The 72,089-nt window shown below is 39.2% G+C and overlaps 3 long non-coding RNA genes across 3 annotated transcripts; all 3 read right to left on the bottom strand.

Moving 5' to 3' along the window:
• Nucleotides 1–6,080: 6,080 nt before the first annotated feature.
• On the bottom strand, nt 6,081–20,701 carry LOC130012548 (uncharacterized). The gene is made up of 5 exons (XR_008788020.1): nt 20,649–20,701; nt 19,904–19,942; nt 17,684–17,872; nt 7,215–7,284; nt 6,081–6,556 (listed from the first exon to the last, which is right to left on the bottom strand). It is a non-coding gene; the product is annotated as an uncharacterized LOC130012548 (long non-coding RNA).
• Nucleotides 20,702–50,073: 29,372 nt separating this feature from the next.
• On the bottom strand, nt 50,074–50,573 carry LOC126819585 (uncharacterized). The gene is made up of 2 exons (XR_007679688.2): nt 50,403–50,573; nt 50,074–50,197 (listed from the first exon to the last, which is right to left on the bottom strand). It is a non-coding gene; the product is annotated as an uncharacterized LOC126819585 (long non-coding RNA).
• Nucleotides 50,574–60,697: 10,124 nt separating this feature from the next.
• Nucleotides 60,698–71,381, bottom strand: LOC126819560 (uncharacterized). Its single transcript, XR_007679654.1, has 5 exons — nt 71,310–71,381; nt 70,427–70,493; nt 62,133–62,394; nt 61,845–62,002; nt 60,698–60,961 (listed from the first exon to the last, which is right to left on the bottom strand). It is a non-coding gene; the product is annotated as an uncharacterized LOC126819560 (long non-coding RNA).
• Nucleotides 71,382–72,089: the final 708 nt, after the last annotated feature.

The raw sequence follows: 72,089 nt of genomic DNA, 5'->3' as shown, positions 1-72,089 counted from the left end.
TATCCGATTTAAAAAAAAAACACAAAACGTTCGAATATATCACCGTTACACCGTAATGGTTATTGAGTTCGAATTTTGTGAAAATCGGGCCAAAACTGCCGGACAAAATGGCCGCCCCTCGCACGCAATTAGTGAATAGCATCTGGGATATCAAGCTTGTGGACACTCTAGAGTTCACAGTTATAATTCAATTTTGATGAGAATTGAAATACATGTCAATAACCCAATGATCTTGGTTCCTTTCGATATTCGTATCGGATCGTAGCTTATCTGAATAATGGCCCTTGAATGTACAAACATCACGTTTTTAGCTGGCTTGCCGTCCATGTAGAGGTCACAATTTTTATACGATTAAAAACAACATGTGAATATCACCATTACACACTACGATCTTGGCCGTCTTCATAAGCCCAGTATAGGAGCAGAACAGTAGGACGTTAAACCCCATTTCATTTCTTTTCCTTTTGATAATCGCGTATATCTAAACATAACTGCCAGGGTTATGGCTCCTGATTGTTCGAAAAATCCCATTTTTAGCCCAATTTGTGTGTGTGCCTGTTTTTCGTCAATAGGCCACCATTCTTAACAGATACTTTTGAAACTTTGCATACCTATTCCTTATACCCTAAGGATGACCCCTATTGTTTTTGGCGATTGCCCAACCCCCAGGGACTGAGCCACACCCATTTTTTCTTTGTGTCACCGTATGTCTCCTACAGGCCGGATTCGTAATGGATCGTCTTTGAACTTGGGATATGTATTCCTTATAGCCTAAAGACGACAACTGCATGTCCCGACCCCAGGGGCAGAGCCATGCCCATTTGCTGTGTTTATCGTTTACAGGCCGCAATTCTTAATGTATCAACTTAGTACCTAGAATATGTATTCCTTAGAGCCTAAGGGCGTCAACTATTGATTTTGGTGAATGCCCCTACCCTCAGGGGCAGAACCACGCGCCTGAGGGAAAACAGTTATGAATGGATTATCTTGGAACTTGGTATACTTATTCCTTATACCCTAAGGACGGCAAATATTGATGTTGGTGCACAACCCCCTCCTCCTCCACCCCTTTCGGTGGTGCCACGCCCACCTTTTGTTGCTTTTTGTCTGTAAATGATCTACAGGTTGCAATTATTAACAGATTTGGAATCAATTCGGAATGATCCAGCATAGGGTTGTACCTATATATATTGGTCAATGTCCAACCCCCAGGGGCAAAGTCTACAGACTGGAATTCTAAATAGATCATCTTGGGTCTTGGCATATGTATTCCTTATACTGTAAGGATAGCAACTATTTATTTTGGTGCATGTCCCGACCCCCAGGGGAGTGGTACCACGCCACTTTTTTGTTACTTTTTATCCATAAATTCTCTACAGGTTGCAATAATTAACAGATTTTGTTGAAATTCAGCATATAAAAATATTTCAATAAAAGGGTGGTACCTATTTAAATTGTTCCATATCCAACCCCCAGGGGAAGAGCCACGCCCAATTTTTGTATTTATCGTCTATAGGCTGCAATTCTGAATGGATCATCTTGGAACTTTGCATATTTGTTCCTTATACCGTAAAGACAGCAATTATTTATTTTGGTGTGCCCCGACACCCCGGGGCAGTGTCACACCCACTTTTTTTGGTTAATATCTTGTCTGTAAATTTGGCAAAACAAACCCAACGCCTAGCCTTCTTTGCCTCTTATCATATTATTACAACCATTTCATATTCCAATTTTCCGGCGTGGTTTCCCCTTGTCAGTGATGCAGAAAGGAGGGCCTGACAAGGACAGCTGCCTAGTCGTTCGGATGGGACGAAAAACCGAGGCCCCGTGTACACATTGGCGTGCACGTAAAAGATCCCTTGGCAGTTGGAATTCGATATAAGAGTAGGCCGTAGCGCCGCTGCCCGGGCAAAATTTCCCTCATAGCACACTGTATGGCGTATGCCCGTCTTCAATTAGCCCAGGTTAGGTGCAGAAGAGTAGGACGTTAAACCCCATTTCATTTCATTTCATATTCCATTATCTTCATTTTACTAACTACATTGAGTGAAAACATTGGTAAATTATAAAAGTATATAATAAGTCGAATGTAACTTCGCACCGAACCAACTATTAGTAATTCAATACGAATGCCAACAGTGGTCATACTTTTTAACTCACATGTTCATCTTGAAGCGAGAGCCTCAACAAGAATGTGAACACTGTCATGTTCCTTTAACACTGTCATGTTCCTTTAACAGTTAAGCACACTCGAACTGTCAAAGGAACATTACAGTGTTCACATTCTGGTTGGGGCTCTCGCTTCAAGATGAAAAGCTACAGTCAAGTCTGCTAGAGGGACAGCAGTCTGCTTATTCAACGAAAAGAACAAAGTAAGGTTTTCGTCCATGTTACTAGGATGAAAACAGATACTAGTGTATTTATGGCGATGTTTACTTATGGAAAACAGCCACTACTGTATTTACGGCGATGTTTACTTATGGAAAACAGCTACTAGTGTATTTACGGCGATGTTTACTTATGGGAAACAGCTACTAGTGTAATAAAGGCGATGGTTTGAAGAGTATTCTCTCATTAGCTCGATAACGTTAAAAGAAAACTGTTCGAAACGTCGCCTTAAATTAAATACAATAGTAGCTGTTTTCCATTAGTATGTGTTTTTGTGTTTACCCTATCCAGTTTATAAATGCTATTTAAAGATTATTGTTGCCATACACGTTCCAAACGTCGTCACCATTTAGATATAGGGCCAGTGTATTAACAAACTCTATGGCATCCCGAAAAATAGATTTTACGATTGGCGCGTGCGGCGGTACCAGTAATTGTCCTAAAACGGCCAATCGCGAACGCAAAAACAAATAGGGATAATGTGGCTTGATGATCGGGATAACTTTATTTCCCGGAAAATTCACAACGAAACGAAGAAATGCCATGTGCTGATAATACGAGAAGGTGTATATTTCAAATGCCATTTAAAGACATGTCTTCTATTCACTTAAATCATTAAAATGTTCGCTTATATGTGTTGATGATTCTACGCTAATTAAATATTCATTATTACTAACAGTTATTCGACCACAATTAGATTTCAAGATAATTTAAATGGCCAGATTCTAAAATAAGACAATTTGTTGTCTGGGATATAACCCTCGATGGAAGCGTAAAATTTCCGTTCGTTGTCAGTCAGTTCGTGCTAGTGGTCTTGGATTAAGCCGTTTATTACCCCCACTGTTCTTATAACATGGTTATATATACTCGATTATCATAGTATTCCATGTCCATGATAACGATGACGCCCCCCTTATCACTTTCTTTAATACAAATAGTAACGTTAGATTTCAAAGAAGTGATCGAGCAGTGTTCATTCATGGATACATTTAAGGGAGTAGTAACTTGGTTAAATAATTACTATGTAATAATTAGTTATCTTAACCCATCCGAGATTTTTTCCCTAATTATACCCATATACCGCAGCTGTATGCCGGGGTATCCGGTTCAAAATGCGATCTAGAGTAACAAGTAAACAGGGGGGGGGGGATGGCCTAGTGGTCTAGAGTGTCGCGCTTCGAGGTGTAGCTAGTCGGTCATCTCTGGTTTGCGGTCGTGGTTTCGGTACCTGGTGTGAGCGTATGCAACTTGGAGATGCCTTCTCAACCTCGTGGGTTTACTCCGGTTTCCTCGTACAGGAGAGACATCTTGTCTGCGATATCACCCTCGGTGGAAGCGGACGTTAAAACAATAATAGAAAAAGAACAAGTAGACAAACGTAAAAGGTAGAATATCAAAAGTAAAGGGAATATTCTGATCAAAAAGCCCATTTTTGTGGAGGAAAACTTCAATTTTATGCAATCAATCTGCAAAAAACATCAACATTTACAGCATCAATTTTTGGGGAGGTTCGGGTATGTCCGGAGTGCAAAATGGTCGGTTTATATTATTATTATTTAATACATTTATATAGCGCATCTTTCACCAAAGTGTTCAGATGCGCTTAACAATAACAAAGTAAAATACAATTTATAATAAAAAAGAAGTTCCTAAAAAAAACAACCCAGTTCCTAAAAATAAAAAAGTAAGAAGAGAGAGACAATGTAAAAATGACATAATTTTTTTAAAACTACCCATAAAACAGTCAAATGTGTACAATCAGTAAAAAGCCTGTTTGAATAAATGAGTTTTCAAGTGTGATTTGAATGTAATGATGGAAGGTGATTTCCGAATAAGATAAGGTAATTTATTCCAAATTAACGGTGCATAAAATGAAAAGGCCCTCTCGCCATAGGATGCTAGTCTGGCTCGAGGTTGTACTAACTGTAAATCGTCACTAGAGGATCTTGTGTTTCTCACCGAAGTGCGGATTTGTATCAATTCAGTATGGGTGTGCGAAACCATTGAGACATTTGTATGTAATTAACAATATTTTAAAATCAATTCTGAATGATACAGGAAGCCAATGAAGGGTGTAAAGAATTGGAGTTATGTGCTCATGATAACCCACACCAGTAACCAGACGTGCTGCGGAATTTTGCAGTTTTTGTAGTTTTGAAAGTAGCTTATCCGGTAGACCAGTTAACAAGGAGTTCAAACAATCAAGACGTGAAATCACAAGAGATTGAATTAAAGTTCTAGTAGCATCAACAGATAAATATTTACGTATTCTGCTGATATTGCGCAGATTATAATAGCCATTCTTACAAATATTATTAACATGATTTTCCATTGTAAAATGTGAGTCAAAGATGGCTCCTATGTTTCTTGCAGTTAGTGATGGGGATATAACAGTTTTACACACACGAATTGAAGGATCAGGGTCAACTTTACTAAGCACATTTTTAGAACCAATTTGAAGATATTCAGTTTTGTCATCGTTTAATTTAAGAAAGTTTGAAGTCATCCAATTTTTAATGTCATCTATGCACTGTTCGAGTTTTGACTTTGAAAAAATGAGATGATTGTCAACAGAGGGTTTGAATGATAGATAAATCTGAGTATAATTGAAAACACAGCCCATGTTTACGTACTATGTCTCCAAGAGGTGAAGTATAAAGACTAAACAGTATCGGTCCCAGAACTGATCCTTGCGGAACGCCACAAGAAAGAATGTTTTTGGGTGAAGCGTGATCACCAACTATAACTGTTTGATCTCGGTTTGTTAGATACGAAGTAATAAGTTCAAGAGCATTTTCTTTGATTCCAAACACATTATGTAGTCGATTTAGGAGTATAAGATGGTCAACAGTGTCGAAAGCTGCTGATAAGTCCAGTAGTACAAGTAGAACACATTCACTCTTATCTACAGATAAGTTGATGTCATTGTGTACACGTATGAGAGCTGTTTCAGTGCTATGGTATTTTCTGTAGGCGCTTTGGAACTTTTCCAATAAATCATGATCACTTATATGGGACACTAACTGTTTTGAAATACAACGTTCTAAAAGCTTCGATATAAAACTTAAATTAGATACTGGTCTGTAGTTTCTTTCAAGATTTATGTCAAGACTGGGCTTTTTGATTAAAGGAAAAACAATGGCATGCTTAAATACATCAGGGACATAATTTTCACTTATAGCAGAATTGATGATATCGGTAATAACCGGAGAAAAAACAAAAAGATTATCCACTATGAATTTGGATGGAATTGGGTCCAAGGAACAAGTGGTTTTAGAAGATTCTTTCACTAATTTTATATAAATGAGTATTTTGGGGAACCCGAACCCTTTTAAGATTGGTAAAAGGTAAGTTCTGTCTTCTACAAAGGGTTAGGGTTAGGCCTGATATTCTCTAAAATTCTCATTTATATAAAGCGGCCATGTTGGTCTACGGAAGCACCCGATCCTCCCCTACCGGCCTACAATTAGCATTTCCCATAATTTTAATGCAATTATTCTGTAAAAACATCAATATTTACAACCTTAAATCGTCAGAAGCCTACTTTCATGGACATAATTTCTACTTTCTACTACGATCAACGTTTGATATATTAGCATAAGACACTATACTCTTATACCCCCGTCAGACCGGGGCGCGTCCTGACTGCGCGCAGGGTCGCCATAAGCGTGGTGGAAACACCAAATATCGTGCTGTGGTCTTCGAGAGCGCCAATGATCGCTGATTCACGGCGTGTGTTTTAAGCATGATCAAAAAAAAAGCCAGGGTTCTACGATCTGACCTGGAATGCCGTTTAGTTTTTATTTATTTTTTTGGAGGGGGGGGGGGTTGTGGACATTTTCTATCGTTGGGTTCATGTTTGTCGGCAACCTTGTGCATTTTCTGGTCGCCGTATGGTCGCAACTGCGTAGTAAGGACGCCACCCCGGTCTAATGGTGACATTACAATATTGACGATTGTATCGTAATGTGGCTCTTGTTCGGCTATTGTATCGTAGTGTGGCACTTGTTCGTCTATTGTATTGTAATGTGGCTCATCTTCAGCTATTGTGTCGTACATAGAATCATCACCAGTCTCCTCGTGTGGTGTACGATGAACAGGCGGCTCCTTTTTCGTGGAATTCTTGTCTGACTTAGATGTGTTGATGTTTGTCTTTCTTCTTATACACCTAATAATAAAATGTTTACATAGTGTACAACTGTGTGGGAGCCACGATGGCTAAGTGGGTAAGACGCTGGCTCGCTATACTGGAGGTTGCGTGTTCGATCCTTGCATTGGCCGAGAAGTTCATCTGGATTTTCCTACGTGGCTTCCCATTTTCAGTGGTGCTGGACGGAGGGCATGACCAGAACAACTGTCTAGTCGTTCGGAAGTGACGAAAATATCCCTTGGCAGTTAGAATTCGATACCAGAGTAGGCCATAGTGCCGCTGCCCGGGCAAAATTTCCCTCATAGTACGGTGTATGCCCGTCTTCATTAGTCCAGTCGGAGCAGAACAATAGGACGTTAAACCCCATTTCATTTTTTTGTACAGTTGTGATGGTATACTCGACGTATTCATTCTATTATTGTTGATACATGAGGTGGGGTGGGTGTGATTGGCCGAAAGGCTTAACAGGGATGGCGATGTTTCGATTACCGGCTGGTACGTGACATTGAGTGGGATCGCCTGTGGATGATGAGTGATAATTGTGCCCGGACCCCCCTCCCCCCACAAGTTTGTGTCGAATGAACGTTAAACAGCATTCTCTCTGTTGAAACACGAAACATGAGCCCAATTGCAAGCTGGCAATGACGTACAAATATAGTATATATGCATATCTTACCATGTGATAAATACAAGAAAGATCACCGCAGCAACACCGATTGAAATCCATATATACATGTCATATTCCACTGTAAAATAGTAATTCAAACCACGTTAGTGATATGAAATGAAATTAAATGGGGTTTAACGTCCTACTGTTCTGCTCTGAACTGGGCTAATGAAGGCGGGCATACGCCATACAGTGTGATATGGCCACCGTCTGTAACCCGAAGTTGTTTCGGGCATTGCAGGTTCAGCCCTTCTCCACCGTTAACACTCATCGAGCCCGTAGGTATGGTGGTATCACAGACAAGACCCAGGAGAGAGCCGAATTATATTATGATTTTGCAATCTTTCCACTTACCGCCTCTAACTATGGATTGGTTATTTGAAAGTCTTTATTAAGAAAGCGCATCAAATTTCCCAAATTGTCTTGGGGGGGGGGGCGTGGCCACTGTCTGTAACCCGAAGTTGTTTCGGGCATTGCAGGTTCAGCCCACCTCCCCCGCTATCACTCACCGAGCCCGTACGTATGGTAGTTTCACAGACAAGACCCAGAAAAGCCGAATTAGATTATGATTTTGCAATCTTTCCACTTACCGCCTCTAACCATGGATTGGTTATTTGAAAGTCGTTATTAATAAATAAAAAAAAAAATACATAGCGTTTGGTATTGGATCATAAGAGACTTTGCTGGATTGTCGTCTTTGTGGAATAGTTTAGTGTGTAGTTGTCTAAAATCTGCTATTTTAAAGGCAAGGTCACATTAGCTGACACGTCGTAATATATATATATATATATATATATATATACTATTCAAAAAAAGTAGGGGATATTTGATTTTTAAGTGTTATTAAAGTCACCTAATGAAACTGACGAAGAAACAAATGACAAAATGAAATGAAGTTCACATTCATCGATTTATTCCAAATGATCGTTAGACTAAGTAAGGCACAGACTGACCATTATAAGGGTAAAATGATACCCGGGGTCAAACAGCAAAGTTACCACAGCATCACAACCAAGTCAGTAACGGGTAAATCCTCCTCTGTTTGCCAAACAAGCATTGATCCGACGTGGCATACTCATAATGAGACGTCTAAGGTCATTTTGGTCCAGATTGTCCCATTCCTGTTGCAACGCAGCAGCAAGTTCTTGGACATTGGCAGGACGTTGTTGACGTTGACGTAACCTCTGTCCAAGCATGTCCCAGACATGCTCGATGGGGGAGAGGTCGGGACTCAGTGCTGGCCAAGGTAATGTGGTGATGTTCTGTTGTTGGAGGTAACCTGTAACGATCCTGGCCCTGTGACATCTTGCTTTGTCATCCTGGAAGATGAAACGGCGGCCATGACGTCGTGCGAACGGCACAACATGGACTGCCAAGATGTTGTCCCGGTAGTACTGGCCTGTAACACGCCCTGCAACAACATGTAAAGCCGTTCTTCCAGCAACAGTGATGCCTCCCCACACCATAACAGAACCACCCCCAAATCGATCATGTCTGATGACGTTAACGTCTTGGAAGCGCTCGTTTCGACGACGCCACACCCTCCTACGTCTGTCCAAAAAATCAACAGTGAACCTTGACTCATCTGAAAACATCACATTGCTCCAGCGTCGATTATCCCAGTGTTGACGATCCCTACACCAACGACGTCTTGCCTGAATGTGATGATCTCTCAAACAAGGGATCACGCGAGGACGTCGGGCGCGAAGGTGACCCCTATGCAGTCGATTCCGAATCGTCTGGCCACTCACTCTCACACCAGTGTCTGTTTGAAGACGAGCGCTGATCTGATTTGCTGTCCCCCCTGGGGTGTAGGGGGTGATAAGAATATACCCTTCGTATTTCCTGCGTGTCGTAAGAGGCGACTAAAAGGATCCCTGTAATGGGGCAACGTGTTTGCCGTGCGTTGCGACCCGTGTCGGTGGAGAGTGGAATCCTGGTAATTGAGTGGGGATTTGGCTTGCGAGCCCTTTCTCTGCAACACATTGCTTCGGCCCACAATTCACCTAGACGGGAGGTCAGAGTGGCCCACTCTGATCAATCGGCTTTGGTCGTGTTTAGCTGACGAGTAGGCGCATCTTTTCCACTATTCTGTAATGTATTTGTTGCAGATCTACCTTTGTGTCCTACGTGCCTACTCTAAAGCAGCGGCTTGGGTCAACTAGGTAGAGTAAAAATATTTAATCTTTACTTTGTCTAGGTATATCCCTGTCTGTCCTCGTGGGGCGCATGCGCTGGATATCCGCGCAGTAGCCTGCATTGATATTGTGACCCTTTGGTGGTTGGAGAGCAGGCAGGGATGAATCTTTTAATTTACTCAAATGGCTTCTCAAACCAAGAAGACTCGTACTACCAAACGTATGTCGACCGAGGATTTAGAACCATTACCAATAAAAACTTCCCGAACCTGGCCTAGATTTCTGGTCATACAAAGTACTAACGATATCAATCTTAGTAAAACATCTCCTTTTTTGATTGCTAAAGGTCTTGCTGGCTTGGCTGGTGAGCCCAAAAGCGTCAAGAAAATGAGAAATGGTACTTTGTTAGTGGAATGTGCTAAAGAATCACATGCTACTTCATTATTAAAATCAAAGACTTTAGCCAACATTCCTATCAAAGTTGCACCGCATAACTCTCTAAATTCATCAAGAGGTGTTATTCGGTCTCAGGATTTAGAAGGCAGCTGTGAGGAAGAGATGCTTGAAAATCTCGCCTCACAAGGTGTTACATACGTCAAACGTATTTCCATCAGACGTAATGGTAATATTATCCAAACCAACACCTATATCCTGACCTTTGATAAACCAGATCTTCCTAGGATGATCAAAGCTGGTTTTCTTGCCATACCAGTTACCCCGTACATTCCCAATCCATTGCGTTGTTTTCATTGTCAACGCTTTGGACACAGTAAAAACGTGTGTAAGGGGAAAGCGATGTGTGCTAGATGTGGACAAGATGGTCACGAAAGTACATCTTGTCAACTCGACCACCATTGCATTAACTGCAAAGGGCCTCATTTTGCTTATTCTAGAGAGTGCCCAATATGGAAGAAAGAAAAACAAGTGCAGCAGGTGAAAACAGAAAAAAACATACCATATCCTGAAGCAAGGAAGCTGGTAGAGGCTGCAACCCCAACATTTGCAATGTCTTTTGCAAATGCAGTCAAGCCCAAGACCACTTCCATTGCTTGTCAAACACCTGCTGTATTTCCAGCTGCGACGGAATCCTCGTCACCACCGAAACCTACCATTCCTCCAAAGCCCGTAAATATTTCTCTCAACACCCAGACTGCTAATAAGTCTGGGGAGTCTGAGATTGAGGAGATTGTGCCTCCCACTCCTCAACCAATTGGTGGAAATCCACCCAAAATAGATATTACCAAGGAACGTTCTGGTAAAGGCGTTCCTAAAAATTCTAAATTGGCTACCTTCCGTAGTAGGAAGGGTGACGAAGATCCTGTCGGAACCTATAACAGGTTCGGGATACAGGACAATCTAATGGATGTTGTTGTAGAAATACATGACCCCAAACAACATCACAGAAGTCCTGTTAAACCTCCCTGAAAATGGCTAATTCCATTATTCAATGGAATTGTCGTGGTCTGAAACCAAATTTTAATGAAGTTCAAATCTTAATTCAAAAATTTAATCCCTTAGCTATTTGTTTACAAGAAACTTTTTTAAAGAATTCAGATGTCTTAACACTCAGACATTTTGTTGCCTATCATTATTTTGCTAATAATGATGGTAGAGCACACGGTGGTGTTTCCATTTTCCTTAATGGAAATATTCCGCAGAGCAAAGTCACCCTCAATTCGCCTTTACAGGCAGTTGCAGTGAGGGTGACTTTACATATTCCTATCACACTCTGCTCTGTATATTTACCACCTAGTTTACATCTGAACCCCAGAGATCTCGATGACCTTGTTGCACAACTTCCTCTCCCGTTTATAATTACGGGAGATTTCAATGGTCATCATTCACTCTGGGGTAGTCCAGATGATAATAACAGAGGTAAACAAATAGCGGACTTCATTAACATTAATAATTTGTGTTTATTAAATGATGACTCGCCTACTTATCTACATCCTGCCACAGCTTCTTTTTCTTCTCTTGATCTAACCATTTGCTCTCCGGTCCTGTTTCAGGATTTTACATGGAGAGTGAATGAAGATCTGTGTGGTAGTGACCATTTTCCCATCTTGATAGATAATAATGGTCCCTCTCCGGTTGAAAGACCGCAAAGGTGGAAGTTACATAAGGCTGATTGGGCTCTTTTTGAATCTTTGTGTCTCTTCTCTTTTGATGCAAAAGAGTTAGAAGATGCAGATGAGCCCATGGCCTTATTCACTTCAATTCTTCAGGATGTAGCTGAGCAGGCGATTCCGAAGACCACGACTGAGCCCAAACGTTTCAATAAACCATGGTATAATAACGATTGCAAATCCGCTCTTAGAGAGCGTGATCGCATCTTAAGACGCCTTCAGAATCACCCTTCCATGGAGAATATTGCAGCATACCAAATGGTCCGGGCGAAGGCTCGTAGAACCATACGCCAAGCAAAGAAATCTTCATGGCAAGGATATGTCTCAAGGATCAATTCCCGCACCACTTCTAAATCGGTATGGGATAGGATTCGTAGAATTAAAGGTAAAAGTAGTGCATTATCAGTTAACCATCTAAATGTTGACAATACCACCTTAACAACATTTCCTGATATTGCTAATTCTCTGGCCAGTACAATTTCATTCAATTCATCATCCAATTTCTCCTCGGATGCCTTTCGGGGCATTAAACATCAACAGGAGAAAAGGCGACTTAATTTCAAGTCCCGTAATGATGAATGTTATAATGAAAAGTTTTCTATTGCTGAACTCCGTGATTCTCTTAAAAGGGCTAAGGATACTGCAACTGGTCCAGATGAAATTCATTACCAGATATTAAAACATTTACCTTTTTCTACACTTTTAATATTATTAGATCTTTATAACCGGATTTGGGTTGATGGGAATTTTCCCCCTTCATGGCGTGAAGCCATAATAATTCCCATCCCTAAACCGGGGAAAGATTCTACGAATCCTACCAATTATCGTCCGATCGCTTTGACTAGCTGCATTTGCAAAACCATGGAGAGATTGATCAATCGAAGGCTTGTTTGGTACCTTGAGTCCAACAACCTCATTACAGACCTCCAATGTGGATTTCGGTCCCAAAGGAGCACTCTTGATCATCTCGTTCGATTTGAAACGTTTGTCAGGGATGCTTTCATCCAGAAACAACATTTAGTTGCTATATTTTTTGATCTGGAGAAAGCTTATGATACCACATGGAAATATGGTATCATGCGCGACCTGCATAACCTCGGTCTGCGGGGTCGCTTACCTATCTTCATTAAAAATTTCTTAGAAGATAGGTCGTTTAAGGTACGCTTGGGATCAATATTCTCTGACCCATTTCCCCAGGAAATGGGAGTCCCTCAGGGAAGTATATTATCTCCCACTCTTTTTTCCATTAAGATAAATACCATACCATCGTGCCTTAAACGCGGGGTCGACGGCTCTCTTTATGTTGACGACTTTCAGATGTGTTACGGATCGACAAGTATGCAGACAATCGAACGTCAGTTGCAGCTTTGTTTGAATTCTATTCAACGATGGGCAACTGACAATGGATTTCGATTTTCGAAATCCAAGACTGTTTGTATGCACTTTTGTCAGCGAAGAGGTTTACATCATGATCCGGAACTTACACTGGATGGAAGCCCCATTCCAGTTGTAGATGAAACAAAATTCTTGGGTTTGATATTTGATAAGAAATTATCATTTATCCCCCACATCAAAACCCTCAAAAAGAAATGTCTGAAAGCCCTCAACATATTGAGAGTCTTATCAAACACTGACTGGGGAGCAGACCGTAAGGTCCTGCTCAGATTATATCGAGCATTAATAAGATCTAAACTCGATTATGGGTGTATTGTGTATGGGTCAGCCCGCGAGTCTTATCTCAAAGAGCTTGACACCATTCACAACCAAGGACTTAGAATCAGTCTAGGAGCATTCCGAACATCTCCAGTGCAGAGTTTATACGTCGAGGCGCACGAGCCCTCATTGCACGACAGACGTGATAAACTTGCACTGCAGTATGCTACAAAAATTGCATCTCTGCCTCATCATATTTCATTTAACACCATATTTAGACCCTATTATGAACATCTATATTTACTGAAAACCAATGTTATTCCATCCTTCGGTATTCGCATTCAACCCCTTTTGTCTCAGGCTGGTATCAGTCAAGACAGTATTGCGAATACCCCTTTCTTCGAGACACCACCATGGTCTATATCTCCCCCCAAGATCGATCTCGATCTTACAAAAAACAAAAAGAAAGATACTAGTTCCACAGTGTTTCAATCTCTCTTCAGAGAGAAAAGGTCTAAATATGGTGATTATGCTCCAATTTATACAGATGGTTCCAAAGATGGCGATCGGGTAGCATCGGCTACTGTCACGCCATCTGAGACCATTTCTGTTCGTCTTCCTCCTGCTGCTTCCATATTTACTGCTGAACTCCAGGCCATCTTTCAGGCTTTGGAGTATATCAAATCCTCTTCATCCTTAAAACACATTATATTTACTGATTCTTTGTCCTCTTTACAGGCAATAAACAATAAGCAGCTTGTACACCCTTTAGTAGCAGACATTTATCGTCTGCTACTATCACACGAGTTTAACAGCAAGGACACTGTCCTTTGCTGGCTCCCCAGTCATGTTGATATTAAAGGGAATGATCAAGCAGACTTAGCTGCCAAGTCTGCTTTAGATCTTCCCATATCACAATTTCTTTTACCTTTCACCGATTTTAAATCGTCCATTAAATTATTTGTATATGACCGCTGGCAACGGTCTTGGGATCTTGCAGACACAAACAAACTTCATCACATTAAGCCTCTCTTAGGAGACTGGCCAAGCTCCTATAGAACCAGCAGGAGAGATGAAGTGGTTTTGTGTCGCTCTCGCATTGGTCATACTTTTTTAACACACATTTTCATCTTAAAGCGAGAGCCTCAACCACAATGTGTTCACTGTCATGTTCCTTTGACAGTGAAACACATCTTGATTGAGTGCAATCATCTCAAACATATTAGATCTAAATATTACCGTTGCCAGTCAGTACGTCAGCTATTTGCTCAACCGGAGCTTTATGATGAATTGCTAGCATTTTTAAAAGAGACAAACTTTTATTCAAAATTTTAATTGTATATATTTATCATATATTGTTTTTTAAATATTTATATATGTAAAGGAATTGATATATTTATTTTTAAGTATATTTTCTGTGATATTTGTTTTTATTTACATATATGAATACATTCCTGTGATATTGTTTTAATTTGTCTCGTTAAATTCACCATATGTTTGGCGCAATATAGCCCGGTTGGAGCTGACGTGCCATTAAACAACATTTCATTTCATTTCATTTCTGATTTGCTGTGATGACACGATTTCTCAAGGCCAAGGTACGGATAAATCGATCCTGGGCTTGAGTTGTCGACCTGAGCGTGGTCTGTCCTGTACAGATTGTGTATCACGGTATCTGGACCATAGCCTGCTTATGACAGACTGAGAAACATTCATCGTCCGCGCCACAACCGCCTGTGTTGTGCCGATCTGTAGCATGCCAAGGGCACGTAACCTTTCATTTTGGGTAAGCCGACGCATATCAAAATTTGTTTTCTGGTCACTAAAACAATTAAACTGATGTTTCCACCCTGGAATTCAATGCAACAATGACTGTAACATTCAAAGTCAGAGTCGTGCAAATCTTGGGTTGGACCCCCATGATGATCCCAAGCATCACCTGCATTCCATGCGGTAGCTATTGGTGCGTTTGGGCGTCACATGTAACTGGAAATGTTTCTTCTGTTAGGTTCTATAGTGACTTTTTTCGTAGTCATTTGCATATTTTAGTATTATGCCCCCAAAATCAAATATCCCCTACTTTTTTTGAATAGTATATATATATATATATCAATAGACGTATGAAGTTAAAACCGTAGTAGTGTTAATATAGAAATAAATAAAGGTTAAAAATGCCTAAAGAAAGTATATACTATTGTTTAATTGTCTACATGTTTCGCCTGAGCTTGTCAAGACATACAATAACAATTACGTGACGTCATGGAAGAATAAACATACAATAATATAATAATATTGAAGTATATAATATATAGCATAATATTGTAATTATTTTGAAATGTTTAATTTGGGTTTAAATTTGTCAATAAAATATTGTTCCTTCAATCTCATTTTCATGGAATCTGAATACGGCATCTTAAAGAAAGGGTATATTTTGAACTCGCCCTTACCGCATATATCAAGGTGTTCACTCAAAGGGATCTTCCTTAAATTTGGTTCCCTGATTTGTTGTCACAGCCACTACATTTTATGACATATAATACATGAGTAACTTTACAGTTCATACTTTCATTGACAAAAAATTCTTTTCCACTGTCAAATATAAATGATTTACCTTCAATTAAATATCTACACGTGCCACAATTATCCCTTCCACATTTTACAACTTCCTTAATTGGACTGAATGATTCAAATTTAGCCCTAGTTAACAATGATTTAAGGTTTTTAGGTTGTCTTTCTGACGGGATAAATGTTTGTGTATCAATAAGTTTTTTTAAATTTTTTATTACGCTGGAAAAATTAGGATTGTGAGGATTAAAGGTGGTGACAAATGCAATTATATTGTGATATGTATCTTTTATCTTTACCTGCCTTAATTCCGTTATCGGTATTTTACTAGCCCTTTAAATTCCGTCATTAATTAATGTTGAGGGATATTTGCGGGCTAGCAGAAATTCTCTCAATTCCTGTAGTCTTTGAAATTTAGTTACTGTGCTAGACACGATGGTACAGAAACGCCTGGCCAAATTATATGGTACAGCCGTTTTTATGTGTTTAGGGTGACACGAATTGAATTCGAGATACTGTTTAGTATCAGTATCTTTATGATATATATCAGATTCAATAATGTCCCCGTTTTTGATTACCATTATGTCTAAAAATGGTATTCTTTCTGTACTAGTTTCCATTGTAAATTGGATATTCGGATGAATATTATTGATTATGTTATAAAATAAAAGGAGATTATTAAATGATTGGAGCCAGATGAAGAAACAATCATCTAAGTATCGCTGCCACTGTTTTTCGAAATATATTCTGGTCTCCTAGTCAAATGTTTCTTCTACTTTCGTAGCAATGGTTAATTCTAAATATCCAAGGACTAGAATTGCCAGCGAGGGTGAGAATTTACTACCCATTGCACAGCCAATAAGTTGTAATATAAATGCTTTACAGCTGTTAATCCTAAAACATGTGGTATATTAGAATAAAGGTTTGTAACATCGAAAGTAACAAGGATGGCGTTTTGTGGGACATTTTGGGGTAAGTTATTCAAAAAATCTACGCTATCTCGAGTATAACTTTTGACATTTTTAATATAAGGTTGAAGTAGGATGTCTATCAAATTGCTTAAACGGTGAGTTTCACATGCTGGACCTGCTATAATTGGTCGGAGTTTCAAATCTTGAGGATGATTCACTTCAATATATGTCGAATTTTGGTTTACATTTGTGAATCTTGGGTAAACCATAAATATTACTGGTTTTCACATTAAACTCTTGTAAGTATTTGATTTCTTTCTCCGTTAAACAGGAACTATGTGTCCATATCAGTCGACGTAGTGCGGTCATATTTCTGGATAGTGGCTGAGAGTTACAGTCTTGGGACTATTCATAAATAATGTCAATCTCGTCTTAGGGACTATTCATAAATAATATATATATATATATATATACTCTTCAAAGAAAGTAGGGGATATTCATAAACAATACAAAAAACTGCGGAAATTCACTGCTGTTTTTATTAGAGGTAATTAGTGTATGTTAATAACGGGCCAATTGCCTACACATGAACATAAACAGTTCACATGGGCGGCTTATCTGACGGTTGCATTTCACCCGCAAAGAGATACACCGTCAAAAGTGAAAATTGACATTTTTCATTTTTGTCTTAATAATGAGTAATTGCTCCACCAATCCTCAGACATTCAGCAATTCGTCGTGGCATGCTCCTAATCAACCGTCCAATCACGATTTGGGGCAAAAAGCAAACATGGATAGATAAACCAGCACGCGGCAGTTTTCATCAACCCTTCCTTGAAGTGTCAAATTTGACAATGAACCCCTCCCACGTGTATGGCGCTATTGCGTGTCGCATGTGCAGCTCAGTTGTTCTGTTGGGGCGATAATTTCTTCATCTGTGAACATTCTCTCAAAGCATGTCAAATGTCCATGACTATTTATCATATCGCAACCTGCATAGATATTTTCATTTCAGTATCCCCTCTTTTTTTTTTGAAGAGGATATATCAACAAGATTATGATTGAATAATGATGAAATTACAAACCAGGACATTGTTGTTGTTGATTACATGCCGTTTTCCTTATTGATTGTCCAGAACAGTTAGTTCCACCATTAGCTGGAGCGGGATTATCACATGTCCTTGTCCAGGTTTTGGTACCTCCACCACATGAAGCAGAACAGGTACCGTATTCAGACCAATTACTCCAACCGCCAGCGATCACTTTAACAGAGTCTGTAACGACAAATGTAATTTTTACTTAGTTGATAATATCTGGTAGCAGGCCCGGAGAGAGAGGGTGGGGGTGGGCATGTCACTTGACACAATGACATACCGTAGTATGGTGATAATATCGAGGTGCAAGCTTGGGAGCAATATTAAAAGGTATGTATTGATGAATTCTTTGTTTGCCAGGCAAAGACACTTACATCCATGGTAACTTATTGTTACGGCTAACCTATTAAGGTTTTTGTTTAATGTTTGCGCACAAACGTGGTATTTATAGGCGTACGAACCGCAAAGAGGTTTGCCAATGATTTAAGCAGTGCAAATGAACAATCAAGAGTCCTCTAAATTCTGAACAGGAATCGGTATTTTAACCAAATATTGTTAATGTTTTTTAGACGAATTACTCCAACCACCAGCGATTGCTCCAACAGCGTCTGTAACGAGAGAGGGGGGGGGGTGGTTTAATGGTATTTCAAATAATTCGCTAGCGCGAGGATTCTTATGCAGTGGGACGACGCCGGAGGAAACCACGCCACTTGACATACCGTAGTATGGCGATAATATAGAGTTGCAAGCTTGATGATATCCATAAATTATGGATTTTACGTGGTAGTTCCTGATCCAGTGTAAGGAGACAATATTCCCTCTGAGACTTACGTATGACTTTGTTTAAATGATCTCTGTCAGCAAGATACAGCTGCCTGTGAATTTCAGGGTGTGACGTTCGCCAGAGTCTTTCTGGCTGACGTCTCCATTGTTTTGCATAATGCACATTTGTATTTAAACTTAACTGTCATATTGCTCTCCTACTACTTAACGGCCTCTCCCAACAAATTTCGACATAGTATTTGCTCTCCGCATAGATCTAGCGTTTTATATGCCTTGACTTACTAGCCAAATATGGAATGGACATGCCTCATACCTTGTATACCATCAGGGATTATTACTTAATTTGGTCAACAGACACATCCCATACCTGTCCATGAAGATGGCATATGACAAATGTGTTTATTAACCTAAAGTTCAATTCATGTATCATATTATCACAGATTTCATTTCATTTCATTTGTTTCACGCGCTGTTTTGCTTGTCTATGCATCTGTAACAATAATTAGTCAAGGCCATAATATTACTATAATGTGTTCTTTTGCACAAATCTCGCCCTAATAGTTTTACAAATGATGAAACTTTTGAAAGGCCCGTAGAAGTACTCTCAAATATGAGGAACCTTATTAAATAAATTAGAAACGTCCTCTGTATTAGGACGTTTCTGTTTATTAATTCTTTCTATGATTGGGTTAAGGGGGGGGGGGGGTGCGGAATCATTGAATTTTCTTTTTTAATTCACCCCTCGTCGTCCCCCGGGTTATTTCCCTGCCTACTAGGGGGAGGACTAGCACGGGGCTCGATGAGGGGTATACTCAAGCCAGAAAGTAAAAAAAACTTATCTAACCTGATTGACTCCAGACATCGCTCTGTAGAATGTACTAAGGACACAAAGGTAAACATGCTGAGTATAAAAACAACAAAGCTTTGGAAATGAAGAATGTACATTCTACAGAGCTAAAACGACCAAATCCGATTGATCAGAGTAGGCCACTCTAAACTCCCGTGTAGGTGAACCATGTGCCAATGTAATGTGTTTCAGAGAAAGGACCAAATCCCCACTCAATTACCAGAATTCCACTCCCAACCGAGACGGGACACAACGCACGGCAGACATGTTACCCCATTGCAGGAATCCTTTTAGTCGCCTTTTACGACATACAGGACATACTAAGGGTATATTCTTATCACCCCCTACACCTTATGGGGTGGACGGGACGAAAACCGAAGTCCCGTCTACACAGGGGCGTACACGTAGAATAACCCTTAAAGGTTGGAATTCGATATAGAAGGCAGTAGTGCAGCTGTCTGGAAAAATTTCCCCATAGCACACTGTATGGCGTATATCCTTCTGGACGGACTTTAAACCCAATTTTATCTCTGTTTAATATAAATAAACTATTGATATTGATGAATGCAAAATGTATTTACCTTCAAAATCACATGCCACTTGACCAGCGTTATTAGATGCTATTAATACATTAAAATGAGGTCAATTTAACAGTAAATAATAAAACACTATGAACACATTAATAAACATACAGTAATAAAGTATGACTATTCGCATTTTATTGGGGAGTCACGATGGCTAAGTGAGTAAGACGCTGGCTCGCTATCATGGAGATTGCGGGTTCGCTCCCGGTGTTAGCCGGGATATTTCATCGGGATTTTACGACGTGGTTACCCCTTGTCGGTTAGGACGAAAAACCGTGTATATATTGGCGTGCAAATAAAAGATCCCTTGACAATTCGATCTCGATATAAGAGTAGGCCATAGTGCCGCTGCCCGGGCACACTGTATTAGCCCAGTATGAAGTTAAACCACATTTCATTTAATTTCTCACCATATTTGTGTGTGACGTAGGAATTAATTGTGTCCGGACCATGTCTATGGCGAATCTTCGGGATGTTTTAATAATATTACGTGAAAACGTTGAACAGTAAAGTTTCTTAAGCTTTTAATTGATACTGAATATGATATATACAAATTTATATATTACATCTATTAAAGACAGATGGAAATGAAATCCTACTCATAGCTTTTATATTTGACACGTAAACCATTCCATATCACAACCCGGTGTTGTTTGGACAGTATATATATATTAGTTGTCCACTGGATAAGTCGGTTTATTTATATAAAATCATTTTATAAAGTATATATTAAAAGTCTTACCCATGAATCCTATCCAGATTACATCATCATAACTGGAGGTCATGTTGTTAAAGACTATCCTAGCTTCTTTTATACTAGTTGAATTGTAGCCTATAAATACACCATCATCGTTACAGGTGTATAGTGGTTGGTTGTCACATGATACAGTTACACTGTTACACGATTCACCATTCAAGTAGATAAAATTAAGATACATGTACATGCCGTCATTGCCGCTACTACTTATATCACAGGAATATGTTATACCTTTAACTAGTGAATCTTTACCACTGTAATACACACTGAATATGTCCTCGTCAGATAGTGTTCTAGTGGTCATGATATCATGGATCCGTTTCTCTGTAAAATATGTTAAAAATGAATGGTTTCATGCTGTACTGAAGAGCAGAAAGTGTCCATATGTGATGTCCAATTTCAGGTGGGAGCCACGATGGCTTAGTGGGTAAGGCGCTAGCGTGTTCGCATTGGCGGATGAAATTCATCGGGATTTTCCGACGTGGCTTCCCCGTGTTAGTAATGCTGGACGGAGGGCCTGCCGAAATACCGAGGTCCCCTGATATCCATTGGCGTGCACGTAAAAGATCCCATGGCACACTGTATGGCGTATGCCCGTCTTCATAACCTATTCGGAGCAGAACAGTAGGTGTGTATTTTTTCCTATAGCCGTCCGTAAGGTGTTGATGATGACCAAGTCGACAACATCGTAAGAGAGGAGCTTACATATGCTGGTTAAGTCTTTGATGTTATTATAATTATACTCTTTGGGATCAAGCATGAAAGTCAGCAGATTAAGATAGAGATGATAATACTTTCGAAAGGCACTGAGGTGTTTTGTATTAGACATGTGTTAAGGGTTTGAATGAATGAATGAAATATGGTTTTAAGGCACGTCAGCTCCAACCGGGCTATATTGCGCCAAACATATGGTGAATCTAACGAGACAAATTAAAACGATATCACATAAATGAATTTATATATGTAAATAAAAACAAATATCACAAAAAATATATTAATTAAGAATAAATATAACAAATCTTTTACATATATAAATATTTAAAAAGATATACATGATTAAATATATACAATTTAAATTGAGAATAAAAATTTGTCTCTTTTAAACATGTAAGCACTTTTATCATATAGCTCCGGTTGGGCAAATAGCTGACGTACTGTCTGGCAACGGTAGTATTTAGATCTAATGTACTTGAGGTGTTTGCACTCAATCAAGATGTGTCTCACTGTCAAAGGAACATGACAGTGAACACATTCCGGTTGAGGCTCTCGATTCAAAGTGAAACTATGAGTTAAAAAAGTATGACCAATGCGAGAGAAACAAAACAACTTCATCCCTCCTGTTGGTTCTATAGGAGTTGGGCCAATCTCCTAGGAGAGGCTTAATGTGATGAAGTTTATTTGTGCCTGCAAGATCCCAAGACCGTTGCCAGCGGTCATAAATAAAATAATTTATATATGATTTAAAATCTTTATATGGTATTAAAAAGGGTGATTGGGGAAGATCTTAAGCAGCTTTGGTAGCAAAATCTGCTTGATCATTCCCCCTTATATCAACGTGACTGGGGAGTCAGCAAAAGACAACGTCTTTGCTACTCACCTCGTAAGATAGTAGCAGACGATAAACATCTGCTACTAATGGGTGTTCAAGCTGTTTATTGTTAATTGCTTAAAGATGAAGAGGATTGTATGAACTCCAAGGCCTGAAGAATAGCCTGGAGCTCAGCTGTAAATATTGAAGCAGCAGGTGGAAGACACACAGAAATGGTCTCAGATGGTATCACGGTAGCCGAAGCTACCCGGTCGCCATCCTTAGAACCATCTGTGTAAATAGGAGCATAATCACCATACTTAGACCTTAACTCTCTAAAGAGAGATTGGAACACCGTAGAGCTAGGAGCATAATCACCATACTTAGACCTTAACTCTCTAAAGAGAGATTGGAACACCGTAGAGCTAGTATCTCTCTTTTTATGTTGAGTAAGATCGAAATCGATCTTTGGGGGAGATATAGCCCACGGTGGAGTCCTAAAGACAGGGGTATTCGCAATACAGTCAAGGCTGATACCAGCCTCAGACAAAAGGGATTGTATGCGAATACCGAATGATGGAATAACATTAGTCTTCGCCAGATATAAATGCTCGTGAAGCGGTCTAAATATGGTGTTAAATGACATGTGATTCGGAAGTGATGCTATTTTCGTAGCATACTGCAGGGCCAGTTTATCACGTCTGTCATGCAGTGAGGGCTCATGCGCCTCGACGTATAAACTGTCCACTAGAGATGTACGAAATGCTCCTAAACTGATTGAAATGCTCCTTAACTGATTGAAATGCTCCTAAACTGATTCCCTGCTTGTGTATGGTGTCGAGCTCTTTGAGATAAGACTGGCGGGCAGACCCATACACAATACACCCATAATCGAGTTTTGATCTTATTAATGCTCGATATAATCTGAGCAAGACCTTACGGCCTGCTCCCCAGTCAGTATTTGATAAGACTCTCAATATGTTGAGGGCTTTCAGACATTTCTTTTTTAGGTTTTTAATGTGGGGGATAAATGATAATTTCTTATCAAATATCAGCCCCAGAAATTTGGTTTCATCCACAACTGGAAGGCGGTTGCCATCCAAGAAAAGTTATGGATCAGGATGCAAACCTCGTTTCTGACAGAAATGCATGCAGACAGTCTTGGATTTCGAAAAACGAAATCCATTTTCGGTTGCCCATTGTTGAAGTGAATTCAAACAAAGCTGCAACTTACGTTCCATTATCCGCATGTCTGTAGAACCATAGCACATCTGAAAGTCATCAACATAAAGAGCGCCGTTTGTACCTGGTTTAAGGCACGCTGGGATAGTATTAATTTTCATCGCAAAAAGAGTTGGAGATAAAATACTTCCCTGTGGAACCCCCATTTCCTGAGGAAATGGGTCAGAGAATATTGATCCCAGTCGTACCTTAAATGACCTATCTTCCAGGAAATTTGTAATGAAGATAGGTAAGCGACCTCTAGGCCGAGGTTATGGAGGTCGCGCATGATACCATATTTCCATGTGGTATCATAAGCTTTCTCCAGATCAAAAAATATTGCAACTAAATGCTGCTTCTGGGTGAAAGCGTCCCTGACGAACGTTTCAAATCGAACGAGATGATCAAGAGTGCTCCTTTGGGACCGAAATCCACAGTAATGAGGTTGTTGGACTCGAGGTACCAAACAAGCCTTCGATTGATCAATCTCTCCATGGTTTTGAAAATACAGCTAGTTAAAGCGATCGGACGATAGTTGGTAGGATTCGTATGATCTTTACCCGGTTTAGGGATGGGAATTATTGTGGCTTCATGCCACGAAGGGGGAAAATTCCCATCAATCCAAATCCGGTTAAAAAGATCCAATAAAATTAAGAGAGTGGAAAAAGGTAAATGTTTTAGAATTTGGTAGTGTATTTCATCTGGACCAGTTGCAGTGTCCCGAGCTCGCTTTAGCGAATCCTGAAGTTCTACAATGGAAAAAGTATCATTGTAGCATTCATCATTGCGGGACTTGAAATTAAGTCGCCTTTTCTCCTGCTGTTGTTTAATGCCTAGGAAGGCATTGGAGGAGAAATTGGATGATGAATTAAATGAAAATGTACTGGCCAGAGATTTAGCAATATCAGGAAATGTTATTAAGGTGGTATTACCAACATTTAGATGATTAACTGATAATGCACTACTTTTACCTTTAATCCTACCCATACCGATTTGGATGTTGTACGGGAATTGATCCTAGAGACGTAACCTTGCCATGAAGACTTATTTGCTTGACGTATGGTTGTACGGGCCTTCGCCCGGACCATCTGGTATGCCGCAATATTCTCCATGGAAGGGTGGCTCTTTAGTCATCTCAGGATACGATCACGCGCTTTCAGAGCGGATTTGCAATCTTCGTTATACCATGGTTTATTGAAACGTTTTGGTGCAGTCGTGGTTTTTGGAATCGCCTGCTCAGCTACATCTTGAAGGATTGAAGTGAATAAGGCCATGGGCTCATCTGCATCTTCTAACTCCTTTGTATCAAAAGAAAAAAGACACAAAGATTCAAATAGAGCCCAGTCAGCCTTATGCAACTTCCACCTCTGGGGTCTTTCGACCGGAGAGGGACCATTATTATCAATTAAAATAGGAAAATGGTCACTACCACATAGATCTCTATTTACTCTCCACGTAAAATCCTGAAACAGGACCGGAGAGCAAATGGTGAGATCCAGGGAAGAAAAAGAAGCTGTGGCAGAATGTAGATAAGTAGGCGAGTCATCATTTAATAAACACAAATTATTAAGGTTAATGAAGTTCGCTATTTGTTTACCTCTGTTGTTGTTGGACTACCCAAGAGGGAATGATAACCATTGAAATCTCCCGTAATTATAAACGGGAGAGGAAGTTGTGCAAAAAGGTCATCAAGATCTCTTGGATTAAGATGCAAACTTGGTGGAAAATAAATAGAACAGAGTGTAATTGGAATATGCAGAGTCACCTTTACAGCAACTCCCTCTAAAGGCGAGTTGAGTGTGACAAATTGTCGGAATTCCTTAAGAAAGTTTCCTGTAAACAAATAGCTAAAGGATTGTACTTTTGTATTAATAGTTGGACTTCATTAAAATTTGGTTTTAAACCACGACAATTCCATTGAATAATGGAATTTACCATCGTCAGGGGTATTTAATTTTTGGCGGCTTACCGTCGGGGTCCTTATGGACATCCGCTACGGTAATACCGTCCATCAGATCATCCCCATATTTATTAAAAGGTGGGATAGGGTTTTGTGAACCTTTTTTACCTCTCGCACGCAACTTTGCCTTTCTTTTGGAAAGAACCTCTTGTTCTTGTGATGGTGGGATACCCTTAGGCTGTGATCCAGATCCAGTAGAACTGGAATCGAGACGTACAGCTCCAGGGGAAGGCGAGGAGGGTGACTCCGTGCCAGATTCAGGCAAGAGAGATGACCCATCTCCTGGCAAAGCAACTGGAATATGAATCGAGCTCTCACTTGTCTGAGAGGAGCTCGAAACCCCTTTATTATGATCTGATTTGAATAATTTCGGCATTTTCTCTTTTTCGTGCCAGGTTAAGTCTGTCTGAACAGAAATGGATTTTGTAGACACTTTGACTGCACTGGAGAACGATTTCCCTTGTGGTGCAATGGGAAAAGGTGCAGTGAGTTCTACCTGCTTGCGAGCATCGAAATATGTAATTTTCCATTCAGACATTATCTGTTGGATTCGTTTCTCTTTCTGCCAAATAGGACATTCGCGAGAGGAAGCAAAGTGCTTACCCTTGCAATTAACACAACAAAATTCCGCCTGGCAGGTAGAAATCTCATGGCCATCATGACCACAGCGAGCTCAGGTGTCTTTACCTCTACAGACGGTTTTGCTGTGTTCAAACTTTTGACATTTGTAACAGCGAAGAGGGTTGGAAATGTACGAATCAACAGGTATATTTAGATAACCTGCCTTGAGAGTCTTTGGTATTTCGGGACGATCGAAAGTGAGGATGTAGGTGCTTGTAGGAATCACCTTATCTCCTCGGCGTCTTGAGATGAAAGGTATTTCACCATTTTATCCTCACTGCTGCCTTCAAGATACCGACATCGAATTACTCCTCTACTTGAATTCAGTGACCTATGTGGAGACACCTTGATAAGGATGTCTGCCAAAGATGTTGATTTAAGCAGCATGCTATGCTGCTCCTTGGCACATTCTATCAATAATGTTCCATTCTTAAGTTTTTTGATAGTCTTTAACAACAGGTGGTGTGTGGGGGGGGGGGGGGATTGGGGAATCCATGTATAATATTTTTTTAATTCACCCCTCGTCGTCCCCCAGGTTACTGCCCTGCCTACTAAGGGGAGGACTAGAGCGGATAACCTGCGCGTGGCCTCAGGGCTCGACGAGGGGTATAATCAAACCAGAAAGTATAAATAACTTACCGACTTGATTGACCCAAGCCGCTGCTCCGCAGAATGTACTTAGAACACAAAGGTAAATTTGCTGAGTGTAAAAAAAGAACAAAGCATTGAAATTGAAAAATGTACATCCCGTCTAGGTGAACCATGGGCCAAAGTAATGTGTTGCAGAGAAAGGGCTCGCAAGCTAAATCCCCACTCAATTACCCGGATTCCACTCTCCACCGACACGGGTCGCAACGCACAGCAAACACGTTGCCCCATTACAGGGATCCTTTTAGTCGCCTTTTACGACACGCAGGACATACGAAGGGTATATTCTTATCACCCCCTACACCCCAGGGGGGTGTTTGGTTGGATGAGTAGACGTGAAGTCTATCCGTACACGTGTATTGGTCGATTGGCCGAGTGTGTCCATTATTATAACACCTTTCCTTTGACCGCAGGTACCGTGGTGACGAAGCCTTAATTTCTCTTAAGGCCACGCGTACTGGTTTTGTGTGGTTATTGAGTTGCTGTGGGTGCTAGTTGGGAATCGTGTTAGTTTCGCGCCCTAGATAGTCGACTGTACTACCTTCTGGGACCAACTGGCTTTGTCGCTTCTCAATACTGGCGATGCAAGAATCACGGTTTTAAGTTCACGTGATAGTAGAGAGATCTGGTCATATGTGAATGAAATTCCCTGATAAGATTGCATATAGGATAATACTTATATGCGTCAGACGGGTATGTGGCGGCAAGCTGGTGACGTTGAACCTCAGATTATTTGAACATACATTGAACCCCCATGTGTTCCATGAAATATTTTGTTTAGGTTAATTCACGAGTCAGTGGACAGTTAAAAAGAATAGTTTACGCTGTCTTCTGGGTCGGAATTGGATTCTGCTGTCCAGGATTCATCATATTCAAGCCAAATACACTCACACCAAGGAAAGAAACCACAGCCGCAAGCCCGAGGTGACCGGCCAACTAGAGCCCGCAGCGCGACATTCTACACCACAAACACCAACCGGGTTATACTGCACCAAACATATGGTGATTTAAACGAGACAGACTTAAGGTTTATCACAATAGTTTTTATATACATAAATAAAAACAAATATCACCAAGTTTTATGTATATATGTTACAGTCAATCTGTGTAATCAGTTATTTCGCGTAATGACTAAACGAATCAGTCATTTCGCGAAGAGCCTGTGAGCACAAGGCAATACGTGTAATGACTGAAAATTCCAGACATTACTCGAAATGACTAAAATTCCTACCCTTCTTTTTACACATAATGCCTGATTGTAGATTTTGCAAATCAGGCAATATGTGTAAGACGTAAAATTACAACATAACCTTTAAAAAACCCCATTTAATATTGGTTTTGAGTTTTTATTTCGCTTTTCTTGGCATTAGGTCTGTAGAATGGTTGTTTTTATTGGAATTTAATGAACTTATAGGCTTAAATCCTGCCCTTCCAATAACCCGTTTTTAGTTTAATGGATGGCCCCATTGCCGTTTCAACAGATGAATGATGTGATTTCAATCTGAAGGAATCACTATAGCACCCGGAGAAAATACTACTCACTGATTTAATTACCCGGCCTCTAGGGGACCATTAATGATTGGTAAAATCTTTGTTCTAATGGTCTTTGTATTTAAGTGAAATTATGTTAATTCTTTATGCATGTATCAACAATTATTTTTACTGACAATATTAATTAAATTTAATCTTCTTTCAGGGTGTTGTGTATCTAAACACTTGATAAAATCATTGTCAATACTTCAAAACAAGTTATCCATTAATCATTGTGTTTAATTTCAAAAAGAGTGGTCTATGGCATATTGGATGTTGTCATTAGCATTACCCTTATCAACCTTGATCACTCTCAATAATTACATTACTTTAATTAAGTTGGGTTTCCTTTAAGGTAATTAGAAGGGTGTCTCTGGTTGGTCAGCATTAACCACGTATTGTTGTTTACATGGATATATTGTCTCGTTATAATTTATATTTTATCATTGCTTTATAATGATTAGAGAAGCCTAGTCGAAACATCACTCAGTAATAGTATTCCATAGAATTGTGACCAGTATATCCCAGTTCAATTACTAAATTCCATTGAAACAATTTACTTGATATCCTCATGGCAGAATCTTACGAAAATCGGTTTAAAGCAGAGCTTTACAAGAAATATGAAGTTTGCAAAAGAATTTTAATTCCAAAGGAGGCGTATTTCACAATGATAGAGGATATAAAAACAGCAGCAGGAGCTGGTGGAACAAAGAACAGACATGGATACTACTTACTATCAAAGTAAGTACAACAAAAGTTGTTTACAAGACAATTTATTTCTTTAATTTTCAAAATTTACAAATTTGACCTAAATATTCAAACAGCTGAGGTCAATCCGATTCCAAAAATATAAGTTCCATTCAAAATTATATCATTTCTTTTTTCAATATTTTCTCGCCATTTTCATTTCATTTTCTGATTCGTCTCGATTTTAAACGGCTTGATCGATTTTTCTGGAACTGGAAGTCAATCATATTATAGCAATACCAGTGTCAGTCATTTCCTTTTATTTTTCATATTATTTTTTATATAACCCATGACATGTCACAGGAAGTGGCCGTAAATATGAAAGCTTTCATATCTGCCTGGCCGATCTAGTTATACATGTTTTTGTTCTGTCAGCGTTTTTTGAATATAGGGTGGGTCTGGGGTGTATTTTTCAAACATTACATATATGCATGGTTTAAGTATCTTTTAAATATAGTATCGTATTTTTTCAGGTTTGAGATACTGCAGTGCGGTGATGTTGAGAAACTCATCAAAAAGCGTGCCACCCAAGATGAGGATCCAGTATATTATGTCAGTATAGAAGACACATATGATGTGGTCAAGCGAGCTCACATAGCCACAGTGGACGTGATCGAATGGCCAAAGAGGTCAACAAAAAGTATGCTAACATCACTCGGGAGGCTCTTGAAATTTTCAAGTCCTACTGCCAGGAATGTCAGAAGAAACGCAAGCGCCCAAGGACCATGGGTGTGGTGGTACGTCCCATTCTAACAAAAGAATTCGCCTCGCGTGCACAAATTGATCTGATTGATATGCAGTCCATGGCCCAAAATTCATTCAAGTGGATCATGGTCTATCAAGACCACTTGACCAAATTTGTTATTCTACGAGCATTAACCTCAAAACGTGCTGCTGAGGTTGCCCATCATTTACTGGATATTTTTCTTCTTCTCGGTGCCCCATCGATCCTCCAGAGCGACAATGGAAGTGAATTTACAGCTGAGGTTATCTCTGAACTGAAGCTGGTGTGGCCCAGACTGGTCATGGTTCACGGTAAACCTCGACACCCTCAAAGTCAAGGGTCTGTGGAAAGGGCAAATGGTGACATAAAGGATATGCTTGTTGCTTGGATGGGGGATAATAACACAAATGATTGGTCTGTGGGCATAAAATTTGTACAATTCCAGAAAAATTCCAGTCTGCATTCTGGAATCAAACGATCACCATATGCCGCTATGTTTGGATGTGAAGCTAAAGTTGGCTTAACATCATCATCTTTGCCGACCGAGGTTATTGAACGGATGCAAAGTGAGGATGATTTATTGTTCGCATTTTCCAATCTGCAAGACTCAACCACCAATCTTGACCCGTCACAAACTACCAGTCTGGAACTGTCACACACTATCAGTCAGGATCCGACGCAAACTACCAGCCAGGAACTGTCACAAGCTACCAGTCCGGAACCGACACTAACTACCTGTCTGGATTTTGACTTTGAACCTCCAGCCAGCCCAATTGAACAGGGGAATAGTCCCTCCGATTTACTCAATGCCCGATTGCAAAACATCCTATGCGAAAGAAATGGTGCCAGCTCTGCTCAGATGATACAAGCTCAGCGTATGGTCAAGAGGAGTCGAGTGGAACTAGCCACTGGCCAGGTGGGAGACAACGCAGCTGTACCTATCCCTCTAGTGGATAGAGGTCGTGGTGATCCACGTAATATTCTGGGAATAATTATCGACCGCGATGAGAATAACATGTACACCATTTGTATGAAAGCAGGAATTCTAAAAGGGAAGTTTTCACGCAATCAGTTTGATTTGTGTCCCCAACAGTTACTTACTGAATCTGATGTAGACCTTACAAAGACGGTAACAGTTCGCCAGGCTGTACATAAAGAATCCAGCTGCGGTGGACATGGGTATGTCCGGTGCAATTGTGCAGGTTCCAAGAGATGCGGGACGAATAGATGCAAATGCTTCAAAATGAAAATCAAATGCTCCAGCCACTGTCATAGCAGCCTGTTCTGCAAAAACAAGTGACTTCAGTGATGAACCAGTCGGGATTTTTTTTTAAAAAGTAATTTGACAGTAAGACTTTTGTGATGAAATTAATATTTCATTTCAACGAATTAATATTTCGTTTCAGTAAATTAATATTTAGTTTAAAAGAATTAATATTTCGTTATAATTAATATTCTGCAATGTATGATTTAACGTTGGATGTGAAGTCAATAAATGTTATACAGTGACTTTTTGTGGTTTGACAGTCCTTCAGTCATTTCGCGTAATGTCTGCCCATGATGTTTAGTCATTTCGTGTAATGTCTGGAATTTTCAGTCATTACACGTATTGCCTTGTGCTCACAGGCTCTTCGCGAAATGACTGATTCGTTTAGTCATTACATGAAATGACTGATTTTACAAATTGACTGTAACATATATATATATTAAAATATAAGAAATGAAAATCATAAGTATACAATTAAAATTCTCTATAAAAATTTGTCTCTTTTAAAAAGACTAGTATTTTACCATATATACCTGGTTGGGCAAACAATTGATGTAAAGAGTGGCAACGGTATTGATTTAATCTAATGTCCTTAAGATTGCTCTCAATCAAAATGTGCTTAACCGTCAAAGGTACTTGGCAATTGACAGTGTTCACATTCCGGTTGAGGCTCTCGCTTTAAGATGAAAATATGTGTTAAAAAGGCATGACCTATACGAGAGCGACATAAAACAGCTTCATCCCTCCTGTTGGTTCTATAGGAGTTGTTCCCATCCACAAGGAGAGGCTTGATGTGATGAAGTTTATTTGTGCCTGCAAGATCCCAAGACTGTTACCAGCGGTCATAATGGATGGGATTTGTATAGACATCAAAATCAACGTTCTAGTATGCTCATTGTGACAGTTTATTTAGTTTTGTGGCGACCATCTTGGATTTCACAATGACGACATGCGTTTTTTCATCTAGCGGGGTGGTTGCAAAGGATTGCTTTACCCTGCAAACCTAGAAATAGACACCAGACTTGTTCCCCTAACATGAATAGTAAGAGCGTTATGGTCAGTTATATGGAATGGCGGCCATCTTGGACGCCATTTTGAATTTGGGATTTTTAAAATCTGTTATCAATTTCCTAAGGGTAGACACGATACTTTTTGGGTTTAGAGGTCAATATTCACATGTTATTTAGGAATTTGTGCTCTCGAACGTGATTGGTCGAGGCAAAAATTCAAAATGGCGCCAAAAAGTTTTACCAAGGGGTAAAGATGGTTAACTCATGGAGGGTTAGCACTGGATCAATAGATCATAAAAAAACTAAGAATCATTCCCCCCCCCCCACTTAATTCCTGCTAACATGCTATATTACAGTTTTCTGACCACGCTATAAATGAATGAATAAATGTAGAATGGCCTGGAGCTTAGCTGTAAAGATGGAAGCAGCAGGTGGAAGGCGGACAGATATGGTCTAAGATGGTGTCACGGTAGCCGAAGCTACCCGATCATCATCTTTCGAACCATTTGTATAAACTGGAGCATAATCGCCATATTTAGACCTTGGCTCTCGAAATAAGAGACTGAAACACCGTCGAACTAGTATCTCTCTTTTTATGTTGTGTAAGATCGAAATCGATCTGTGGAGGAGATATAGCCCACGGTGGAGTCCTAACGAAAGAGGTATTCGCAATACTGTCAAGGCTGATACCAGCCTACGACAAAAGGGGTGGAATGCGAATGGTGGAATAACTTTAGTCTTAAGCAGATATAAATGCTCATGATAGGGTCTAAATATGGTGTTAAATGAAATATGATTTGGTAAAGATGCTATTTTCGTAGCATACTGCAGGGCCAGTTTATCACGTCTGTTCCGCAATGAGAGCTCGTGCGCCTCGACGTATAAACTGTCCACTGGAGATGTACGAAATGCTCCTAAACTGATTCTAAGTCATTGGTTGTGCACGGTGTCGAGCTCTTTGAGATAAGACTCGCGGGCAGACCCATACACAATACACCCATAATCTACTTTTGATCTTATTAAAGCTCGATATAATCGGAGCAAGTCTTTACGGTCTGCTCCCCAGTCAGTATTTGATTAAGACTCTCAATATGTTGAGGGCTTTCAGACATTTATTTTTTAGGTTGCGTGCGGGATATGTATTTATGTATTTTAAGTTGTTTAATGTCCTCAAGCGTAGGACATTGCCTTATATATTGAAACAAGACACGTGGAGTATCAATATATTATTAAATGTCTCGGTATCGAACGTTAAACCACACATAAAGTCTAATTACACAGAAATAGTTTATATAACTATAACCAGTACTATCTTGAACATTAAACCACACATAAAGTCTACTTACCACGTTCACAGAAATAGTATATATAATGATAGCCGGTATTATCTCAACATTAAACCATACATAACGTCTACTTACCACGTTCGCAGAAATAGTAATAGTCTATATAATGATAACCGGTATTATCTCAACATTAAACCATACATAAAGTCTACTTACCACGTTCGCAGAAATAGTAATAGTCTATATAATGATAACCGGTATTATCACTGAACGGAGAGGCGATGGAACATGATTGCTGATTAGAACAGCCTTTATAAACAAGCAAACTATCCTGTCTACTCATTGGTTCTTCTGTATCATCAATACTTGGGATACAACATGGACTAGTTTCACATTCGTCTTTATCTTGTTCTTGTGGACATGTAGTAGTTGATGGTTTTGATGAGTAGTACAAGGCTGATATCTGTATACGTTTTTCTACAGGACAGGTTAGTGTATGATTAGAACATGCTGAGTCAGCTGATGAATAACAACCAGATACTCTCTTTTCACCCAAAGCCATTGTGTACATCATTACTATAATAAAACAATTCTAGTGTGATAAGCATTATGTTATCAGCCAAATGCTAGCCAAATATCAAAATGAAACTTTCTTGGCAAACTACTTAAGACAATATGAGCCTACCTAGTTAGCGAATCAGAATCTTACTTTCTGGATCACCCTGATCACAATATGTTGACATATTACATTATTAGTATCGCAATATCTTTCCTGCTATTGGCCAATAAGTATCAGTTAATTTCCTGAATCTAAAAAGGTACCCATAAAGAGTGCTGAGAGCCGCGATGTCTCAGTGAGTAAGACGCTTGCTTCCTAACCTGGAAGTCCCGTGTTTGACCCCGGTGCTGTGGTTGAGAAAGTTCATAGGAGGGTACAGGGTCTGGTAATGGACGACATTCCTTCTGAGGGGCAATATTTCCCTCATAACAAACTGCATGGTGTATATCTGATTTCAATAGCACAGTAGAACGTTAAATCCATTTTCATATCATTTCATAAAAAGTATACTTCAAACCTCCAAATATTAATGTAATTGTAATAAGTTAATAGAAATGAATTATTTACTATTTAAGCAGTTCAGTTCAATGCTGCAACTTAGTCTACGAGCTAATAGTTACTAACATCTATAGTTTATAACTGAAATAGGTGACTGCAACACCTGAATTTATAGCTAAAAAGGGAATTAGATGACTAATATACCTGACTGAATTACCATTGACAAAACAAGTAATGATTTTACTAACATCCACATGGTCGCCATTAACTGAAATAGAAATATTTCGTTTACATCTTGACAGACATTATCGTAATTAACCCTGACTGTAGGCTCGATAGAGAGAGAAAGGGGGTGGGTCTTTATCTGTGGGAGAAAAATGGAGGACTCAGTGAAAACTCACAAGGTTGGACAGAAACGAAATCACATCACATACTTTATGATTTAAGGTGCACACGTTAAACACTAGTCTGGAGGTCGGGTGTTTGATCCCTGCATTGGCCGAGAAAGTTCATCCAGATTTTCCGGCGTGGTTTCCCCATGTCAGTGATGCAGGACGGGGGGTCAGACAAGGACAGTTGTCTAGTCGTTCGGATGGGACAAAAAACCGAGGTCCCGTGTATATATTGAATGCACGTAAAAGAAATGAAATAAAATGGAGTTAAACGTCCTACTGTTCTGACACGTAAAAGACCCCTTGGCGGATGCAATTAGATATAAGAGTAGACCATAGTGCCGCTGTCCGGGTAAATGAAATGAAATGTTGTTTAATGGCACGTCAGCTCCAACCGGGCTATATTGCGCCAAACATATGATGAATCTAACGAGACAAATTAAAACAATATCACAGAAAATATAATTAAAAATAAATATAAATCTTTTACATATATAAATGTTTAAAACGATATATATGATTAAATATATACAATTAAAATTGAGAATAAAAGTTTGTCTCTTTTAAAAATGCTAGCACTTTATCATATAGCTCCGGTTGAGCAAATAGCTGACGTAATGATTGGCAACGGTAGTATTTAGATCTAATATACTTGAGATGTTTGCACTCAATCAAGATGTGTCTCACTGTCAAAGGAACATGACAGTGAACACATTCCGGTTGAGGCTCTCGCTTCAAAATGAAAATATGAGTTAAAAAGGTATGACCAATGCGAGAGCGACACAAAACAACTTCATCCCTCCTGTTGCTTCTATAGGAGTTGGGCCAATCTCCTAGGAGAGGCTTAATGTGATGAAGTTTATTTGTGCCTGCAAGATCCCAAGACCGTTGCCAGCGGTCATAAATAAAATAATTTATACATGATTTAAAATCTTTATATGGTATTAAAAAGGGTGGTTGGGGAAGATCTAAAGCAGCTTTGGCAGCAAAATCTGCTTGATCATCCCCCCTTATATCAACGTGACTGGGGAGCCAGCAAAAGACAACGTCTTTGCTGCTCAACTCGTAAGATAGTAGCAGACGATAAACATCTGCTACTAATGGGTGTTCAATCTGTTTATTGTTAATTGCTTGAAGCGAGGACAGAGAATCAGTAAAGATGATATGCTTTAAAGATGAAGAGGATTGTATGAACACCAAGGCCTGAAGAATGGCCTGGAGCTCAGCTGTAAATATTGAAGCAGCAGGTGGAAGACACACAGAAATGGTCTCAGATGGCGTCACGGTAGCCGAAGCTACCCGATCGCCATCCTTAGAACCATCTGTGTAAATAGGAGCATAATCACCATACTTAGACCTTAACTCTCTAAAGAGAGATTGGAACACCGTAGAGCTAGTATCTCTCTTTTTATGTTGAGTAAGATCGAAATCGATCTGTCAAGGCTGATACCAGCCTCAGACAAAAGGGGTTGTATGCGAATACCAAATGATGGAATAACATTAGTCTTCACTAGATACAAATGCTCATAAAGAGGTCTAAATATGGTGTTAAATGAAATGTGATTCGGAAGTGATGCTATTTTCGTAGCATACTGCAGGGCCAGTTTATCACGTCTGTTATGCAGTGAGGGCTCATGCGCCTCGACGTATAAACTGTCCACTGGAGATGTACGAAATGCTCCTAAACTGATTCTAAGTCCCTGGTTGTGTATGGTGTCGAGCTCTTCGAGATAAGACTCGCGGGCAGACCCATACACAATACACCCATAATCGAGTATTGATCTTATTAATGCTCGATATAATCTGAGCAAGACCTTACGGTCTGCTCCCCAGTCAGTATTTGATAAGACTCTCAATGTTAAGGGCTTTCAGACATTTCTTTTTTAGGTTTTTAATGTGGGGGATAAATGACAATTTCTTATCAAATATCGGCCCCAGAAATTTGGTTTCATCCACAACTGGAAGGCGGTTGCCATCCAAATAATGTTCTGGATCCGAATGCAAACCTCGTTTCTGACAGAAATGCATGCAGATAGTCTTGGACTTCGAAAAACGAAATCCATTTTCGGTTGCCCATTGTTGAAGTGAATTCAAACAAAGTTGCAACTTACGTTCGATTATCCGCATGTCTGTAGAACCATAACACATCTGAAAGTCATCAACATAAAGAGCGCCGTTTGTACCTGGTTTAAGGCACGCTGGAATCGTGTTAATTTTTATTGCAAAGAGTGTTGGAGATAAAATACTTCCCCGAGGAACACCCATTTCCTGAGGAAATGGGTCAGAGAATATTGATCCCAGTCGTACCTTAAATGACCTATCTTCCAGGAAATTTTTAATGAAGATAGGTAAGCGACCTCGTAGGCCGAGATTATGGAGGTCGCGCATGATACCATGTTTCCATGTAGTATCATAAGCTTTCTCCAGATCAAAATATATTGCAACTAAATGTTGCTTCTGAATGAAAGCGTCCCTGACGAACGTTTCAAATCGAACGAGATGATCAAGAGTGCTCCTTTGGGACCGAAATCCACATTGGAGGTCAGTAATGCGGTTGTTGGACTCAAGGTACCAAACAAGCCTTCGATTGATCAATCTCTCCATGGTTTTGCAAATGCAGCTAGTTAAAGCGATCGGACGATAGTTGGTAGGATTCGTATGATCTTTACCCGGTTTAGGAATGGGAATTGTGGCTTCATGCCACGACGGAGGGAAATTCCCATCAACCCAAATCCGGTTAAAAAGATCTAATAAAATTAAGAGAGTTGGAAAAGGTAAATGTTTTAGAATTTGATAGTGAATTTCATCTGGACCAGTGGCAGTGTCCCGAGCTCGCTTTAGCGAATCACGGAGCTCTGCAATGGAAAAATGATCATTATAGCATTCATCATTGCGGGACTTGAAATTAAGTCGCCTTTTCTCCTGTTGCTGTGTAATGCCTCGAAAGGCATCAGAGGAGAAATTGGATGATGAATTAAATGACATTGTACTGGCCAGAGAATTAGCAATATCAGGAAATGTTGTCAAGGTGGTATTATCAACATTTAGTTAGTATTTTGTGATACATACTAACTTAAAGAGTGCAATTTGGGCACTAATTGCGGCGTTACGGACGTGAAACCACATTTCTCGCTCTCTCTCGCTTTGAACAAGTGGGCAAAACGCTGGTTCGCTAGCCTGCATTGGCCTTGAAATGGTTAACTGATAATGCACTACTTTTACCTTTAATCCTACGAATCCTATCCCATACCGGTTTGGAAGTGGTACGGGAATTGATCCTTGAGACATAAGCTTGCCATGAAGACTTCTTTGCTTGGCGTATGGTTCTACGAGCCTTCGCCCGGACCATTTGGTATGCTGCAATATTCTCCATAGTAGGGTGATTCTCAAGGCGTCTTAAGATACGATCATGCTCTTTAAGAGCGGATTTGCAATCGTTATTATACCATGGTTTATTGAAACGTTTGGGCTCAGTCGTGGTCTTCGGAATCGCCTGCTCAGGATGCGATCACGCTCTTTAAAAAAGAGCGGATTTGCAATCATCGTTATACCATGGTTTATTGAAACGTTTTGGTGTAGTCATGGTTTTTGGAATCGCCTGCTCAGCTACATCTTGAAGAATTGAAGTGAATAAGGCCATGGGTTCATCTGCATCTTCTAACTCCTTTGTATCAAAAGAGAAGAGACACAAAAATTCGAAAAGAGCCCAATCAGCCTTATGCAACTTCCACCTCTGAGAGGGACCATTATTATCAATTAAGATAGGAAAGTGGTCACTACCACAAAGATCTTCATTTACTCTCCATGTAAAATCCTGTAACAGGACCGGAGAGCAAATAGTGAGATCGAGGGAAGAAAAAGAAGCTGTGGCAGGATGTAGATAAGTAGGCGAGTCATCGTTTAATAAACACTAATTATTAATCTTAATGAAGTCCGCTATTTGTTTACCTCTGTTATCATCTGGACTACCCCAGAGTGAATGATGACCATTGAAATCTCCCGTAATAATAAACGGGAGGGGGAGTTGTGCAACAAGGTCATCAAGATCTCTGGGATTTAAATTTAAACTTGGTGGAAGATATACAGCGCAGAGTGTCATAGGAATATGTAAAGTCATTCTAACTGCAACTGCCTGTAAAGGCGAGTTGAGGGTGACTTTGCTCTGAGGGATATCTCCATTAAGAATAATAGAAACACCCCCATGAGCTCTACCATCACCAACTGAATGATGACGGTGACCAACAAAATGTCTAAAAGACAAAGTGTCAGAATTCCGTAAACAAATAGCTAAAGGATTGTACTTTTGAATTAATAATTGGACTTCATTAAAATTTGGTTTTAAACCACGACAATTACATTGAATAATGGAATTTAACATTGTCAGGGAATTTTATTTTTTGACGACTTACCGTGTGGGTCCGTATGGACATCCACTACGGTAATATCGTCCATCAGATCATCCCCATATCTATTATAGAGAGAGACGGGGTCTTTTGAACCCTTTTTCCCTCCCTCTCGAAACTTTGCTAATTTTTTTTTCTTTGACAAAGAATTACCCTTTAACTGCGATCCTGACCCAGCAGAACTGGAATCAAGGACGACAGCTTCAAGGGTTGGCGAGGGAGATGACCCCTTGCCATTCTGAGAGGAAGTGCTAGGAATGACCCCAACAACTTCAGATTGAGGCAAGGATGGTGAACCCTCGCCAGTCAAAGATTGAATCGTTTCGGTCGAGCTCTCACTTGTTTGAGAGGAGCTCGATACTCCTTTAGGATGATCTGATGGTATGATAGACAGTTTCCCTTTGTTTGGCCAGGTTATATCAGTCTGAACGGAGGTGCTTTTTGTAGATGTTTTTACTGCGCCCGCAAAAGTCTTCCCATGAGATGGAACAGGAAAGAGCGCAGTTAAGTCTACTTGTTTTCGAGCATCGAAATATGACATTTTCCGCTCAGACATTACCTGTTGAATTCTTTTTTCTTTTTGCCATTTTGGACATTCGCGAGAATAAGCAAAGTGCTTACCCATGCAATTGATACAGCAAAAATCCGCCTGGCAGGTAGCGCTCTTATGGTCATCATGACCACAGCGAGCGCAGGTGTCCTTACCTCTACAGACGGTTTTGCTATGTCCAAATTTCTGACATTTATAACATCGAAGTGGATTACTGATGTAAGAATCTTTGGAATGTCGGGACGATTAAAAGTGAGGATGTAGGTGCTGGTTGCAGTCACCTTATCTCCTCCGCGTACACTTATTCTTTTAACATGTTGGACGCCCTGAGGAGATAGGTATTCCACCATTTCTTCCTCACTGCTGCCTTCAAGATCCCGACAGCGAATTACACCTCTACTTGAGTTTAATGACCTATGTGGAGACACCTTGATAGGAATGTCTGCTAAGGATGTTGATTTAAGCAGCATGGTAGCATGCTGTTCCTTAGCGCATTCTATCAAAAGAGTTCCGTTTTTAAGTTTTTTAATAGCCTTAGGCTCACCGGCCAAGCCAGCTATGCCCTTGGTTATTAAGAATGGTGATACCGTCGATAGGTCAGTAGAGGGACTCTCAATTAAGAGAAACCTCGGCCATGTCTTTGATATTTTTAATGTATTTTTAAATAAATCAGAAACGTCCTCTGTATTAGGACGCTTCTGTTTCTTTTTATTTATTGGTGTGGGGGGATTGGGGAATCCATGAAATATTTTTTTTAAATTCACCCCTCGTCGTCCCCCAGGTTACTTTCCTGCCTACCAGGGGGAGGACTAGCACGGACTACCAGTGCATTGCCTCAGGGCTCGACGAGGGGTATACTCAAGCCAGAAAGTATAAATACTTAGCCAACCTGATTGACCCAAGCCGCCGCTCTGTAGAATGTACTCAGGACACAAAGGTAAACTTTCTGAGTGAAAACAACAAAGCAATGAAATTGGAAAAAAAAACGTACATTCTACAGAGCTAAAAACGACCAAAGCCGATTGATCAGAGTGGGCCACTCTGACCTCCTGTCTAGGTGAACCATGGGCCAAAGTAATGTGTTGCAGAGAAAGGGCACACAAGCCAAATCCCCACTCAATTACCAGGATTCCACTCTCCGCCGAGACGGGTCGCAACGCACGGCAAACACGTTGACCCATTACAGGGATCGTTTTAGTCGCCTTTTACGACACGCAGGACATACGAAGGGTATATTCTCTGTCCGGGTAAAATTTCCCTCATAGCACACTGTATGCCTGTCTTCATTAGCCCAGTAGGAACAGAACATTAGGACGTTAAACCCAATTTCATTTATAGAATTACATTACATCGATTAAAAAATTACTAGATTATACTTACGTCTTCTAATTAGCTGTATTACAAAGAACTTGTTTACATCAATTAAAGAATTACCATATTCTAGTTTACATATATAATTACTAGATCCTACTTATGTTATAATCAGCTGTATTACAAGGAACTATATAGTTTGTATCAATTAGAGAATTACTAGATTTTACTTACAATGAACTAGTTATATAGACGACTGAACCAATCAATATCATGTGTAGAATCATGATGCAGCCAAACGCGTCTAAAACATATTTGCTTTTGAAATGAAATGAGGTTTTATGGCACGTCGGGACCAATTGGGCTATATTGCGCCAAAATGGTGATTCTTTCGAGACCGGTTAAATTATATCACAGAAAATAATGCATAAATAAAAACACTATCACAGTAGTAACTAAAATTAAAAGTAAAATAAATCTTTTAAATACAAAAATGAAATGATAATATATACAATTAAAATTTATGATAAAATCCTGTCTCTTTTAAAAAGTTTAACACTTTCTTAAATAAACCCGGTTGGGCAAACAGATTATGCAAAGTCTGGCAACGGTAGTATGTTTTTCTTATATTTTTGAGATAGTCACACTCAATCAAAATGTGCTTAAACATACATTATGCAAGAGCTAAATCTGTCTATTGCAGGTCTTTCTTTAGGCCTGAAATGTTTTCTAAATAATTAATTAGTCATTAATTAACTTATCCAGGCCATAATCAACTTTCGATGGCATCAGATTTCTCCGATATTAAATAGATTAGAACAGTTCAGCCATATTTTGATTTAAGCTAAAAATGGAGGGCGAGACTTAGCTTAGAACAACCAGTGCGGTGGTTGAAATTATTGCACACATCTTGTCAAACCTTCAAAGGCTAATATTTTCGCTCGCAATGGAGTAATTTGAATGACATTTTCAAATTATTCATTTTACATTATCTATTTTCGAACTATTATACAAGCTCTTTATCTAAATCTTACATAATGTATCTTTAACTGTCAATGGAACATGACAGTGTTCACATTCTGGTTGAAGCTGTCGCTTTAAAATGAAAATATGAGTTAAAAAAGTATGACCGATGCGAGAGCGATACAAAACAACCACAACCCTCCTGTTGGTATTTGCTTTCATGTGTAAGCTGATACTGTTGACTAATGAAGCTAGGCCTTTTAGTAAGGACAATTTTTTGTCATTAAATCATATGAGTGGTCAGTATTCTGAACTAATGTTTAGTATGTATAGAAAGTGGTTAGAAATTATACAGTTGTCATTAATTAGCAAGTGTGTAACTTGCTGTAAAAAATGTGACTATTTATAACACCCATCACTATTGAATACACAAATCTATCCAATAGTGGTGTATATCATTCAATAGTCACAGTTTTAACACCTTAGTCACAAAACACCTACTTAATGACTACTGCCTGATTACTAACAATTTTAACTAACTAATACGCATTATGTATAAAAACTGATGACTTTGATCTATTAGTGTCGTATATTTTCATTTATAACAGTTATTTGTTGCTTAGTTAACGATATCAACGTTACAGTGTTTTGATTGACGGTGATTATCAAGGTGTTACTCTTGTAATGTACAAAGTTAGTGAGAAGTTAGGTGCTGGTTCGATATCAGTGATTCATGTTCTGGTATTAAAACGAATCATGTAGAATAAAAATTCGATGAATGGTAGACAAAAATGCCTCTCCTGGAATGATTTTCCCTATAAACAAATTATACCAAATGACACACTGATTGGGGATTGCCCGATTTCATTAAGCTGCATTTCCTTTAGTACGGATCCGGTCCGGCTCCGGTGCCGGAGGAGACATGGCACACGGCAGGTTGTGTATCCTTATATGCGGTTATTCGTAGAAGAAGAAAAAACATTGATAATATTGGCTGCAGCATACATGATAAAGAAAAGGAAACACCGATGGTGGGTGCACCCTATTTTGGAAGGACGAAAGGAACAAGGAGCATTCAATAATCTCGTTCAGGAATTACACATATTCTGCACAGCATGCATCATACTTCGAGAAGGTATTTGTTGAGTAATAAAACCTTCTAGTAGTTTATCGAGGGCTGACCGTCCTTACCGCACGGTACAAATATTATCACCACTGGAAGCAACAAATTCCAGAACAAGCCAGAACTCATACCAAAATGGCCGCTTTATACAAATGAGTATTTAGGGGAATACTAACCCGAACCCTACCCCTAACCCTTTTAAGAGAAGTAAAAACTAAATTAGACCCAAGTTCAGTCTTTTAAAAAGGGTTAGGGTTAGTTATCCCCAAAATTCTCATTTATATAAAGCGGCCATTTTGGACTCCGGAAACACCCGAACCTCGATAAACTACTAGAAGGCTTTATTTGTTAGGTGCGGTAAGGATGGCCAGCCCTCGATAAACTACTAGAAGGTTTTATTACTCAACAAATACCTTCTCGAAGTATGTTATAAAACCTAATCGGGTGGCGAGACAAACTAGAAACAAATAATCACAATATTATCTAGAAATATACATAAATAAAAACAAATATCACAGTAAATATCAAATAAATAACACAAACTTTATGTATATATATATTTAAAACATGAAAGAGAAAATCAGGATATATAAAATAAAAATTTTCGATAAAATTTTGTCTCTTTTAAAAAATCTAACGCTTTACAATATAGATTTAGTGACTGGCAACGGTAGTACCGTGATCTTGTATGTTTGAGATGCTTGCATTCCCGTACTAAAGGAAAAGGAAATGAAATGGGGTTTAACGTCCTACTGTTCTGCTCCTATGCTGGGCTAATGAAGACGGGCATACGCCATACAGTGTGCTATGAGGGAAATTTTGCCCGGGCAGCACCACTATCGCCTACTCTTATATCGAATTCCAACTGCCTATGGATCTTTTACATGCATTCCAATGTATACACAGGACCTCGGTTTTTCGTGTCATCCAAAGGACTAGACAGCTGTCCTTGTCAGGCCCTCCGTCCTGCATCACTGACAAGGGGGAACCACGCTGGAAAATCTGGATGAACTTCCTCGGCCAATGCAGGGATCGACGTACTAAAGGAAATGCAGCTTTAGGCTGGTTGGTGAAATGAAATGAAATGAAATGTTGTTTAATGGGACGTCAGCTCCCACCGGGCTATATTGCGCCAAACATATGGTGAATCTATATGGAAGGATAACGTTGCCAATATTATTTCATTGTTCACGGTGCAAACTGCAAAAGTCAGTAGTTCACAATACGTATTTTAGTTTTACAATTTACAATTTCCATTGCTCAACAATAGGCCTACCAATGTCACAGTGTTAAAATACAGAATACACATGCATAATAGAACCTTGCATAGTAGAACATATACCTTATATGGGATGTACGACTTACGTCATTTGCATACGGAAAAAAATCCTGACTATGACGGAAATTAATGATTTACGCGATAAAGCCGTCAGTACTCGATTTTGTTAGTCCAGGCTCTATAATGTAATCAGTTCGAGACTATTCTTATTTGTTCTCATCGGTAAAAACCCCAGATATTTCAAGTGAATCAATTTCTTGTTAAAAATTAAATTGAATATCTTATTTAATTGACAGATCTCTAAAACCCTTTTTTTGGGTAAGGTTAAAGAATCTTATAGTAACCGAGCGGAATCTCTCACCCGTATTCCAGCACTCGGATTCGAAATGACGTTAGCACACATATTCCTAGCGCCAATAAAAACCTAGATATAATTATCACGAAAATAATTGTTACCTTTATATTAGAAAATAACATTTTAAGACATATTAATGCAAAGTATATAATAATATGTAATAGACCCCCCCCCCCTCCCCGCAAAGAAATTTGCTGAAATAAAGATCTTGGAGCCACCAAAGCTAGTTTAGAAGTTATTGTACATGTGCGCAGTGAGCATACCCTAACACGATTCCCCCATATTTTTAGTATGTTTACGGTAATATATCCCAAAAAGCCAGCATGGGAGGCTTCTGGATTTTTGTATTCTAGTAGTTTATTCAACCCTTGACTCTGTGAAATACAAAACAGTTTGCCACCAAAGCTGGTTTGGGTGCTTTTTGATGCAGCGTTCGTTTGTTTCTGGTGTTTTACGTCCACTTCCACCTAAGGTGATATCGTAGACAACGATGCAGCGTGGACGTACCCCTTATTTATTGAACCCACGAACCCCGTCTCGAATCCGGGTGCTAGGTACTTTGCGGTGGTATATCTCGATACGCCAACATAGAAGGTTAATGAAATTTGGCATGTTCACACCTTATGCATCTGTCGATTTGGTGAAATAAAGATCTTGGAGACACCAAAGCTAATTTAGAAATTATTGTGTGCGCAGCGAGCCTACCCTATCCCGATTCCCAAACATATTTAGTACGTTTACGGTAATATATCTCTAAAAGCCAGCATAGGAGGCTTCTGGATTTTTGTATTCTAGTAGTTTATTCATCCCTTGACTCTGTGAAATACAATCATTTTGCCACCAAGGCCAGTTTGAAGTGCTTTTTGGTGGAAGTACCCCTTGTTTATTGCACCCGCGAACCCCGCCTCGAATCCAGGTGCTGGGAACTTTGCGGTGGTATAACTCGATACGCCAAAATAGAAAGTAAATGAAAATTGGCCTGTTCATATCTTATCCATCTGTTGATTTGGTGAAATAAAGATCTTGGAGCCACCAAAGCTATTTTCTAAGTTATTGCGTGCGCGATGAGCCTACCCTAACCCGATCCCCTTAAGGTTTTAGTATGTTTCCGGTGATATTTCTCTAAAAGCCAACTTAGGAAGCTTCTGAAAATTTGTATTCTAGTAGTTTATTCATCCCTTGATTCCATGAAACAAAAAAACATTTTGCCACCAAAGCTGGTTTCGGTGCTATTTGATGCAGCGTGGACGTACCTCTGCGTGCTCAGTTAGCCTAGTGTGCGATATTTTAGTATGTTTACGGTATTAGTATGGTTTTTTTCATGGGGGGGGGGGGGCGGGGGGTCTATTACATATATACTTTGCATTAATATGTCGTTTTCTAATATAAAGGTAACAATTATCTTCGTGATAATTATATCTAAGTTTTTATTGGCGCTAGGAATATGTGTTAACTTCATTCCGTATCCAGGCGACCTTATGGCTTTATCGCGTAAATCATTAATTTCCGTCATAGTCCGGACTTATTTCCGTATGCAAATGACGTTCGTCGTAGATCCCATATAAGGTATATTTACAATGCAAGGGTCTATTATGCAAAATGCAGAATTGTAATGTGCAAAATAACTATTCTACTGTATTTTGTATTATTGAAAAGTGTATTCTGTATTTTAACACCGTGGCATTGGTATTGTTGAGCAATGGAAATTGCAAATTGTAAAACTAAAATACGTATTTTGAACTACATTTGCAGTTTGCACCGTGAACAATGAAATAGTATTGGTAACGTTATACTTCCATAAATCTAACAAGACAAATTAAAACGATATCCATAAACGTATGCCCGACGTTATTAGGTCAGTTGGTGCATAAACGTATACCCGACTTTATTAGGCCAGTTGATGCCTTAGAAAATGTCACTAAACCCTATTCTATAACTTCACCAATATATAGGAGAATTGATATCAGATCAGATAATATTTTATATATAAAACATGACAGTTTTTATTAAAGTTAATGAGGTTATACAGAGAAGGTTGATTAGATGAAACAGAACAAAATAATATTTTATATATAAAACATGATGACTTAGTGTTTTATTAAAGATAGGACAGTTATATTAGTTATACAATATCATTTTGTTTTTCAATATCTGTAGAATGTAATATTTATTTGAGACACCAGTCTTTAATTACAGATGAATATTAACTTTCTACACCAGGACTTATCAATTGTTTGAATGTCATCTGATCAACTTTTTCATTAACTGAAATTATCTTCTAATAAAACAACTTTTATCTACGCAGAGAGCCACGGTGGGTAAGTGAGTAAGTCGCTGGCTCCCTATCCTGGACGTCGCGTGTTCGATCCCTGCATTGGCTGGCGTGGTTTCCCCTTATCAGTGGTGCAGGACGGAGGGCCTGACAAAGACGATGAAAAAACGGAATATCTCATTATTAGCTCCAAACAGTCGTTTTTGTAGTCGTTAGGATGGGATGAAAACCCGAGGTCCCGGGTGTGCTTGTGAAAGATCTCTTGGCAGTTGGAAATCAATATGAGTAGACCATAGTGCCGCTGCTCGGACAAAATTTCCCTCATAGCCCACTATGTCGTATATCCGTCACCAGTAGCCCAGTCGGAGCAGAACAGTAGGACGTTAACCCCCATTTCATTTTTATCTCAGCAGACTCTTATTATTCCAGGGCATATCCCAAAAAAGTGATTAATCAGCGGACCAGATGATGGCAATTCTCGCTAGAGATTTCACAAACTGAGGAAGAGCAATAAATCGGAAAGTTACAAGAAGTCTCAGACTTGGAAACAGACACAAAGCTAAGTAACCAACATTAATCTGCGATATTAGTCGAAAACACTAAGTATAGGCCTACTTTGAGAAGTGTATATTATGCTTCTATTTAATAGAATTAAAAGTAAAATGTTCATTTAGTCTTTGTGTGTGCAAAAAATGTAAACCGGATAAAGAACCACATTACAAAATACTATACTCATTTTTGAATATGACGGCCATTCAGAGATCTGTATTTGAAGTAGATAGTTCTCTGTGTGGAGAATGCCTTTCACTTCCGACATCTGAATACTACGGCATTCTGTGATCTCAATCATCATTTTCATGTCCGGATTTATTTCCTTGTAGTAAATTAAAAATGTTTTGAGTAGTCCGTATTCTGAATATTCCGAATTACGACATCAATCGGGGGTCCAGTCACACGTTTTACGTTATCAGGCCTTCATCGCTGGGTGTTAACCGATAAGCAATCGCCAATCAATTCTGGGTGCGCTTAAACACGTGTCGGTCTTTGTTGATTACCTTGATAAATAAAATATCAAGTACTCTTTACGAGAGATTATAAAATTGAGTGTCTCACATCAAATACAGCCACATGCTATAAATTGCCGAGATGAAGAATCATAAAGGAATATGCAAGGTCGCCCTTACTGCAACTGTCTGTATAGGCCACTTCAGGGTGACTTGAATTGAACATTGTCAGGGAAATTTAATTTTTGGCGGCTTACTGAATGGCTCCACATGAACATCCACTACAATAGTACCGTCGTCCGTCAGATCAACCTCATATTTATTAAAGAGAGTGAGGTTTTTTTTAACCCTTTGTATCTTTCTCTCGAAATACATTTTTTTTTTAAACATTTTGATGTTTTTTTTGAATGCACTATTTTCTACTTTGCGGATGGTATACTCTTAAACTGCAGCCCTGACCCAGTGGAACTTGAATCAGCAGTGTCGGGCTTAAAGGAGCTAAATCGCTAATATTTGGGACCTAGAAATGTAATGTAATCTGATTGTATATAAACTGATTTATATTCAATTGTTTCCTTTTTGACTCTAATATCAAATCAGTTATGTCCAGCGAAATACAGCATGTGTCTCAACCCCGTAGCAATTTCTAGCGTCTGGTTATTCCAGTCTATTAAGCAGACTCTCCAGTTGAATATGTCTAGCCTCGTTCTTTCTGGTCACTTGTTGCAAATGACGCTAAAACGCACTATGGTACACGATTCGTGTACCAATGGTAAAATGTTTATTTTGTCTTAATTATTGGATATCAGAAGCCTGCCTTTTCCTGGTAAGATCACAACATCAATGTTGATTTGAATTGACAAATAATTCGTATTTTCAACGTGTAAGACTTTGGATGATATTGAGTTAGAGACTTAGCTACTTTAAGAGGCGCACAAGGTAGGAACCCTTTTGCGATTTTGGATGGGGGTATTGCGAATAGTCTCAATAACTGCAGATGGAGGCAAGGAGGATACAACCTCATCAGGTAGTGAAGGAGTGAGCTGAGACGTCTTTTATACGCCCACATTTTCATGTGGACTAATATTGTCGTCGCCCACAATCTGTTTGTTGACACTCTACAGGTCACAATTGTTTATCCGATTTTGACGAAACTTGAAATATAGGTCTATCCCCCAACGATCTCGGTTTCTTTCGATAATGGTATGTATCGGACCATAACTTCATGGATTATGGCCCATTTTCCATAAGTTACGGTCAGATACATGCCAATATCGACAGGGACCGAGATCTTTCGGGGATAGACCTATATTTCAAGTTTCGTCTAATTCAGATAAATTTTGTGACCTGTAGAGTGCCCACAAACAAATTGTGGACGGGCGGACAGGGGCGACGACAATATGGGCATATTAAAAACCATTGATATATACTCTTCAAACAAAGTAGGGGATATTGAAATGCAAATACCTATGCAGCTTGCGATATGATAAATGGTAATGTACATTTGACATGCTTTGAGAGTATGTTCACTGATGAAGAATTTATCGCCCCAACAGAACAACTGAGCTGCACATGCGACACGCAATAGCGCCATACACGTGGGAGGGGTTCATTGTCAAGTGTGACACTTCAAAGAAGAGTTGATGAAAACTGCCGCGTGCTGGTTATCTATCCATGTTTGCTTTCCTATCGGTTCTTGCATAAGATTTACTTTTTAGCATATCTTTGCTTTAATGTGTTACGTTTAATTAGATCTAATTTGATCGGGAGACGTGTTCGTCGACGTCAACGGACAACACTACAAGAATTGGCCATGGCACTGCAAGATGAGTGGGTCAGATTGTCCCAAATCGTGACTGGACGGTTAATTAGGAGCATACCACGACGAATTGCTGAATGTCTGAGGATTAGTGGAGCAATTACCCATTAATAAGACAAAAATCAAAATCTTCCATTTTCACTTTTGACAGTGTATCTCTTTGCGAGTGAAATGGGGCCGTCAGATAAGCTGCCCATATGAACTGTTTATGTTCATGTGTAGGCAATTGGCCTGTTATTAACATACATTTCCGCAGTTTTGTATTGTTTCTGAATATCCCCTACTTTTTTTGAAGAGTATATTATACCAACAATCACTAGATCTTCATATAGGCCCAATCTTACAAAATCTATCTTTAATGTGCTTTTCACTATAGTTGGATTAAAATTTCAACTTGCTTTTCAGATAACCCAACAGAAAATGTAGACAAATGCAAGCTTGTGAGTCATTTAGATTCATTCTAGCTGAAAAATAAAGAAAGAAGGGAAAACGTCTTGTCTAGAGCTACAAGATATAGTTTAAAGTTACAATTTCATATTTTCAAAGAAAGTCAAACCATAATTATTTCTATGTCTTTTGCTCAAAAGGTTGTCAACTCACTATTATACGATCATAGGTTATCTTTCTCACACATAAAAATCTTCACACCGGAAATAATAACACAATTACCTCTCTTGTTTTCTATTCTCCACCATGGAACAGCTATCTTCAAACGTTTAAATCTGAAGTTGAAAATGATATTTTTGCCAATTTCTCAACTAGCAATAGTGAATTATAGGATTATTCTTTAACAAGGTAGGACTGTTTATAGATACCATCTATGAAAATGAAAATGGAAGTTTCAATGTTTTCATTCGATGAGTTTGATCTTCTAAACGAAGATACGCAGTTGACTTTAAGGCAGGCATCTACATTATTAGATCCTAGAAGTGAAGAATTAGCACCAGTGAATATTACTGAGTCTGAACAGAAAATCTTCATTCGATGAAGATAATTCTGATATTAAAAACTGTAACCAGCGGCTGCCAGGCAGGATACGCCCACATTTTCGAGAGATGGATAGAGAACAAGCTGAAAAGAAAGTGATTTTTCCTACAATCAAGGGCCATAATTCAGGAAATTACAATTCGATATACGCAAATATCGAAAGGAACCGAGATCTTTGGGTTATAAACTTACATTTCAAGTTTCAACAAAATCGGATACAAATTGTGACCTCTATAGGGTCCACAACCTTGATATTCCATATTTTTACGCAATTTGCGAACGAGGGGCGGCCATTCTGTCTGTCAGTTTTGGGCCGATTTTCAAACTCAGTCGTCCTTAGGGTGTAACGGTGATATAATAATACATTTTTTTTAAATCGGATAAAAATTATGACCTCTATAGGGTCCACAAGCTAAAAACGCGATTTTTCGTACAATCAGGGGACATAATTCAGTAAGTTACGGTCCAATATGCGCGAATATCGAAATGAACCAAGATCTTTGGGTTATAAACTTATATTTCAAGTTTCAACAAAATCGGATAAAAATTGTAACCTCTATAGGGTCCACAACCTTGATATACCATATTTTTACGCTATTTGAGAACGAAGGGCAGCCATTTTATCTGTCAGTTTTTGGCCGATCTTCACGAAATTCGAACCCAGTTTTCCTTAGGGTATAACGGTGATATAATAATATGTTTTTTTAAATCGGATAATAATTATGACCTCTATAGGGTCCACAAGCCAAAAAACGTGATTTTTCGTACAATCAGGGGCCATAATTCAGGAAGTTACGGTCCGATATGCGCGAATATCGAAAGGAATTGAGATCTTTGGGTTATAAACTTACATTTCAAGTTTCAACAAAATCTGATAAAAATTGTGACCTCTATAGAGTCCACCATCTTGATATACCATATTTTTACGCTATTTGAGAACGAACGGCGGCCATTTTGTCTGTCAGTTTTGGGCCGATTTTCGAACTCAACCGTCCTTAGGGTTTAACGGTGATATAATAAAACTTATTTTTAAATCGGATAAAAATTATGACCTCTATAGGGCCCACAAGCTAAAAACGCGATTTGTCATACAATAAGGGGCCATAATTCATGAAGTTATGATCCGATATGCGTGAATATCGACAGGAACCGAGATCTTTGTGTTATAAACTTACATTTCAAGTTTCAACAAAATCGGATAAAAATTGTGTCCTCTATAGGGTCCACAACCTTGATATACCATATTTTTACACTATTTGAGAACGAAGGGCGGCCATTTTGTCTGTCAGTTTTGGGCCAATTTTCACGAAATTTGAACTAAGCCGTCCTTAGGGTGTAATGGTGATATATTAACACGTTTTTTTTTAAATCGGATAAAAATTATGACCGCTATAGGGTCCACAAGCCAAAAAACGCGTTTTTGCGTACAATCAGGGGCCATAATTCATGAAGTTACGGTCCGATATGCACTAATATCGAAAGGAACCAAGATCTTTGTGTTATAAACTTACATTTCAAGTTTCAACAAAATCGGATAACAATTGTGACCTCTATAGGGTCCACAACCTTGATATACCATATTTTTACGCTATTTGAGAACGAACGAACGGCGGCCATTTTGTCTGTCAGTTTTGGGCCAATTTTCACGAAATTCGAACTCAACCGTCCTTAGGGTTTAACGGTGATATAATAATACGGTTTTTTAAATCGGATAAAAATTATGACCTCTATAGGGTCCACAAGATAAAAAAAACGCGTTTTTACGTACAATCAGGGGCCATAATTCAGGAAGTTATGGTCCGATATGCGCGAATATCGAAAGGAACCGAGATCTTTGGGTTGTAAACTTACATTTCAAGTTTCAACAAAATCGGATAAAGATTGTGACCTCTACAGTGTTCACAAGCCAGAAACGTGATTTTTCGTACAATCAGGGACCATAATCCATGAAGTTACGGTCCGATATATGCAAATATCGATAGGAACCGAGATCTTAGGATGATAAACCTATATTTCAAATTTCATTGAAATCGGATAAAAATTGTGACCTGTAGACTGTTCACAAGATGTGGCTGAGCAGGCGATTCCAAAAACCACAACTACACCAAAACGTTTCAATAAACCATGGTATAACGAAGATTGCAAATCCGCTCTGAAAGAGCGTGATCGTATCCTGAGACGACTTAAGAACCACCCTTCCATGGAGAATATTGCGGCATACCAAATGGTCTGGGCGAAGGCTCATAGAACCATACGTCAAGCAAAGAAATCTTCATGGCAAGGTTACGTCTCAAGGATCAATTCCCGTACCACACCTAAGTCGGTATGGGATAGGATTAAAGGTAAAAGTAGTGCATTATCATTTAACCATCTAAATGTTGATAATACCACCTTAACAACATTTCCTGATATTACTAATTCTCTGGCCAGTACAATTCCATTTAATTCATCATCCAATTTCTCCTCCGATGCCTTTAGAGCATTAAACAACAACAGGAGAAAATGCGACTTAATTTCAAGTTCCGCAATCATGAATGCTACAATGATACCTTTTCCATTGCAGAACTTCGGGATTCGCTAAAGCGAGCTCGGGATACTGCAACTGGTCCAGATGAAATACACTACCAACTTCTAAAACATTTACCTTTTTCCACTCTTTTAATTTTATTGGATCTTTTAAACCGAATTTGGGTTGATGGGAATTTTCCCCCCTAGTGGCATGACCCACAATAATTCCCATCCCTAAACCGGGTAAAGATCATACGAATCCTAACAACTATCGTCCGATCGCTTTAACTAGCTGTATTTGCAAAACCATGGAGAGATTGATCAATCGAAGGCTTGTTTGGTACCTTGAGTCCAACAACCTCATTACTGACCTCCAACGTGGATTTCGGTCCCAAATGAGCAGTCTTGATCATCTCGTTCGATTTGAAACGTTCGTCAGGGACGCTTTCATCCAGAAGCAACATTTAGTTGCAATATTTTTCGATCTGGAGAAAGCTTATGATACTACATGGAAACATGGTATCATGCGCGACCTCCATAACCTCAGCGTACGAGGTCGCTTACCTATCTTCATTAAAAATTTCCTGGAAGATAGGTCATTTAAGGTACGACTGGGATCAATATTCTCTGACCCATTTCCCCAGGAAATGGGGGTTCCTCAGGGAAGCATATTATCTCCTACTCGTTTTGCTATAAAAATTAATACTATCCCAGCGTGCCTTAAACCAGGTACAAACGGCGCTCTTTATGTTGATGACTTTCAGATGTGCTATGGTTCTACCGACATGCGGATAATCGAACGTAAGTTGCAGCTTTGTTTGAATTCACTTCAACAATGGGCAACCGTAAATGGATTTCGTTTTTGGAAATCCAAGACTGTCTGCATGGATTTCTGTCAGAAACGAGGTTTGCATCCCGATCCAGAACTTTACTTGGATGGCACTCGGCTTCCAGTTGTGGATGAAGCCAAATTTCTGGGGCTGATATTTGATAATAAATTATCATTTATTCTCCACATTAAAAACCTAAAAAAGAAATGTCTGAAAGCCCTCAACATATTGAGAGTCTTATCAAATACTGACTGGGGAGCAGAACGTAAGGTCTTGCTCAGATTATATCGAGCATTAATAAGATCCAAACTCGATTATGGGTGTGTTGTGTATGGGTCTGACAGCGAGTCTTATCTCAAAGAGCTCGACACCATACACAACCAGGGACTTATAATCAGTTTATCGAGGAGATAAGGTGATTCCAACAAGCACCTACATCCTCACATTCAATCGTCCCGACATACCAAAGACTCCCAAGGCAGGTTATTTAAACATACCTGTGGATTCTTATATATCCAATCCTCTTCGTTGCTACAAGTGCCAAAAGTTTGGACACAGTAAAACCGTCTGCAGAGGTAAAGACACCTGCGCTCGTTGTGGTCATGATGGCCATGAGAGTGCTACCTGCCAGGCAGAATTTTGCTGTGTTAACTGCAAGGGAAAGCACTTTGCTTATTCCCGTGAGTGTCCAATATGGCAAAAAGAGAAAAGAATCCAACAGGTCATGTCTGAACGAAAAATACCATATTTTGATGCTAGAAAGCAGGTAGATTTAACTGCACCTTTCCCTATTGCACCACAAGGGAAATCATTTGCAAGTGCAGTTAAAGTTTCTACCAAATCCATCTGCGTTCAGACAGATTTAACCTGGCCTGATAAGCAGGAACTTAAGACTTTGATGACATCAGATCAAAATAAAGGGGCTTCGAGCTCTTCTCATTTATGTGAGAGCTCGATTCAAACAATTTTGTCCTTGCCTGGCGAGGGTTCATCTTCCTTGCTCCAAACTGAAGTTATTGGGACCAATCTCAATTCTTCTGTCCAGAATGGCAAGGAACCGCCTTCCTTGGATAAGTCGAAAGCTGCAACTCCTGATCCCAGGTCCACTGGGTCAGGATCGCAGTCAACGGCTATCCCACCCTCACAGGAAAAAATATATATTTCTTCAAGACAAAGAAAATTAGCAAAGTTGCGTGAGAAGGGTAAAAAGGGTTCACAAGACCGTATTATCCATTTCACTAAATATGGGGTTGATCTGATGGACGGTATTACCGTAGAGGGGGTCCGTAATGACCCCATCGGCGGTAAACTGCCACCAATAAATTATCCCTGACAATGGTAAATTCCATTATTCAATGGAATTATCGTGGTTTAAAACCCAATTTTAATGAAGTTCATCTTTTAATTCAAAAGTATAATCCTTTAGCTATTTGTTTACAGGAAACTTTTTTGAGGAATTCTGACACTTTGTCTTTTAGACAATTTGTTGGTTATCATCATCACGCAGTTGATGACCTTGTTTCACAACTTCCCCTCCCGTTTATAATTACGGACGATTTCAATGGTCATCATTCCCTCTGGGGTAGTCCAGATGATAACAACAGTGGTAAACAAATAGCGGACTTCATTAACATTAATAATTTGTGTTTATTAAATGATGACTCGCCTACTTATCTACATCCTGCCACAGCTTCTTTTTCTTCCCTGGATCTCACTATTTGCTCACCGGTCCTTTTTCAGGATTTTACATGGAGAGTAAATGAAGATCTATGTGGTAGTGACCACTTTCCTATCTTGATTGATAATAATGGTCCCTCTCCGGTCGAACGACCTCAGAGGTGGAAGTTGCATAAGGCTGATTGGGCTCTGTTTGAATCTTTGTGTCTCTTCTCTTTTGATTCAAAAGAGTTAGAAGATGCAGATGAGCCCATGGCTTTATTCACTTCAATTCTTCAAGATGTAGCTGAGCAGGCGATTCCAAAAACCACGACAGAGCCAAAACGTTTCAACAAACCATGGTTTAACGACGAATGCAAATCTGCTCTAAAAGAGCGTGATCGTATTTTGAGACGACTAAAGAACCATCCTTCCATGGAGAATATTGCGGCATACCAGATGGAACGGGCGAAGGCCCGTAGAACCATACGCCAAGCAAAGAAGTCTTCATGGCAAGGTTACGTCTCTAGGATAAATTCCCGTACCACTTCCAAATCGGTATGGGATAGGATTAAAGGTAAAAGTAGTGCATTATCAGTTAACCATCTCAATGTTGATAATACCACCTTAACAACATTTCCTGATATTGCCAATTCTCTGGCCAGTACATTTTCATTCAATTCATCATCCAATTTCTCCTCTGATGCCTTTCGGGGCATTAAGAATCAACAGGAGAAAAGGCGACTTAATTTCAAGTCCCGTAATGATGAATGCTATAATGATCGTTTTTCCATTGCAGAGCTCCGTGATTCGTTAAAGCGAGCTCGGGACACTGCATCTGGTCCAGATGACATACACTACCAAATTTTAAAACATCTACCTTATCCAACACTTCTTATTTTACTGGATCTTTTTAACCGGATTTGGGTTGATGGGAATTTCCCTCCTTCGTGGCATGAAGCCACAATATTTCCTATCCCTAAACCGGTAAAGATCATACGAATCCTACCAACTATCGTCCGATCGCTTTAACCTACATAACCTCGGCCTACGAGGTCGCTTACCTATCTTCATTAAAAATTTCCTGGAAGATAGGTCATTTAAGGTACGACTGGGATCAATATTCTCTGACCCATTTCCTCAGGAAATGGGGGTTCCTCAGGGAAGCATATTATCTCCTACTCTCTTTGCCATAAAAATTAACACGATCCCAGCGTGCCTTAAACCAGGTACAAACGGGGCTCTCTATGTTGATGACTTTCAGATGTGCTATGGTTCTACAGACATGCGGATAATCGAACGTAAGTTGCAGCTTTGTTTGAATTCACTTCAACAATGGGCAACCGAAAATGGATTTCGGTTTTCGAAATCCAAGACTGTCTGCATGCATTTCTGTCAGAAACGAGGTTTGCATCCAGATCCAGAACTTTATTTGGATGGCAATCGCCTTCCAGTTGTGGATGAAACCAAATTTCTGGGGCTGATATTTGATAAGAAATTATAATTTATCCCCCACATTAAAAACCTAAAAAAGAAATGTCTGAAAGCCCTCAACATATTGAGAGTCCTATCAAATACTGACTGGGGAGCAGACCGTAAGGTCTTGCTCAGATTATATCGAGCATTAATACGATCAAAACTCGATTATGGGTGTATTGTGTATGGGTCTGCCCGCGAGTCTTATGTCAAAGAGCTCGACACCATACATAACCAAGGACTTAGAATCGGTCTAGGATCATTTCGTACATCTCCAGTGGACAGTTTATACGTCGAGGCGCACGAGCCCTCACTGCACAACAGACGTGATAAACTGGCCCTGCAGTATGCTACGAAAATTGCACCACCTCTCTCCATGGCGATTGTTCATGACTTTACGGTCAGGAGGGTTTCGGCCAAGGTTTGCTTAATGGATAATCTCACCCAGTTTTAACAAAATTCTCTGAAACATATTATTGCCCCGTATCGTGTTCGAACAATCAGGGGCCATAATCCAGGAAGTTAAGTTCGGGTATCCACGATTATCAAAAGGAACCAAGATCTTAGTGTGTAATGGTAATATATTCACGCGTTTTTTTTTAAATCGGATAAAATTTGTGACTCTACAAGCTAAAACGTGATTTTTTTGTTAAATCAAGGGCCATAATTCAGGAAGTTACGATATGATATGGGCGAATATCGAAAGAAACCAATATCTTTGGGTTAAAAACATGTACTTCAAGTTTCATCGAAATCGGATCAAAATAGTGACCTCTAGAGGGTCCACAACCTTGATTTACCAGGTGTTTACACTATTTGCGTACGAGGGGCGGCCATTTTGTCGGCAGTTTTGGCCCGATTTTCACGACATTCGAACTCAACAAACATTACGGTGTAACGGTGATATATTCGAAAAAATTTTTTAAATCGAATAATAATTGTGACCTCTAGATGGACCGCAAGCTATAAACGCGATTTTGCGTACAATCAGAGGCCATAATTCAGGAAGTTACGATCCGATATGCGCAAATATTGACAGGAACCAAGATCTTTGGGTTATAAACTTGCATTTTAAGTTTCATCAAAATCAGATCAAAATTGTTGCCTCTACAGGGTCAACAACTTTGATATACCAGATGTTTACACGATTTGCGTACGAGGGGCGACAATGATGTCCGGCAGTTTTGGTCTGATTTTCATGAAATTCAAACTCAACCATCGTTAGGGTGTAACGGTGATATATTCGAACGTTTTTTTTTTTAAATCGGATAATAATTGTTATCTCTAGAGGACCACAAGCTAAAAACGCGATTTTTCGTACAATCAGGGGCCATAACTCAGGAAGTTATGATTCGATATGTAGGAAGTTGTGATTCGATATTTTCGAAAATAGAAAGGAACCATGATATTTGGGTTATAAACATGTATTTCAAGTTTCATCAAAATCAGATGAAAATTGTGACCTCCAGAGGGTCCACAACCCTGATACACAATATTTTGACATTATTTGCGAACGAGGGGCGGCCATTTTGTCCATCAGTTTCGGTTCGATTTTTACGAAATTCGAACTCAACCACTCTTAGGGTGTAACGGTGATACATTCAAACGTTTTTTTTAATCGAATAAAAATTGTGACCTCTATGGGGTCCACAAGCTAAAAACGTGATTTTTCGTACAATCAGGGGCCATAATTCAGGAAGTTATGGTCCGATATGCCCGAATATCGAAATGAAATGAAATGAAATGGGGTTTAACGTCCTACTGTTCTGCTCATAAACTGGGCTAGTGAAGACGGGCATACGCCATACAGTGTGCTTTGAGGGAAATTTTGCCCGGGCAGCGGCGCTACGGCCTACCCTTTTATCGAATTCCAACTGACAGTATTTGCGAACGAGGGGCGGTCATTTTGTCCGTCAGTTTTGGTCCGATTTTTACGAAATTCGAACGCAACCATCCTTAGGGTGTAACTGTGATATATTGTAACGGTTTTTAAATCGGATAAAAATTGTGACCGCGATTTTTCGTACAATTGCGTTCAATCGTTTAGTTTAATCCCAGCGTCTTTTAGTTTGGAAGGGACGAAAAACTTTAGTCCGGTGTACATGTAGAAGAGCACGAGATAGAGAGTCAGTGACGCCGACGGAAAATCAAGACGGAGGGATCGAACATGGAACCTCCAGGTTATAACGAGCTAGCATCTTAATCACTGAGCCACCGTGGCTCCATGTTTGCAAAAGATAAAATATTACCAATTGTTGCATTCATACCAATGTAATTTAAGTACATGTATACTATTATTCTTTTTACCCGTGTGGTTTCTCCTTGTCAGTGTCTAGTCGTTTGGGTGGAACGAAAAATAGAGGTCCTGATTACACATTGACTTGCACGTAAAAGAACCTTTAATGGTTCAGGTAAAAGGACACCTAACAGCTGCAATTCAAAATAAGGGTAGGCTGTGGCGCCGCTGTCAGGGAAAAATTGGTCTAATACCATACTGCATGACGTATTTTAGACTTCAATGTCCCAGTTGGGGAAGAAAATTAGGACGTTAAACCCCAGTTCATTTCGTTTCTATATAGCCTACCCTTGATCGAGACTTTTTAAACGGGATGGACGCAGTGATGTTAGTAGTTACCCGTATATAAATCCTTACCCATTTTAGACAAAAATCAGGATTTGTTCCAACTTTTGTCACTGATTTTACAAGGTTGCTAGCGAAGAGCTGCACATGTTGACCGAACCAGATAGGTCTCCCGTTACTATCACCAGGTATATAAATGATTCAAAGATGGTAAAACGGCAGAGGGTTTGGATGGCCTAGTGGTCTAGAGTGTGGCGCTTCGAACTCTAGTTGTCTGGTCACCTCTGGCTGGCGGTCGTGGATTCGATCCCTGGTGTGAGCGTATGTGGCTTGGAGATAGGTGCGGCTTCTCAACCTCGTGGGTTTACTCCGGTTTCTCCCCACATGAAAGACCCCTGCGCTGAGCTAAGTAAAATAAGACAACAAATCTGCGACATCACCCTCGGTGGAAACGGACGTTAAACACTAATGCCCGCGATACGCTGTGTACATACGATATAAACCTATTTAGATTATTCCGGTCATTCACATTTAGAACTTCTTTGGACGGTGCATTTAGTAATTGAACAGTAACATACTAAAAACTATTTATGGAATAACAATTAATGATAACTAATTAGCTCACTATATCGCTTTGATCAAGTGCTTGTTATTATGTATATATTTATATTCCTCCAGTTTCCTCCCACTGCTAAAGACCCCTATGCGCAAGCGAATTATTTAAATAAAATTAGTCCCGAAATGACCTAGTTTGTGTCGAGTGGATATGTCAGGGATCAGGGATATGTCAAACAATTGCGGATAGGACACGCGTCTGTGGATTACAAATGCTGTTTATTTAAAGTTGGATTATCGACTATCATTTCTAATTCTCTTGGCGTCCTTGTCAATATAATAATTGATAACCAAGTACAAAAATTAATTCATTTACAGAGTTGAAGATCAATTTTATTCGGACGTGATCCTACTAAAACTTCCATACAACAGATATAACAAATTAGTGTTTATGCTTAATAAAGTAATTCATGGACAGAGTTGAAGATCAAATTTAAAAGATATATAAGATATACATAATTAATGGCGGGTGGGAGGGGCTGTGGATAGCATAATAAATTATGTCCTCGCGAACACTTCTAGTTAATGTTTCAACAATGCAGTAATAGCTTCAAGGGCTTCACAACAATCACAACCTGTAAGTACACGACGCAATAACTGAGTATTAAAATATGTTTTATTATTATCGAATGCTCAATAGGATATGGTGTTTTATTTTATCGGTTGACAATAAATAGGTGAACAGAAATGAATTGTTTACAATTGCGTAAAGGCCATTTTTACAGGTACCTACTTTTGCTAAAGAACGTCAACCAACTTTTTGGAGGGAAACCTCACAAATTTTTGAAGGGAAAGCTCACTTTTCCATCATCATGGATTTCCACAGAAGGTTGCTTTCCATTAAAGCTGTAACATTTACTATGCTGATAATCGCCATTCGCGGTAGGAAACGAAATAGATTTGGGCCATGAAGTGGATACAGAGGGGGTGCATATCATTCTATCTTCAAGAAACTGGGGGATGATGATCAGGCATTCTATAAACAATTCCTTAGAATGGATGTAGCCAATTTTAAAGAACTACTGATGAAAAATGAGCCACTTATTTTGACATGGTGGTCTTAAGATGTGGAACCTGCCATTTTGATTTTTTGTCATGTGCCCCAATTCAGCACGTGACAGACATGCATTGTCCTACAATGTTCAAATTAATGTGTATGCTCGAACAAAATCCAACATGTTCAAGCTTGTTCATAGTTGTCAAATTCCCATACACACGACATTTTCCTGCGTACATGATCCTACAAATGTTGGATGGTGTTCTTGAACAAAGGTGGGATCGTGTAAAATGGCCTTAAGATGTTTGCACTCTTAGTAACCATGTACCCTTAACTGAATATTACATGTAGCATTACATGTTCAGAAGTAATGTAAGCTAGTGTTGTCCGTTACATGGATTAGACAACCCCAAAAAGTATTTTGATGTTGTTTATTTTTTTTTTACTTTTAATTGTCTTACCTCTTGTTTTTTTTATAACCTTTCTACAATAGACGGTTGTATCCTGTCCACGATATCCGGTTGTCCAAATCCAATCGGCTCTACCATTCAAAGAAGAAGGCCTCGATCCCCAGTTAAACGTTGGCACTATAGCATTTGGCCACTTAGAGTCATCGAAGCTATAATATAAAGACAATAAGACGAAGATGACAGAAGATACGATACAATCAAATTAGTGGCGGATAACAACGTTCATTAAAACTAATATCTGTTAATTTCTGAAAATATGGAGGGATCACCAGAACTTACCCAGGTTTATTCCAACCTGCTGCGTATGTCTTGGAACATTTCCATGTGGTATCTGTTTTAATGCCATTACTTAATGCCAGCTTGATGCCACCAACTACACCATGATCCACGCAATGAACAGCAACCACTTGAGTATTACCGGGAATACTGACGGGTGATGATTTAGTCCAATCATTATCGTTTGCATTTGTATATCGAACGCCATCAGCATAAAAATACATGGTGTTGTCACATGTTGCATCACCAGTGATAGTTGACTGAGCTAAAATATTAAAATGATTTATTCGTTAAAGGGACCATACTAATATTAACAGTCTCAGAAATAAAAGTCTGTATACGTATGGGGGGGTTGGATGGCCGAATGGTTAGCACGTGCGCGCTGTATCATAAAGCCTGTCATTGAGTAAACTGGCGGGGTTTCGAATCCCCGGTTGTACGTGGCAAGGAGTAGGGTCGCCTGTCCAACCTCGTGGGTTTACTCCGGGTCCTCCGGTTTCCTCCCACTGCTAAAGACCCCTACGCGCAAGCGATTTATTGATATAAAATTAAACCATATGTTAGTCCCGAAATGACCTAGTTTGTGTCGAGTGGACGTTAAACCCTATTTCTCTCTCTCTTTTGTATACGTATGAAATGTAAGCGCCAAAATATAGAGGAATGGTGTATTTATCTTGTCTCAAAATTTCAGCTAAAAATATTGAGTCCTTTGAACGTGAACGTCAAAACCGCTTATCCGGGCACATAACCCTTTCAAGATTTCAGGTCAATAATCTATTGCCGTTTCTTTAGAGTTATATACAGTGGATGATCCACGTGCTGTACTTGATAACGAAAGTTAAATTTCACCAACATATTATTTTTATAAAATAAAGTCGGGTTTTATCCAGACACCACATAATACACAATGGGACACCGGTCTCCATTTCCACATGAACACTGAGGGTTCCTAGAAAAGTATTTATCGGGTGGTTATTTCCAATAAAAGTATGGCAATTTTGGTATGTAGAGATATCCAATCTTACTAGAAAAATACTGGATTCCCCGAAAAACACTCATGGAGCGTATACAGGACAAAAATGTAAGGGTTCCCCTAATCAACAGCCCGACGATTAAGAATTTCTGCACGCGTGATGTCAAAGGTCACACGCGAACATTGAGCGCTTGATGTACAAGTTGATAAACGCTATGAAGAGTTAGACGTACAACACTTTCTGAGATAAAAATGACGGAAAAAGACGCGGGTAGTGGATAACCCGAGAATTTAATTAGGATTCGATATTTGTAATAAATAGTAAGCGATTAAAGACAACATCGTCTTATGTATACAATGGATTCTCCTCTGACTTCCAAGACGTGACGTAAACATGACCTGGTTTGATCGAATTTTAATAGCAGGGCATTCCTTCGCAATTACAATGTTTGAGAAGGATTTGAAGCATAATTATGACAAATTAATTAGTTTGAATATGTTTTTAGTCCATATAGACCATTAAATCGCCCAGTTTGTACGCGGGACCCATCTTTAAGTTGTTTGAAAACGTATCACGTATATTGAGTTAGTTGCTCGGCCCTAAGGTAGAGGATTTTAAGGGATTTTAGCACAAAATTATGCTGTTTTATTCTCCAAAATATTATCGAGATTGGCCCTTTAAATGTAAATATTCAAATTAAAAGCAAATAGTACTTTTCCAATAGTACTTAAGTAATTGCAATAATCTATCTCAAAACTATACGAATCATCCTGACTAACAACACTTTTAAATTTTGCGAATTAAATTACAAACAAATTACTAAAGCGGCACTAAAATTAAGTAAATAAGCCAACAGTGAGGCAGATGTCCCCCGCCGAAATCTCAAAATAAACAGATGCCGCACATTTATCTTTTTCAAATCAAACTGATTATCTATGCTTAGTCTAAGCATACAATGTTCACGATCAAACTTGGTCAGGTTTCGAAGTACCTGGTAGTGAAAATAAATACTAAGTTCTATCACTCTCCATGAGTTAGAATCGAAGTTATCTTGCCCCAAAGCATCGACCAATGAAATTTTATAGCTCTGCTTAGCTTTAGCGGGAAATTTTAATCATTGAACTCAGTCAAGATCTTCAACTAATGAACATCTCAATTAAAAGCGGAGTTGTTATGTTCCAAAGTCATGACCAATCAAATTGGTTATGTTCAAAAGTCATGACCAATCAAATTGCTTATCTACTTAGCCTAAGCAGAAAATTCTCACCGCCGAACTTAGTGTATTGATATAATGAATCTATACTCAGGTTCATCGCTCTCACCCAATTAGAACCAAAGTTATCGTGTTCCAAATTCCCAACCAATCAAATTGCTTATCTCTGCTTAGCCTCAGTGGAAAATGAGTATGTTCGCACTCTGTCAAGTCAACCCCCCCTGGGGTGTAGGGGGTGATAAGAATATACCCTTCGTATGTCCTGCGTGTCGTAAAAGGCGACTAAAAGGATCCCCGTAATGGGGCAACGTGTTTGCCGTGCGTTGCGACCCGTGTCGGTGGAGAGTTGAATCCTGGTAATTGAGTGGGGATTTGGTTTGCGAGCCCTTTCTCTGCAACACATTACTTTGGCCCATGGTTCACCTAGACGGGAGGTCAGAGTTTCCCACTCTGATCAATCGGCTTTGGTCGTTTTTAGCTCTGTAGAAGTGTACTCCCATTTCCTGAGGAAATGGGTCAGAGAATATTGATCCCAGGCGTACCTTAAATGACCTATCTTCCAGGAAATGTTTAATGAAGATAGGTAAGCGACCTCGTAGGCCGAGGTTATGGAGGTACGCCTGGGATCAATATACTCTGACCCATTTCCTCAGGAAATGGGAGTTCCCCAGGGAAGCATATTGTCTCCAACACTCTTATGATACTACATGGAAACATGGTATCATGCGCGACCTCCATAACCTCAGCGTACGAGGTCGCTTACCTATCTTCATTAAAAATTTCCTGGAAGATAGGTCATTTAAGGTACGACTGGGATCAATATTCTCTGACCCATTTCCCCAGGAAATGGGGGTTCCTCAGGGAAGCATATTATCTCCTACTCGTTTTGCTATAAAAATTAATACCACCCCAGCGTGCCTTAAACCAGGTACAAACGGCGCTCTTTATGCTGATGACTTTCAGATGTGCTATGGTTCTACAGTCATGCGGATAATTGAACGTAAGTTGCAGCTTTCTTTGAATTCACTTCAACAATGGGCAACCGAAAATGGATTTCGTTTTTCGAAATCCAAGACTGTCTGCATGCATTTCTGTCAGAAACGAGGTTTGCATCCTGATCCAGAACTTTATTTGGATGGCAACCGCCTTCCAGTTGTGGATGAAACCAAACTTCTGGGGCTGATATTTGATAAGAAATTATCATTTATCCCCCACATTAAAAGCCTAAAAAAGAAATGTCTGAAAGCCCTCAACATATTGAGAGTCTTATCAAATACTGACTTAATAAGATCAAAACTCGATTATGGGTGTATTGTGTATGGGTCTGCCCGCGAGTCTTATCTCAAAGAGCTCGACACCATACACAACCAGGGACTTAGAATCAGTTTAGGAGCATTTCGTACATCTCCAGTGGACAGTTTATACGGCGAGGCGCATGAGCCCTCATTGCACAACAGACGTGATAAATTGGCCCTGCAGTATGCTACGAAAATAGCATCACTTCCGAATCACATTTCATTTAACACCATATTTAGACCTCTTTATGAGCATTTGTATCTGGTGAAGACTAATGTTATTCCATCATTCGGTATTCGCATACAACCCCTTTTGTCTGAGGCTGGTATCAGCCTTGACAGTATTGCGAATACCCCTGTCTTTAGGACTCCACCGTGGGCTATATCTCCCCCAAAGATCGATTTCGATCTAACTCAACATAAAAAGAGAGATACTAGCTCTACGGTGTTCCAATCTCTCTTTAGAGAGTTAAGGTCTAAGTATGGTGATTATGCTCCTATTTACACAGATGGTTCTAAAGATGGTGATCGGGTAGCCTCGGCTACCGTGACGCCATCTGAGACCATTTCTGTGTGTCTTCCACCTGCTGCTTCAATATTTACAGCTGAGCTCCAGGCCATTCTTCAGGCCTTGGAGTTCATACAATCCTCTTCATCTTTAAAGTATATCATCTTTACTGATTCTCTGTCCTCGCTTCAAGCAATTAACAACAAACAGCTTGAACACCCATTAGTAGCAGATGTTTATCATCTGCTATTATCATACGAGTTCAACAGTAAAGACGTCGTCTTTTGCTGGCTCCCCAGTCACGTAGATATAAGGGGGAATGATCAAGCAGATTTTGCTGCCAAAGCTGCTTTAGATCTTCCCCAATCACCCTTTTTAATACCATATAAAGATTTTAATTCGTGTATAAATCATTTTATTTATGACCGCTGGCAACGGTTTTGGGATTTTGCAGGCACAAATAAACTTCATCACATTAAGCCTCTCCTAGGAGATTGGCCCAACTCCTATAGAACCAACAGAAGGTATGAAGTTGTTTTGTGTCGCTCTCGCATTGGTCATACTTTTTTAACTCATATTTTCATTTTGAAGCGAGAGCCTCAACCGGAATGTGTTCACTGTCATGTTCCTTTGACAGTGAAACACATCTTGATTGAGTGGAAACATCTCAAGAACATTAGATCTAAATATTACCGTTGCCAGTCAGTACGTCAGCTATTTGCTCAACCAGAGCTATATGACAAAGTGCTAACATTTTTAAAAGAGACAAACTTTTATAATCAATTTTAATTGTATATATTTAATCATGTATATCCTTTTAAATATTTATATATGTAAAAGATTTGTTATATTTATTTTTAATTAATATATTTTCTGTGATATTTGTTTTTATTTACATATATAAATTCATTTATGTGATATTGTTTTAATTTGTCTCAGATTCACCATATGTTTGGCGCAATATAGCCCGGTTGGAGCTGACGTGCCATAAAACCATATTTCATTCATTCATTCATTCATTCTGGGGCTGATATTTGATAAGAAATTATCATTTATCCCCCACATTAAAAACCTAAAAAAGAAATGTCTGAAAGCCCTCAACATATTGAGAATCTTATCAAATACTGACTGGGGAGCAGACCGTAAGGTCTTGCTCCGATTATATCGAGCTTTAATAAGATCAAAACTCGATTATGGGTGTATTGTGTATGGGTCTGCCCGCGAGTCTTATCTCAAGGAGCTCGACACCATACACAACCAAGGACTTAGAATCAGTTTAGGAGCATTTCGTACATCTCCAGTGGACAGTTTATACGTCGAGGCGCATGAGCCCTCACTGCACAATAGATGTGATAAACTGGCCCTGCAGTATGCTACGAAAATAGCATCTTTACCAAATCATATTTCATTTAACACCATATTTAGACCATATCATGAGCATCTATATCTGCTTAAGACTAAAGTTATTCCACCTTTCGGTATTCGCATACAACCCATTTTGTCTGAGGCTGGTATCAGCCTAGACAGTATTGCGAATACCTCTTTCTTTAGGACTCCACCGTGGGCTATATCTCCCCCAAAGATTGATTTCGATCTTACACAACATAAAAAGAGTGATACTAGCTCCACGGTGTTTCAGTCTCTCTTTCGAGAGCTAAGGTCTAAATATGGTGATTATGCTCCAATATATACAGATGGTTCGAAAGATGGTGATCGTGTAGCTTCGGCTACTGTGACACCATCTGAGACCATTTCTGTCCGCCTTCCACCTGCTGCTTCCATCTTTACAGCTGAACTCCAGGCCATTCTTCAGGCTTTGGAGTTCATTCAATCAACATCTGATTTAAAATATATAATTTTTACTGATTCTTTGTCCTCACAATAAATAATAAACAGCTTGAACACCCATTAGTAGCAGACATTTATGGTCTGTTACTATCAATAAAATAAAACCAAGTACGAACAATCCAAACCATTAGACAAAATTCGAAGTCCTAAAAAAACGGTATAGGCAAAATAGTGTAATAAGGCAAAATAGTGTAATCAGCAAGGACATTGTCCTTTGCTGGCCCCCCAGTCACATGGATATAAAAGGGAATGATCAAGCAGATTTGTCTGCCTTAGATCTTCCCTTTTTCGAATTTTTAACGCCATACACGGATTTTAAATCCTGTATAAATAATTTTATTGATGACCGCTGGCAACGGTCTTGGGATCTTGCAGACACAAACAAACTTCATCACATTAAGCCTCTTTTAGGAGGCTGGCCAAGCTCTTATAGAACTAACAGGGGGGATGAAGTTGTTTTGTGTCGCTCTCGCATTGGTCATTCTTTTTTAACTCATATTTTCATTTTAAAGCGAGAGCCTCAACCAGAATGTGAACACTGCCATGTTCATTTGACAGTTAAGCACATTTTGATTGAGTGCAAGCATTTCAAGGATATTAGATCAAATTTTTACCGTTGTCAGTCATTACATCACATGTTTGCCCAACCGGGTTTATATGGTAAAGTGTTAGACTTTTTAAAGGAGACAGGATTTTATCAGAAATTTTAATTGTATATATATATATCATTTCATTTTTGTATTTAATATTTATATGCATAAAAGATGTATTTTATTTTTAATTTTACTAATTGTGATATTGTTTTTATTTATGCATATAATGTTTTTCTGTGATATAATTTAGCCTGTCTTGTAATATTCACCATATGTTTGGCGCAATATAGCCCGGTTGGAGCTGACGTGCCATAAAACCACATTTCATTTCATGTCATTTCTGTCAAGTCATTCAACTACACCAGTTTTGAACATTCTACCGCAATTAGATTTATTGTGTTCCAAAGTCTCGACCTATTAGACTGAAGTTTCTACTTTGCCTAAGCAGAAAATGCTCAGCATCGAACTTTGTTAAGGTATTGATGTAATGTAACTAAACACGAAGTTTCACCCCTATCAATCAATTATAATCAAAGTTGTCGAGCTCCAAAATCTCAACCAATCAAAGTGCTTATCGCTCTGCTTACCCTGAGCCGAAAATGTTCATTATCAAACTTAGTCAAGGTATTGATGTGATGGAACTATACACCAATTTTCATCACTCACTGAATTAGAACTAAATTTATCGTGTCCCAAAGCATCAACCAATCAAACTGCTTATCTCTGCTTACCTAAAGCAGAGAGAGAGAGAGAAATGGGGGTTTAACGTCCACTCGACACAAACTAGGTCATTTCGGGACTAACATATGGTTTAATTTTATTTCATTAATTCGCTTGCGCGTAGGGGTCTTTAGCAGTGGGGGGGGGGGGGGGAAACCAGACTAAAGCAGAAAATCCTCATCTCATCTTCGAACTACACCAAGGAAATAATCTAATAAAATCTACACCAAGGTTGAACATTACAGCTCAATTAGAAGGATGGTTGTTGTGTCCCAGAAAGTGACAGACAGACAGACGGACCATTTAGTAACGCCCTGTTTCTTCGAAAGGCGGGGCAAATTAATAATCGGGTCTCTGGAGGAAAACTTATAATCAATTGTAGAAATTAAATATGGAGTGAGTTACAGATTATATTTAGAAAATCTATTGAAAAGATTCATAGACCATATAGTTTCTATTTGGAATTAGCGATGTTGCATACTTGCGAAACATAGTAGACAATTTAGACCTTAATATCAATTTTCCAACTGAAACGAACAATCTGCAAATCTCATTCTTCGATGTTCTAGTGAAACGAAGTGTGTGTGTGTGGGGGGGGGGGGGGCTCCTAATAACGGATATGTATTCTAAGGAAACAGATGCCGAATCTATTTTTGTTTTAGGTCAGGTCATATACACCCTTCCAGAAATAAAATACCGTTCTCATTAGGTACAAAAATATGCACCATTGTGACAGATGAAGATCCGCGGACCTTCCGATTAGGTGAGCTACAAACAAATATATTGAAATAGCATCGAAGTAATAGACGTTGGGATAAATAAGGCTTTGGCAATTGATATACAAATATTGAGGGCTACTAAAGTTGAGGAAAGTTCGAATAATAGCATTACCTTTGTCTCTAGCCAGAACCCCCACCATCCTAACTTCTTTAAATCAATGATTGAGAGCTGGACAATCCTGGCATTAAACAACAACATCTTGTCATTGAACCAAGCTGACACACTATCAAGTAATCAGGAACTTGCATCAAATCAGAAACTAAAATCAACTTGTTGTCACTGGAACGGCCAGATAAGTCCATGGGGTTTTATATTTTGAGTTTTTAAACGTTTATTGAAATAAAATGGTATTATAATATTTATTACCTTCAGAAACAAGAAATCCGAATATCGTCAACAGCACCAATATCTCCATTGTGTTTATTTCACGCCTCTGTAAATAACGACATATTAACTAATTAACATGATCGAATATTATACAGTTTCAACTTCTCTTGTACCATTTAAATTACGTCATCTACGAATATTGCTAGGCTGATATATATATATCGACTTTCACCCAGGCCGGTTGTGATGGGAGTGGCGTCTTTTTGAACGCTAAAATTTAAAGTGGACATCTAGTTTATGCCGTTTGAAACTCTACAGTTTTATTGTATCGGGATTTTTCTAAAATTTAATCGTAACCGCCGTTGTGTAGTATGCCTGTAGATTAATTTATTATAAGTTTATTATGCTATTTGACTATTTAACATTTATGCTTTCAGATAAAAATCAGTTATGAAAATACGAAATGAAATGAAATGAAATGGGGTTTAACGTCCTACTGTTCTAATGAAGACGGGCATACGCCATACAGTGTGCTATGAGGGAAATTTTGCCCGGGCAGCGGCACTGTCGCCTACTCTTATATCGAATTCCAACTGCCAAGGGATCTTTTACGTGCATTCCAACCGGAAGGATTAGACAGCTGTCCTTGTCGGGCCCTCCGTCCTGCATCACTTACAAGGGGGAACCACGCCGGAAAATCTGGATGGACTTTCTCGGTCAATGCAGGGATCGAACACCCGACCTCCAGGCTAGCGAGCCAGCGTCTTACCCACTTAGCCACGTGATCCCCCATGAAAATACGAAATAGATGAACTAAATATGCTTAGTCTGAAACAAATCATTACATTTTTTTTATAATTATCCTAATAATAAATAGCCTTAGTTACTACAGTTTTATAATTGTGTTTATAAAAAGTCTTACCTTAATGTATGAGCTCTCCTGTTTATCGGCCTGCTATGCGCATGTATGGCTTTATAGGGAAACATATGGATGAATAGTTGTTATATAATTTACTCGTTTAATTATACAACGTTTAATAAGTTACAAGTTGTAATTAATTTTAACAGTTTGATTCCCCTAATTTTAACAGTTAGATTCCCCTGTAGTCAAATGACAGATGGGAAACTGGCCCCTCCAGAACAGTTGAAATTGGAAACCAAAATGCTGTTATATATGTGTCGAATCTTTTTGCAGTGATATTGATATATGCACCTTTATTTTCTCCCAGTTGTGAGGTGTCGGGCAGGGAGTGGAGGTGTTGATTCGAGCTTCGTTATACGCGAACATAAAATATCAAAACAGTCAATTAACTTCTATTTGGGATTCAGGAATATATTTTATGTTTAAAACGGTTCCATAATAAAAACATTCACTTTTAATCAAATACAAATACATGTTGTTTGTTATGATAAAAAAAGGATGCCGCATCTGTCCAATCTATAAAATATCTATCAAATAGAAATACATGATTTTGTCACATATAACATCACCATTAAGCATCTAATGATAAACAGTTTAATTTACAAAATAACTTGAATAGGGGCTCATACAATTTGAATATTCCTCTAAAACAACTTCAGTTAGAGTTTTCTGTGACATGGATTGATTTCGTATACATCAATGCTACAAGTTTATGAAAACTACGAATACATATTTCCATCAATTTCAAAATAGCGCGAAAACAAAGGGGAAATGTTTAAA

The sequence above is a fragment of the Patella vulgata genome, chromosome 4 (assembly GCF_932274485.2).
Source record: "Patella vulgata chromosome 4, xgPatVulg1.2, whole genome shotgun sequence".
Classification (NCBI taxonomy): Eukaryota; Metazoa; Mollusca; class Gastropoda; family Patellidae; genus Patella; species Patella vulgata.
The sequence above is the reverse complement of the archived record's forward strand: the minus strand, read 5'-3'. Positions and strand labels throughout refer to the sequence as shown.